We start from the raw sequence: 72,089 nt of genomic DNA, 5'->3' as shown, positions 1-72,089 counted from the left end.
GGCACACTGAAAATCACCAGCATATATCATGATGTCACACTGAAAATCACCAACATATATCAATATGCCACAGTGAAAATCACCAACATATATCAGGATGTCACGGTGAAAATCACCAGCATATTTCAGGATGTCACACTGAAAATCACCAACATATATCAGGATGTCACAGTGAAAATCACCAACGTATATCAGGATGTCACAGTGAAAATCACCAACATATATCAGGATGTCACACTGAAAATCACCAACATATATGAATATGTCACAGTGAAAATCACCAGCAGATATCAGGATGTCACACTGAAAATCACCAACATATATCAATATGTCACAGTGAAAATCACCAACATATATCAGGATGTCACAGTGAAAATCACCAACATATATCAGGATGTCACAGTGAAAATCACCAACATATATCAGGATGTCACACTGAAAATCACCAACATATATCAATATGTCACAGTGAAAATCACCAACATATATCAGGATGTCACAGTGAAAATAACCAACATATATCAGGATGCCACAGTGAAAATCACCAACATATATCAGGATGGCACACTGAAAATCACCAGCATATATCAATATGTCACAGTGAAAATCACCAACATATATCAGGATGGCACAGTGAAAATCACCAGCATGTATCAGGATGTCACACTGAAAATCACCAACATATATCAATATGTCACAGTGAAAATCACCAACAGAAATCTGGATGTCACAGTGAAAATCACCAGCATATATCAGGATGTCACAAAATCACCAACATATTTCAGGATGTCACAGTGAAAATAACCAACATATATCAGGATGTCACAGTGAAAATCACCAACATATATCAGGATGTCACTGTGAAAATCACCAACATATATCAGGATGGCACACTGAAAATCACCAGCATATATCAGGATGTCACACTGAAAATCACCAACATATATCCGGATGTCACAAAATCACCAACATATATCAGGATGTCACAAAATCATCAACATATATCAGGATGTCACAGTGAAAATCACCAACACATATCCGGATGTCACAGTGAAAATCAGCAACATATATCCGGATGTAACAAAATCACCAACATATATCAGGATGTCACAAAATCATCAACATATATCAGGATGTCACAAAATCTCCAACATATATCAGGATGTCACAAAATCATCAACCTATATCAGGATGTCACAGTGAAAATCACCAACATATATCCGGATGTCACAAAATCACCAACATATATCAGGATGTCAAAAATCACCAACATATATCAGGATGTCACAAAATCATCAACATATATCAGGATGTCACAGTGAAAATCACCAACATATATCCGGATGTCACAAAATCACCAACATATATCAGGATGTCAAAAATCACCAACATATAACAGGATGTCACAAAATCATCAACATATATCAGGATGTCACAGTGAAAATCACCAGCATATTTCAGGATGTCACAGTGAAAATCACCAACATATATCAGGATGTCACAGTGAAAATCACCAACATATATCAGGATGTCACAGTGAAAATCACCAACATATATCAGGATGGCACACTGAAAATCACCAGCATATATCAATATGTCACAGTGAAAATCACCAACATATATCAGGATGTCACAGTGAAAATCACCAACATATATCAGGATGTCACAGTGAAAATCACCAACATATATCAGGATGGCGCACTGAAAATCACCAGCATATATCAATATGTCACAGTGAAAATCACGAACATATATCAGGATGGCACACTGAAGATCACCAGCATATATCAGGATGTCACACTGAAAATCACCAACATATATCAATATGTCACAGTGAAAATCACCAACATATATCAGGATGTCACAGTGAAAATCACCAGCATATATCAGGATGTCACAAAATCACCAACATATATCAGGATGTCACAGTGAAAATAACCAACATATATCAGGATGTCACAGTGAAAATCACCAACATATATCAGGATGTCACTGTGAAAATCACCAACATATATCAGGATGGCACACTGAAAATCACCAGCATATTTCAGGATGTCACACTGAAAATCACCAACATATATCAGGATGTCACAGTGAAAATCACCAACATATATCAGGATGTCACAGTGAAAATCACCAACATATATCAGGATGTCACACTGAAAATCACCAGCATATATGAATATGTCACAGTGAAAATCACCAGCAGATATCAGGATGTCACACTGAAAATCACCAACATATATCAATATGTCACAGTGAAAATCACCAACATATATCAGGATGTCACACTGAAAATCACCAACATATATCAGGATGTCACAGTGAAAATCACCAACATATATCAGGATGTCACACTGAAAATCATCAACATATATCAATATGTCACAGTGAAAATCACCAACATATATCAGGATGTCACAGTGAAAATCACCAACATATATCAGGATGTCACAGTGAAAATCACCAACATATATCAGGATGGCACACTGAAAATCACCAGCATATATCAATATGTCACAGTGAAAATCACCAACATATATCAGGATGGCACAGTGAAAATCACCAGCATGTATCAGGATGTCACACTGAAAATCACCAACATATATCAATATGTCACAGTGAAAATCACCAACATATATCTGGATGTCACAGTGAAAATCACCAGCATATATCAGGATGTCACAAAATCACCAACATATATCAGGATGTCACACTGAAAATAACCAACATATATCAGGATGTCACAGTGAAAATCACCAACATATATCAGGATGTCACTGTGAAAATCACCAACATAGACCAGGATGGCACACTGAAAATCACCAGCATATATCAGGATGTCACACTGAAAATCACCAACATATATCAATATGTCACAGTGAAAATCACCAACATATATCAGGATGTCACGGTGAAAATCACCAACATATATCAGGATGTCACACTGAAAATCACCAACATATATCCGGATGTCACAAAATCACCAACATATATCAATATGTCACAGTGAAAATCACCAACATATATCAGGATGTCACAGTGAAAATCACCAGCATATATCAGGATGTCACAAAATCACCAACATATATCAGGATGTCACAAAATCACCAGCATATATCAGGATGTCACAAAATCACCAACATATATCAGGATGTCACAGTGAAAATCACCAACATATATCAGGATGTCACAGTGAAAATCACCAACATATATCAGGATGTCACAGTGAAAATCACCAACATATATCAATATGTCACAGTGAAAATCACCAACATATATCAGGATGTCACAGTGAAAATCACCAGCATATATCAGGATGTCACAAAATCACCAACATATATCAGGATGTCACAGTGAAAATAACCAACATATAACAGGATGTCACAGTGAAAATCACCAACATATATCAGGATGTCACTGTGAAAATCACCAACATATATCAGGATGGCACACTGAAAATCACCAGCATATATCATGATGTCACACTGAAAATCACCAACATATATCAATATGCCACAGTGCAAATCACCAACATATATCAGGATGTCACGGTGAAAATCACCAGCATATTTCAGGATGTCACACTGAAAATCACCAACATATATCAGGATGTGACAGTGAAAATCACCAACATATATCAGGATGTCACAGTAAAATCACCAACATATATCAGGATGTCACACTGAAAATCACCAACATATATGAATATGTCACAGTGAAAATCACCAGCAGATATCAGGATGTCACACTGAAAATCACCAACATATATCAATATGTCACAGTGAAAATCACGAACATATATCAGGGTGTCACAGTGAAAATCACCAACATATATCAGGATGTCACAGTGAAAATCACCAACATATATCAGGATGTCACACTGAAAATCACCAACATATATCATTATGTCACAGTGAAAATCACCAACATATATCAGGATGTCACAGTGAAAATAACCAACATATATCAGGATGCCACAGTGAAAATCACCAACATATATCAGGATGGCACACTGAAAATCACCAGCATATATCAATATGTCACAGTGAAAATCACCAACATATATCAGGATGGCACAGTGAAAATCACCAGCATGTATCAGGATGTCACACTGAAAATCACCAACATATATCAATATGTCACAGTGAAAATCACCAACAGAAATCTGGATGTCACAGTGAAAATCACCAGCATATATCAGGATGTCACAAAATCACCAACATATTTCAGGATGTCACAGTGAAAATACCCAACATATATCAGGATGTCACAGTGAAAATCACCAACATATATCAGGATGTCACTGTGAAAATCACCAACATATATCAGGATGGCACACTGAAAATCACCAGCATATATCAGGATGTCACACTGAAAATCACCAACATATATCGGATGTCACAAAATCACCAACATATATCAGGATGTCACAAAATCATCAACATATATCAGGATGTCACAGTGAAAATCACCAACACATATCCGGATGTCACAGTGAAAATCACCAACATATATCCGGATGTAACAAAATCACCAACATATATCAGGATGTCACAAAATCATCAACATATATCAGGATGGCACACTGAAAATCACCAGCATATATCAATATGTCACAGTGAAAATCACCAACATATATCAGGATGGCACAGTGAAAATCACCAGCATGTATCAGGATGTCACACTGAAAATCACCAACATATATCAATATGTCACAGTGAAAATCACCAACAGAAATCTGGATGTCACAGTGAAAATCACCAGCATATATCAGGATGTCACAAAATCACCAACATATTTCAGGATGTCACAGTGAAAATAACCAACATATATCAGGATGTCACACTGAAAATCACCAACATATATCGGATGTCACAAAATCACCAACATATATCAGGATGTCACAAAATCATCAACATATATCAGGATGTCACAGTGAAAATCACCAACACATATCCGGATGTCACAGTGAAAATCACCAACATATATCCGGATGTAACAAAATCACCAACATATATCAGGATGTCACAAAATCTCCAACATATATCAGGATGTCACAAAATCATCAACATATATCAGGATGTCACAGTGAAAATCACCAACATATATCCGGATGTCACAAAATCACCAACATATATCAGGATGTCAAAAATCACCAACATATATCAGGATGCCACAAAATCATCAACATATATCAGGATGTCACAGTGAAAATCACCAACATATATCCGGATGTCACAAAATCACCAACATATATCAGGATGTCAAAAATCACCAACATATATCAGGATGTCACAAAATCATCAACATATATCAGGATGTCACAGTGAAAATCACCAGCATATTTCAGGATGTCACAGTGAAAATCACCAACATATATCAGGATGTCACAGTGAAAATCACCAACATATATCTGGATGTCACAGTGAAAATCACCAGCATATATCAGGATGTCACAAAATCACCAACATATATCAGGATGTCACAGTGAAAATAACCAACATATATCAGGATGTCACAGTGAAAATCACCAACATATATCAGGATGTCACTGTGAAAATCACCAACATAGACCAGGATGGCACACTGAAAATCACCAGCATATATCAGGATGTCACACTGAAAATCACCAACATATATCAATATGTCACAGTGAAAATCACCAACATATATCAGGATGTCACGGTGAAAATCACCAACATATATCAGGATGTCACACTGAAAATCACCAACATATATCCGGATGTCACAAAATCACCAACATATATCAATATGTCACAGTGAAAATCACCAACATATATCAGGATGTCACAGTGAAAATCACCAACATATATCCGGATGTCACAAAATCACCAACATATATCAGGATGTCAAAAATCACCAACATATATCAGGATGTCACAAAATCATCAACATATATCAGGATGTCACAGTGAAAATCACCAACATATATCCGGATGTCACAAAATCACCAACATATATCAGGATGTCAAAAATCACCAACATATATCAGGATGTCACAAAATCATCAACATATATCAGGATGTCACAGTGAAAATCACCAGCATATTTCAGGATGTCACAGTGAAAATCACCAACATATATCAGGATGTCACAGTGAAAATCACCAACATATATCTGGATGTCACAGTGAAAATCACCAGCATATATCAGGATGTCACAAAATCACCAACATATATCAGGATGTCACAGTGAAAATAACCAACATATATCAGGATGTCACAGTGAAAATCACCAACATATATCAGGATGTCACTGTGAAAATCACCAACATAGACCAGGATGGCACACTGAAAATCACCAGCATATATCAGGATGTCACACTGAAAATCACCAACATATATCAATATGTCACAGTGAAAATCACCAACATATATCAGGATGTCACGGTGAAAATCACCAACATATATCAGGATGTCACACTGAAAATCACCAACATATATCCGGATGTCACAAAATCACCAACATATATCAATATGTCACAGTGAAAATCACCAACATATATCAGGATGTCACAGTGAAAATCACCAGCATATATCAGGATGCCACAAAATCACCAACATATATCAGGATGTCACAAAATCACCAGCATATATCAGGATGTCACAGTGAAAATAACCAACATATATCAGGATGCCACAGTGAAAATCACCAACATATATCAGGATGGCACACTGAAAATCACCAGCATATATCAATATGTCACAGTGAAAATCACCAACATATATCAGGATGGCACAGTGAAAATCACCAGCATGTATCAGGATGTCACACTGAAAATCACCAACATATATCAATATGTCACAGTGAAAATCACCAACAGAAATCTGGATGTCACAGTGAAAATCACCAGCATATATCAGGATGTCACAAAATCACCAACATATTTCAGGATGTCACAGTGAAAATAACCAACATATATCAGGATGTCACAGTGAAAATCACCAACATATATCAGGATGTCACTGTGAAAATCACCAACATATATCAGGATGGCACACTGAAAATCACCAGCATATATCAGGATGTCACACTGAAAATCACCAACATATATCGGATGTCACAAAATCACCAACATATATCAGGATGTCACAAAATCATCAACATATATCAGGATGTCACAGTGAAAATCACCAACACATATCCGGATGTCACAGTGAAAATCACCAACATATATCCGGATGTAACAAAATCACCAACATATATCAGGATGTCACAAAATCATCAACATATATCAGGATGTCACAAAATCTCCAACATATATCAGGATGTCACAAAATCATCAACATATATCAGGATGTCACAGTGAAAATCACCAACATATATCCGGATGTCACAAAATCACCAACATATATCAGGATGTCAAAAATCACCAACATATATCAGGATGTCACAAAATCATCAACATATATCAGGATGTCACAGTGAAAATCACCAACATATATCCGGATGTCACAAAATCACCAACATATATCAGGATGTCAAAAATCACCAACATATATCAGGATGTCACAAAATCATCAACATATATCAGGATGTCACAGTGAAAATCACCAGCATATTTCAGGATGTCACAGTGAAAATCACCAACATATATCAGGATGTCACAGTGAAAATCACCAACATATATCTGGATGTCACAGTGAAAATCACCAGCATATATCAGGATGTCACAAAATCACCAACATATATCAGGATGTCACAGTGAAAATAACCAACATATATCAGGATGTCACAGTGAAAATCACCAACATATATCAGGATGTCACTGTGAAAATCACCAACATAGACCAGGAAGGCACACTGAAAATCACCAGCATATATCAGGATGTCACACTGAAAATCACCAACATATATCAATATGTCACAGTGAAAATCACCAACATATATCAGGATGTCACGGTGAAAATCACCAACATATATCAGGATGTCACACTGAAAATCACCAACATATATCCGGATGTCACAAAATCACCAACATATATCAATATGTCACAGTGAAAATCACCAACATATATCAGGATGTCACAGTGGAAATCACCAGCATATATCAGGATGTCACAAAATCACCAACATATATCAGGATGTCACAAAATCACCAGCATATATCAGGATGTCACAAAATCACCAACATATATCAGGATGTCACAGTGAAAATCACCAACATATATCAGGATGTCACAGTGAAAATCACCAACATATATCAGGATGTCACAGTGAAAATCACCAACATATATCAATATGTCACAGTGAAAATCACCAACATATATCAGGATGTCACAGTGAAAATCACCAGCATATATCAGGATGTCACAAAATCACCAACATATATCAGGATGTCACAGTGAAAATAACCAACATATAACAGGATGTCACAGTGAAAATCACCAACATATATCAGGATGTCACTGTGAAAATCACCAACATATATCAGGATGGCACACTGAAAATCACCAGCATATATCATGATGTCACACTGAAAATCACCAACATATATCAATATGCCACAGTGAAAATCACCAACATATATCAGGATGTCACGGTGAAAATCACCAGCATATTTCAGGATGTCACACTGAAAATCACCAACATATATCAGGATGTCACAGTGAAAATCACCAACATATATCAGGATGTCACAGTGAAAATCACCAACATATATCAGGATGTCACACTGAAAATCACCAACATATATGAATATGTCACAGTGAAAATCACCAGCAGATATCAGGATGTCACACTGAAAATCACCAACATATATCAATATGTCACAGTGAAAATCACCAACATATATCAGGATGTCACAGTGAAAATCACCAACATATATCAGGATGTCACAGTGAAAATCACCAACATATATCAGGATGTCACACTGAAAATCACCAACATATATCAATATGTCACAGTGAAAATCACCAACATATATCAGGATGTCACAGTGAAAATAACCAACATATATCAGGATGCCACAGTGAAAATCACCAACATATATCAGGATGGCACAATGAAAATCACCAGCATATATCAATATGTCACAGTGAAAATCACCAACATATATCAGGATGGCACAGTGAAAATCACCAGCATGTATCAGGATGTCACACAGAAAATCACCAACATATATCAATATGTCACAGTGAAAATCACCAACAGAAATCTGGATGTCACAGTGAAAATCACCAGCATATATCAGGATGTCACAAAATCACCAACATATTTCAGGATGTCACAGTGAAAATAACCAACATATATCAGGATGTCACAGTGAAAATCACCAACATATATCAGGATGTCACTGTGAAAATCACCAACATATATCAGGATGGCACACTGAAAATCACCAGCATATATCAGGATGTCACACTGAAAATCACCAACATATATCCGGATGTCACAAAATCACCAACATATATCAGGATGTCACAAAATCATCAACATATATCAGGATGTCACAGTGAAAATCACCAACACATATCCGGATGTCACTGTGAAAATCACCAACATATATCAGGATGGCACACTGAAAATCACCAGCATATATCAGGATGTCACACTGAAAATCACCAACATATATCCGGATGTCACAAAATCACCAACATATGTCAGGATGTCACAAAATCATCAACATATATCAGGATGTCACAAAATCTCCAACATATATCAGGATGTCACAAAATCATCAACATATATCAGGATGTCACAGTGAAAATCACCAACATATATCCGGATGTCACAAAATCACCAACATATATCAGGATGTCAAAAATCACCAACATATATCAGGATGTCACAAAATCATCAACATATATCAGGATGGCACACTGAAAATCACCAGCATATATCAATATGTCACAGTGAAAATCAGCAACATATATCAGGATGTCACAGTGAAAATCACCAACATATATCAGGATGTCACAGTGAAAATCACCAACATATATCAGGATGGCGCACTGAAAATCACCAGCATATATCAATATGTCACAGTGAAAATCACGAACATATATCAGGATGGCACACTGAAAATCACCAGCATATATCAGGATGTCACACTGAAAATCACCAACATATATCAATATGTCACAGTGAAAATCACCAACATATATCAGGATGTCACAGTGAAAATCACCAGCATATATCAGGATGTCACAAAATCACCAACATATATCAGGATGTCACAGTGAAAATAACCAACATATATCAGGATGTCACAGTGAAAATCACCAACATATATCAGGATGTCACTGTGAAAATCACCAACATATATCAATATGCCACACTGAAAATCACCAGCATATATCAGGATGTCACACTCAAAATCACCAACATATATCAATATGCCACAGTGAAAATCACCAACATATATCAGGATTTCACGGTGAAAATCACCAGCATATTTCAGGATGTCACACTGAAAATCACCAACATATATCAGGATGTCACAGTGAAAATCACCAACATATATCAGGATGTCACAGTGAAAATCACCAACATATATCAGGATGTCACACTGAAAATCACCAACATATATGAATATGTCACAGTGAAAATCACCAGCAGATATCAGGATGTCACACTGAAAATCACCAACATATATCAATATGTCACAGTGAAAATCACCAACATATATCAGGATGTCACAGTGAAAATCACCAACATATATCAGGATGTCACAGTGAAAATCACCAACATATATCAGGATGTCACACTGAAAATCACCAACATATATCAATATGTCACAGTGAAAATAACCAACATATATCAGGATGTCACAGTGAAAATCACCAACATATATCAGGATGTCACAGTGAAAATCACCAACATATATCAGGATGGCACACTGAAAATCACCAGCATATATCAATATGTCACAGTGAAAATCACCAACATATATCAGGATGGCACAGTGAAAATCACCAGCATGTATCAGGATGTCACACTGAAAATCACCAACATATATCAATATGTCACAGTGAAAATCACCAACATATATCTGGATGTCACAGTGAAAATCACCAGCATATATCAGGATGTCACAAAATCACCAACATATATCAGGATGTCACAGTGAAAATAACCAACATATATCAGGATGTCACAGTGAAAATCACCAACATATATCAGGATGTCACTGTGAAAATCACCAACATATATCAGGATGGCACACTGAAAATCACCAGCATATATCAGGATGTCACACTGAAAATCACCAACATATATCAATATGTCACAGTGAAAATCACCAACATATATCAGGATGTCACGGTGAAAATCACCAACATATATCAGGATGTCACACTGAAAATCACCAACATATATCCGGATGTCACAAAATCACCAACATATATCAATATGTCACAGTGAAAATCACCAACATATATCAGGATGTCACAGTGAAAATCACCAACATATATCAGGATGGCACACTGAAAATCACCAGCATATATCAATATGTCACAGTGAAAATCACCAACATATATCAGGATGGCACAGTGAAAATCACAAGCATGTATCAGGATGTCACACTGAAAATCACCAACATATATCAATATGTCACAGTGAAAATCACCAACATATATCTGGATGTCACAGTGAAAATCACCAGCATATATCAGGATGTCACAAAATCACCAACATATATCAGGATGTCACAGTGAAAATCACCAACATATATCAATATGTCACAGTGAAAATCACCAGCATATATCAGGATGAAACACTGAAAATCACCAACATATATCAATATGTCACAGTGAAAATCACCAACATATATCAGGATGTCACAGTGAAAATCACCAGCATATATCAGGATGTCACAAAATCACCAGCATATATCAGGATGTCACAGTGAAAATAACCAACATATAACAGGATGTCACAGTGAAAATCACCAACATATATCAGGATGTCACTGTGAAAATCACCAACATATATCAGGATGGCACACTGAAAATCACCAGCATATATCAGGATGTCACACTGAAAATCACCAACATATATCAACATGCCACAGTGAAAATCACCAACATATATCAGGATGTCACGGTGAAAATCACCAGCATATTTCAGGATGTCACACTGAAAATCACCAACATATATCAGGATGTCACACTCAAAATCACCAACATATATGAATATGTCACAGTGAAAATCACCAACATATATCAGGATGTCACAGTGAAAATCACCAGCATATATCAGGATGTCACAGTGAAAATCACCAACATATATCAGGATGTCACACTGAAAATCAGCAACATATATCAATATGTCACAGTGAAAATCACCAACATATATCAGGATGGCACAGTGAAAATCACCAGCATGTATCAGGATGTCACACTGAAAATCACCAACATATATCAATATGTCACAGTGAAAATCACCAACAGAAATCTGGATGTCACAGTGAAAATCACCAGCATATATCAGGATGTCACAAAATCACCAACATATTTCAGGATGTCACAGTGAAAATAACCAACATATATCAGGATGTCACAGTGAAAATCACCAACATATATCAGGATGTCACTGTGAAAATCACCAACATATATCAGGATGGCACACTGAAAATCACCAGCATATATCAGGATGTCACACTGAAAATCACCAACATATATCCGGATGTCACAAAATCACCAACATATATCAGGATGTCACAAAATCATCAACATATATCAGGATGTCACAGTGAAAATCACCAACACATATCCGGAAGTCACAGTGAAAATCACCAACATATATCCGGATGGAACAAAATCACCAACATATATCAGGATGTCACAAAATCATCAACATATATCAGGATGTCACAAAATCTCCAACATATATCAGGATGTCACAAAATCATCAACATATATCAGGATGTCACAGTGAAAATCACCAACATATATCCGGATGTCACGAAATCACCAACATATATCAGGATGTCAAAAATCACCAACATATATCAGGATGTCACAAAATCATCAACATATATCCGGATGTCACAGTGAAAATCACCAACATATATCAATATGTCACAGTGAAAATCACCAACATATATCAGGATGTCACAGTGAAAATCACCAACATATATCTGGATGTCACAGTGAAAATCACCAACATATATCAGGATGGCACACTGAAAATCACCAGCATATATCAATATGTCACAGTGAAAATCACCAACATATATCAGGATGTCACACTGAAAATCACCAACATATATCAATATGTCACAGTGAAAATCACCAACATATATCAGGATGTCACAGTGAAAATCACCAGCATATATCAGGATGTCACAAAATCACCAACATATATCAGGATGTCACAGTGAAAATAACCAACATATATCAGGATGTCACAGTGAAAATCACCAACATATATCAGGATGTCACTGTGAAAATCACCAACATATATCAGGATGGCACACTGAAAATCACCAGCATATATCAGGATGTCACACTGAAAATCACCAACATATATCAATATGTCACAGTGAAAATCACCAACATATATCAGGATGTCACGGTGAAAATCACCAGCATATTTCAGGATGCCACACTGAAAATCACCAACATATATCAGGATGTCACAAAATCACCAACATATATCAGGATGACACAAAATCATCAACATATATCAGGATGTCACAGTGAAAATCACCAACATATATCAGGATGTCACAAAATCATCAACATATATCAGGATGTCACTGTGAAAATCACCAACATATATCAGGATGTCACACTGAAAATCACCAACATATATCAGGATGTCACAGTGAAAATCACCAACATATATCAGGATGTCACAGTGATAATCACCAACATATATCAGGATGTCACACTCAAAATCACCAACATATATGAATATGTCACAGTGAAAATCACCAACATATATCAGGATGTCACAGTGAAAATCACCAACATATATCAGGATGTCACAGTGAAAATCACCAACATATATCAGGATGTCACACTGAAAATCAGCAACATATATCAATATGTCACAGTGAAAATCACCAACATATATCAGGATGGCACAGTGAAAATCACCAGCATGTATCAGGATGTCACACTGAAAATCACCAACATATATCAATATGTCACAGTGAAAATCACCAACAGAAATCTGGATGTCACAGTGAAAATCACCAGCATATATCAGGATGTCACAAAATCACCAACATATTTCAGGATGTCACAGTGAAAATAACCAACATATATCAGGATGTCACAGTGAAAATCACCAACATATATCAGGATGTCACTGTGAAAATCACCAACATATATCAGGATGGCACACTGAAAATCACCAGCATATATCAGGATGTCACACTGAAAATCACCAACATATATCCGGATGTCACAAAATCACCAACATATATCAGGATGTCACAAAATCATCAACATATATCAGGATGTCACAGTGAAAATCACCAACACATATCCGGATGTCACAGTGAAAATCACCAACATATATCCGGATGTAACAAAATCACCAACATATATCAGGATGTCACAAAATCATCAACATATATCAGGATGTCACAAAATCTCCAACATATATCAGGATGTCACAAAATCATCAACATATATCAGGATGTCACAGTGAAAATCACCAACATATATCCGGATGTCACGAAATCACCAACATATATCAGGATGTCAAAAATCACCAACATATATCAGGATGTCACAAAATCATCAACATATATCCGGATGTCACAGTGAAAATCACCAACATATATCAATATGTCACAGTGAAAATCACCAACATATATCAGGATGTCACAGTGAAAATCACCAACATATATCTGGATGTCACAGTGAAAATCACCAACATATATCAGGATGGCACACTGAAAATCACCAGCATATATCAATATGTCACAGTGAAAATCACCAACATATATCAGGATGTCACACTGAAAATCACCAACATATATCAATATGTCACAGTGAAAATCACCAACATATATCAGGATGTCACAGTGAAAATCACCAGCATATATCAGGATGTCACAAAATCACCAACATATATCAGGATGTCACAGTGAAAATAACCAACATATATCAGGATGTCACAGTGAAAATCACCAACATATATCAGGATGTCACTGTGAAAATCACCAACATATATCAGGATGGCACACTGAAAATCACCAGCATATATCAGGATGTCACACTGAAAATCACCAACATATATCAATATGTCACAGTGAAAATCACCAACATATATCAGGATGTCACGGTGAAAATCACCAGCATATTTCAGGATGCCACACTGAAAATCACCAACATATATCAGGATGTCACAAAATCACCAACATATATCAGGATGACACAAAATCATCAACATATATCAGGATGTCACAGTGAAAATCACCAACATATATCAGGATGTCACAAAATCATCAACATATATCAGGATGTCACTGTGAAAATCACCAACATATATCAGGATGTCACAGTGAAAATCACCAACATATATCAGGATGTCACAGTGAAAATCACCAACATATATCAGGATAGCACACTGAAAATCACCAACATATATCAGGATGTCACAAAATCATCAACATATATCAGGATGTCACAGTGAAAATCACCAACATATATCCGGATGTCAAAGTGAAAATCACCAACATATATCCGGATGTAACAAAATCACCAACATATATCAGGATGTCACAAAATCATCAACATATATCAGGATGTCACAAAATCTCCAACATATATCAGGATGTCACAAAATCATCAACATATATCAGGATGTCACAGTGAAAATCACCAACATATATCCGGATGTCACAAAATCACCAACATATATCAGGATGTCAAAAAACACCAACATATATCAGGATGTCACAAAATCATCAACATATATCAGGACGTCACAGTGAAAATCACCAACATATATCAATATGTCACAGTGAAAATCACCAACATATATCAGGATGTCAAAGTGAAAATCACCAACATATATCAGAATGTCACAGTGAAAATCACCAACATATATCAGAATGGCACACTGAAAATCACCAACATATATCAATATGTCACAGTGAAAATCACCAACATATATCAGGATGTCACAGTGAAAATCACCAGCATATATCAGGATGTCACAAAATCACCAGCATATATCAGGATGTCACAGTGAAAATCACCAACATATATCAGGATGTCACACTGAAAATCAGCAACATATATCAATATGTCACAGTGAAAATCACCAACATATATCAGGATGGCACAGTGAAAATCACCAGCATGTATCAGGATGTCACACTGAAAATCACCAACATATATCAATATGTCACAGTGAAAATCACCAACAGAAATCTGGATGTCACAGTGAAAATCACCAGCATATATCAGGATGTCACAAAATCACCAACATATTTCAGGATGTCACAGTGAAAATAACCAACATATATCAGGATGTCACAGTGAAAATCACCAACATATATCAGGATGTCACTGTGAAAATCACCAACATATATCAGGATGGCACACTGAAAATCACCAGCATATATCAGGATGTCACACTGAAAATCACCAACATATATCCGGATGTCACAAAATCACCAACATATATCAGGATGTCACAAAATCATCAACATATATCAGGATGTCACAGTGAAAATCACCAACACATATCCGGAAGTCACAGTGAAAATCACCAACATATATCCGGATGGAACAAAATCACCAACATATATCAGGATGTCACAAAATCATCAACATATATCAGGATGTCACAAAATCTCCAACATATATCAGGATGTCACAAAATCATCAACATATATCAGGATGTCACAGTGAAAATCACCAACATATATCCGGATGTCACGAAATCACCAACATATATCAGGATGTCAAAAATCACCAACATATATCAGGATGTCACAAAATCATCAACATATATCCGGATGTCACAGTGAAAATCACCAACATATATCAATATGTCACAGTGAAAATCACCAACATATATCAGGATGTCACAGTGAAAATCACCAACATATATCTGGATGTCACAGTGAAAATCACCAACATATATCAGGATGGCACACTGAAAATCACCAGCATATATCAATATGTCACAGTGAAAATCACCAACATATATCAGGATGTCACACTGAAAATCACCAACATATATCAATATGTCACAGTGAAAATCACCAACATATATCAGGATGTCACAGTGAAAATCACCAGCATATATCAGGATGTCACAAAATCACCAACATATATCAGGATGTCACAGTGAAAATAACCAACATATATCAGGATGTCACAGTGAAAATCACCAACATATATCAGGATGTCACTGTGAAAATCACCAACATATATCAGGATGGCACACTGAAAATCACCAGCATATATCAGGATGTCACACTGAAAATCACCAACATATATCAATATGTCACAGTGAAAATCACCAACATATATCAGGATGTCACGGTGAAAATCACCAGCATATTTCAGGATGCCACACTGAAAATCACCAACATATATCAGGATGTCACAAAATCACCAACATATATCAGGATGACACAAAATCATCAACATATATCAGGATGTCACAGTGAAAATCACCAACATATATCAGGATGTCACAAAATCATCAACATATATCAGGATGTCACTGTGAAAATCACCAACATATATCAGGATGTCACACTGAAAATCACCAACATATATCAGGATGTCACAGTGAAAATCACCAACATATATCAGGATGTCACAGTGATAATCACCAACATATATCAGGATGTCACACTCAAAATCACCAACATATATGAATATGTCACAGTGAAAATCACCAACATATATCAGGATGTCACAGTGAAAATCACCAACATATATCAGGATGTCACAGTGAAAATCACCAACATATATCAGGATGTCACACTGAAAATCACCAACATATATCAATATGTCACAGTGAAAATCACCAACATATATCAGGATGGCACAGTGAAAATCACCAGCATGTATCAGGATGTCACACTGAAAATCACCAACATATATCAATATGTCACAGTGAAAATCACCAACAGAAATCTGGATGTCACAGTGAAAATCACCAGCATATATCAGGATGTCACAAAATCACCAACATATTTCAGGATGTCACAGTGAAAATAACCAACATATATCAGGATGTCACAGTGAAAATCACCAACATATATCAGGATGTCACTGTGAAAATCACCAACATATATCAGGATGGCACACTGAAAATCACCAGCATATATCAGGATGTCACACTGAAAATCACCAACATATATCCGGATGTCACAAAATCACCAACATATATCAGGATGTCACAAAATCATCAACATATATCAGGATGTCACAGTGAAAATCACCAACACATATCCGGATGTCACAGTGAAAATCACCAACATATATCCGGATGTAACAAAATCACCAACATATATCAGGATGTCACAAAATCATCAACATATATCAGGATGTCACAAAATCTCCAACATATATCAGGATGTCACAAAATCATCAACATATATCAGGATGTCACAGTGAAAATCACCAACATATATCCGGATGTCACGAAATCACCAACATATATCAGGATGTCAAAAATCACCAACATATATCAGGATGTCACAAAATCATCAACATATATCCGGATGTCACAGTGAAAATCACCAACATATATCTGGATGTCACAGTGAAAATCACCAACATATATCAGGATGTCACAGTGAAAATCACCAACATATATCTGGATGTCACAGTGAAAATCACCAACATATATCAGGATGGCACACTGAAAATCACCAGCATATATCAATATGTCACAGTGAAAATCACCAACATATATCAGGATGTCACACTGAAAATCACCAACATATATCAATATGTCACAGTGAAAATCACCAACATATATCAGGATGTCACAGTGAAAATCACCAGCATATATCAGGATGTCACAAAATCACCAACATATATCAGGATGTCACAGTGAAAATAACCAACATATATCAGGATGTCACAGTGAAAATCACCAACATATATCAGGATGTCACTGTGAAAATCACCAACATATATCAGGATGGCACACTGAAAATCACCAGCATATATCAGGATGTCACACTGAAAATCACCAACATATATCAATATGTCACAGTGAAAATCACCAACATATATCAGGATGTCACGGTGAAAATCACCAGCATATTTCAGGATGCCACACTGAAAATCACCAACATATATCAGGATGTCACAAAATCACCAACATATATCAGGATGACACAAAATCATCAACATATATCAGGATGTCACAGTGAAAATCACCAACATATATCAGGATGTCACAAAATCATCAACATATATCAGGATGTCACTGTGAAAATCACCAACATATATCAGGATGTCACAGTGAAAATCACCAACATATATCAGGATGTCACAGTGAAAATCACCAACATATATCAGGATAGCACACTGAAAATCACCAACATATATCAGGATGTCACAAAATCATCAACATATATCAGGATGTCACAGTGAAAATCACCAACATATATCCGGATGTCAAAGTGAAAATCACCAACATATATCCGGATGTAACAAAATCACCAACATATATCAGGATGTCACAAAATCATCAACATATATCAGGATGTCACAAAATCATCAACATATATCAGGATGTCACAGTGAAAATCACCAACATATATCCGGATGTCACAAAATCACCAACATATATCAGGATGTCAAAAAACACCAACATATATCAGGATGTCACAAAATCATCAACATATATCAGGACGTCACAGTGAAAATCACCAACATATATCAATATGTCACAGTGAAAATCACCAACATATATCAGGATGTCAAAGTGAAAATCACCAACATATATCAGAATGTCACAGTGAAAATCACCAACATATATCAGAATGGCACACTGAAAATCACCAACATATATCAATATGTCACAGTGAAAATCACCAACATATATCAGGATGTCACAGTGAAAATCACCAGCATATATCAGGATGTCACAAAATCACCAACATATATCAGGATGTCACAGTGAAAATAACCAACATATATCAGGATGTCACAGTGAAAATCACCAACATATATCAGGATGTCACTGTGAAAATCACCAACATATATCAGGATGGCACACTGAAAATCACCAGCATATATCAGGATGTCACACTGAAAATCACCAACATATATCAATATGTCACAGTGAAAATCACCAACATATATCAAGATGTCACGGTGAAAATCACCAGCATATTTCAGGATGCCACACTGAAAATCACCAACATATATCAGGATGTCACAAAATCACCAACATATATCAGGATGACACAAAATCATCAACATATATCAGGATGTCACAGTGAAAATGACCAACATATATCAGGATGTCACAAAATCATCAACATATATCAGGATGTCACAGTGAAAATCACCAACATATATCAGGATGTCACAGTGAAAATCACCAACATATATCAGGATGTCACAGTGAAAATCACCAACATATATCAGGATGGCGCACTGAAAATCACCAGCATATATCAATATGTCACAGTGAAAATCACCAACATATATCAGGATGTCACAGTGAAAATCACCAACATATATCAGGATGTCACAGTGAAAATCACCAACATATATCAGGATGGCGCACTGAAAATCACCAGCATATATCAATATGTCACAGTGAAAATCACCAACATATATCAGGATGTCACACTGAAAATCATCAACATATATCAATATGTCACAGTGAAAATCACCAACATATATCAGGATGTCACAGTGAAAATCACCAGCATATATCAGGATGTCACAAAATCACCAACATATATCAGGATGTCACAGTGAAAATAACCAACATATATCAGGATGTCACAGTGAAAATCACCAACATATATCAGGATGTCACTGTGAAAATCACCAACATATATCAGGATGGCACACTGAAAATCACCAGCATATATCAGGATGTCACACTGAAAATCACCAACATATATCAATATGTCACAGTGAAAATCACCAACATATATCAGGATGTCACGGTGAAAATCACCAGCATATTTCAGGATGCCACACTGAAAATCACCAACATATATCAGGATGTCACAAAATCACCAACATATATCAGGATGACACAAAATCATCAACATATATCAGGATGTCACAGTGAAAATCACCAACATATATCAGGATGTCACAAAATCATCAACATATATCAGGATGTCACAGTGAAAATCACCAACATATATCAGGATGTCACAGTGAAAATCACCAACATATATCAGGATGTCACAGTGAAAATCACCAACATATATCAGGATAGCACACTGAAAATCACCAACATATATCAATATGTCACAGTGAAAATCACCAACATATATCAGGATGTCACAGTGAAAATCACCAGCATATATCAGGATGTCACAAAATCACCAACATATATCAGGATGTCACAGTGAAAATAACCAACATATATCAGGATGTCACAGTGAAAATCACCAACATATATCAGGATGTCACTGTGAAAATCACCAACATATATCAGGATGGCACACTGAAAATCACCAGCATATATCAGGATGTCACACTGAAAATCACCAACATATATCAATATGTCACAGTGAAAATCACCAACATATATCAGGATGTCACAGTGAAAATCACCAGCATATATCAGGATGTCACAAAATCACCAACATATATCAGGATGTCACAGTGAAAATAACCAACATATATCAGGATGTCACAGTGAAAATCACCAACATATATCAGGATGTCACTGTGAAAATCACCAACATATATCAGGATGGCACACTGAAAATCACCAGCATATATCAGGATGTCACACTGAAAATCACCAACATATATCAATATGCCACAGTGAAAATCACCAACATATATCAGGATGTCAGGGTGAAAATCACCAGCATATTTCAGGATGTCACATTGAAAATCACCAACATATATCAGGATGTCACAGTGAAAATCACCAACATATATCAGGATGTCACAGTGAAAATCACCAACATATATCAGGATGTCACACTGAAAATCACCAACATATATGAATATGTCACAGTGAAAATCACCAGCAGATATCAGGATGTCACACTGAAAATCACCAACATATATCAATATGTCACAGTGAAAATCACCAACATATATCAGGATGTCACAGTGAAAATCACCAACATATATCAGGATGTCACAGTGAAAATCACCAACATATATCAGGATGGCGCACTGAAAATCACCAGCATATATCAATATGTCACAGTGAAAATCACGAACATATATCAGGATGGCACACTGAAAATCACCAGCAAATATCAGGATGTCACACTGAAAATCACCAACATATATCAATATGCCACAGTGAAAATCACCAACATATATCAGGATGTCACAGTGAAAATCACCAGCATATATCAGGATGTCACAAAATCACCAACATATATCAGGATGTCACAGTGAAAATAACCAACATATATCAGGATGTCACAGTGAAAATCACCAACATATATCAGGATGGCACACTGAAAATCACCAGCATATATCAGGATGTCACACTGAAAATCACCAACATATATCAATATGCCACAGTGAAAATCACCAACATATATCAGGATGTCACGGTGAAAATCACCAGCATATTTCAGGATGTCACATTGAAAATCACCAACATATATCAGGATGTCACAGTGAAAATCACCAACATATATCAGGATGTCACAGTGAAAATCACCAACATATATCAGGATGTCACACTGAAAATCACCAACATATATGAATATGTCACAGTGAAAATCACCAGCAGATATCAGGATGTCACACTGAAAATCACCAACATATATCAATATGTCACAGTGAAAATCACCAACATATATCAGGATGTCTCAGTGAAAATCACAAACATATATCAGGATGTCACAGTGAAAATCACCAACATATATCTGGATGTCACACTGAAAATCACCAACATATATCAATATGTCACAGTGAAAATCACCAGCATATATCAGGATGTCACAGTGAAAATCACCAACATATATCAGGATGTCACAGTGAAAATCACCAACATATATCAGGATGGCGCTCTGAAAATCACCAGCATATATCAATATGTCACAGTGAAAATCACGAACATATATCAGGATGGCACACTGAAAATCACCAGCATATATCAGGATGTCACACTGAAAATCACCAACATATATCAATATGTCACAGTGAAAATCACCAACATATATCAGGATGTCACAGTGAAAATCACCAGCATATATCAGGATGTTACAAAATCACCAACATATATCAGGATGTCACAGTGAAAATAACCAACATATATCAGGATGTCACAGTGAAAATGACCAACATATATCAGGATGTCACTGTGAAAATCACCAACATATATCAGGATGGCACACTGAAAATTACCAGCATATATCAGGATGTCACAGTGAAAATCACCAACATATATCAGGATGTCACAGTGAAAATCACCAACATATATGAATATGTCACAGTGAAAATCACCAGCAGATATCAGGATGTCACACTGAAAATCACCAACATATATCAATATGTCACAGTGAAAATCACCAACATATATCAGGATGTCACAGTGAAAATCACCAACATATATCAGGATGGCGCACTGAAAATCACCAGCATATATCAATATGTCACAGTGAAAATCACGAACATATATCAGGATGGCACACTGAAAATCACCAGCATATATCAGGATGTCACACTGAAAATCACCAACATATATCAATATGTCACAGTGAAAATCACCAACATATATCAGGATGTCACAGTGAAAATCACCAGCATATATCAGGATGTCACAAAATCACCAACATATATCAGGATGTCACAGTGAAAATAACCAACATATATCAGGATGTCACAGTGAAAATCACCAACATATATCAGGATGTCACTGTGAAAATCACCAACATATATCAGGATGGCACACTGAAAATCACCAGCATATATCAGGATGTCACACTGAAAATCACCAACATATATCAATATGCCACAGTGAAAATCACCAACATATATCAGGATGTCTCGGTGAAAATCACCAGCATATTTCAGGATGTCACATTGAAAATCACCAACATATATCAGGATGTCACAGTGAAAATCACCAACATATATCAGGATGCCACAGTGAAAATCACCAACATATATCAGGATGTCACAGTGAAAATGACCAACATATATCAGGATGTCACAAAATCATCAACATATATCAGGATGTCACAGTGAAAATCACCAACATATATCAGGATGTCACAGTGAAAATCACCAACATATATCAGGATGTCACAGTGAAAATCACCAACATATATCAGGATGGCGCACTGAAAATCACCAGCATATATCAATATGTCACAGTGAAAATCACCAACATATATCAGGATGTCACAGTGAAAATCACCAACATATATCAGGATGTCACAGTGAAAATCACCAACATATATCAGGATGGCGCACTGAAAATCACCAGCATATATCAATATGTCACAGTGAAAATCACGAACATATATCAGGATGGCACACTGAAAATCACCAGCATATATCAGGATGTCACACTGAAAATCACCAACATATATCAATATGTCACAGTGAAAATCACCAACATATATCAGGATGTCACAGTGAAAATCACCAGCATATATCAGGATGTCACAAAATCACCAACATATATCAGGATGTCACAGTGAAAATAACCAACATATATCAGGATGTCACAGTGAAAATCACCAACATATATCAGGATGTCACTGTGAAAATCACCAACATATATCAGGATGGCACACTGAAAATCACCAGCATATATCAGGATGTCACACTGAAAATCACCAACATATATCAATATGCCACAGTGAAAATCACCAACATATATCAGGATGTCTCGGTGAAAATCACCAGCATATTTCAGGATGTCACATTGAAAATCACCAACATATATCAGGATGTCACAGTGAAAATCACCAACATATATCAGGATGCCACAGTGAAAATCACCAACATATATCAGGATGTCACAGTGAAAATGACCAACATATATCAGGATGTCACAAAATCATCAACATATATCAGGATGTCACAGTGAAAATCACCAACATATATCAGGATGTCACAGTGAAAATCACCAACATATATCAGGATGTCACAGTGAAAATCACCAACATATATCAGGATGGCGCACTGAAAATCACCAGCATATATCAATATGTCACAGTGAAAATCACCAACATATATCAGGATGTCACAGTGAAAATCACCAACATATATCAGGATGGCGCACTGAAAATCACCAGCATATATCAGGATGTCACAGTGAAAATCACCAACATATATCAGGATGTCACAGTGAAAATCACCAACATATATCAGGATGGCGCACTGAAAATCACCAGCATATATCAATATGTCACAGTGAAAATCACCAACATATATCAGGATGTCACACTGAAAATCATCAACATATATCAATATGTCACAGTGAAAATCACCAACATATATCAGCATGTCACAGTGAAAATCACCAGCATATATCAGGATGTCACAAAATCACCAACATATATCAGGATGTCACAGTGAAAATAACCAACATATATCAGGATGTCACAGTGAAAATCACCAACATATATCAGGATGTCACTGTGAAAATCACCAACATATATCAGGATGGCACACTGAAAATCACCAGCATATATCAGGATGTCACACTGAAAATCACCAACATATATCAATATGTCACAGTGAAAATCACCAACATATATCAGGATGTCACGGTGAAAATCACCAGCATATTTCAGGATGCCACACTGAAAATCACCAACATATATCAGGATGTCACAAAATCACCAACATATATCAGGATGACACAAAATCATCAACATATATCAGGATGTCACAGTGAAAATCACCAACATATATCAGGATGTCACAAAATCATCAACATATATCAGGATGTCACAGTGAAAATCACCAACATATATCAGGATGTCACAGTGAAAATCACCAACATATATCAGGATGTCACAGTGAAAATCACCAACATATATCAGGATAGCACACTGAAAATCACCAACATATATCAATATGTCACAGTGAAAATCACCAACATATATCAGGATGTCACAGTGAAAATCACCAGCATATATCAGGATGTCACAAAATCACCAACATATATCAGGATGTCACAGTGAAAATAACCAACATATATCAGGATGTCACAGTGAAAATCACCAACATATATCAGGATGTCACTGTGAAAATCACCAACATATATCAGGATGGCACACTGAAAATCACCAGCATATATCAGGATGTCACACTGAAAATCACCAACATATATCAATATGTCACAGTGAAAATCACCAACATATATCAGGATGTCACAGTGAAAATCACCAGCATATATCAATATGTCACAGTGAAAATCACGAACATATATCAGGATGGCACACTGAAAATCACCAGCATATATCAGGATGTCACAAAATCACCAACATATATCAGGATGTCACAGTGAAAATAACCAACATATATCAGGATGTCACAGTGAAAATCACCAACATATATCAGGATGTCACTGTGAAAATCACCAACATATATCAGGATGGCACACTGAAAATCACCAGCATATATCAGGATGTCACACTGAAAATCACCAACATATATCAATATGCCACAGTGAAAATCACCAACATATATCAGGATGTCAGGGTGAAAATCACCAGCATATTTCAGGATGTCACATTGAAAATCACCAACATATATCAGGATGTCACAGTGAAAATCACCAACATATATCAGGATGTCACAGTGAAAATCACCAACATATATCAGGATGTCACACTGAAAATCACCAACATATATGAATATGTCACAGTGAAAATCACCAGCAGATATCAGGATGTCACACTGAAAATCACCAACATATATCAATATGTCACAGTGAAAATCACCAACATATATCAGGATGTCACAGTGAAAATCACCAACATATATCAGGATGTCACAGTGAAAATCACCAACATATATCAGGATGGCGCACTGAAAATCACCAGCATATATCAATATGTCACAGTGAAAATCACGAACATATATCAGGATGGCACACTGAAAATCACCAGCATATATCAGGATGTCACACTGAAAATCACCAACATATATCAATATGCCACAGTGAAAATCACCAACATATATCAGGATGTCACAGTGAAAATCACCAGCATATATCAGGATGTCACAAAATCACCAACATATATCAGGATGTCACAGTGAAAATAACCAACATATATCAGGATGTCACAGTGAAAATCACCAACATATATCAGGATGGCACACTGAAAATCACCAGCATATATCAGGATGTCACACTGAAAATCACCAACATATATCAATATGCCACAGTGAAAATCACCAACATATATCAGGATGTCACGGTGAAAATCACCAGCATATTTCAGGATGTCACATTGAAAATCACCAACATATATCAGGATGTCACAGTGAAAATCACCAACATATATCAGGATGTCACAGTGAAAATCACCAACATATATCAGGATGTCACACTGAAAATCACCAACATATATGAATATGTCACAGTGAAAATCACCAGCAGATATCAGGATGTCACACTGAAAATCACCAACATATATCAATATGTCACAGTGAAAATCACCAACATATATCAGGATGTCACAGTGAAAATCACCAACATATATCAGGATGTCACAGTGAAAATCACCAACATATATCTGGATGGCGCACTGAAAATCACCAACATATATCAATATGTCACAGTGAAAATCACCAGCATATATCAGGATGTCACAGTGAAAATCACCAACATATATCAGGATGTCACACTGAAAATCACCAACATATATCAATATGTCACAGTGAAAATCACCAACATATATCAGGATGTCACAGTGAAAATCACCAGCATATATCAGGATGTCACAAAATCACCAACATATATCAGGATGTCACAGTGAAAATAACCAACATATATCAGGATGTCACAGTGAAAATGACCAACATATATCAGGATGTCACTGTGAAAATCACCAACATATATCAGGATGGCACACTGAAAATTACCAGCATATATCAGGATGTCACAGTGAAAATCACCAACATATATCAGGATGTCACAGTGAAAATCACCAACATATATGAATATGTCACAGTGAAAATCACCAGCAGATATCAGGATGACACACTGAAAATCACCAACATATATCAATATGTCACAGTGAAAATCACCAACATATATCAGGATGTCACAGTGAAAATCACCAACATATATCAGGATGGCGCACTGAAAATCACCAGCATATATCAATATGTCACAGTGAAAATCACGAACATATATCAGGATGGCACACTGAAAATCACCAGCATATATCAGGATGTCACACTGAAAATCACCAACATATATCAATATGTCACAGTGAAAATCACCAACATATATCAGGATGTCACAGTGAAAATCACCAGCATATATCAGGATGTCACAAAATCACCAACATATATCAGGATGTCACAGTGAAAATAACCAACATATATCAGGATGTCACAGTGAAAATCACCAACATATATCAGGATGTCACTGTGAAAATCACCAACATATATCAGGATGGCACACTGAAAATCACCAGCATATATCAGGATGTCACACTGAAAATCACCAACATATATCAATATGCCACAGTGAAAATCACCAACATATATCAGGATGTCTCGGTGAAAATCACCAGCATATTTCAGGATGTCACATTGAAAATCACCAACATATATCAGGATGTCACAGTGAAAATCACCAACATATATCAGGATGTCACAGTGAAAATCACCAACATATATCAGGATGTCACACTGAAAATCACCAACATATATGAATATGTCACAGTGAAAATCACCAGCAGATATCAGGATGTCACACTGAAAATCACCAACATATATCAATATGTCACAGTGAAAATCACCAACATATATCAGGATGTCACAGTGAAAATCACCAACATATATCAGGATGTCACAGTGAAAATCACCAACATATATCAGGATGGCGCACTGAAAATCACCAGCATATATCAATATGTCACAGTGAAAATCACGAACATATATCAGGATGGCACACTGAAAATCACCAGCATATATCAGGATGTCACACTGAAAATCACCAACATATATCAATATGCCACAGTGAAAATCACCAACATATATCAGGATGTCACAGTGAAAATCACCAGCATATATCAGGATGTCACAAAATCACCAACATATATCAGGATGTCACAGTGAAAATAACCAACATATATCAGGATGTCACAGTGAAAATCACCAACATATATCAGGATGGCACACTGAAAATCACCAGCATATATCAGGATGTCACACTGAAAATCACCAACATATATCAATATGCCACAGTGAAAATCACCAACATATATCAGGATGTCACGGTGAAAATCACCAGCATATTTCAGGATGTCACATTGAAAATCACCAACATATATCAGGATGTCACAGTGAAAATCACCAACATATATCAGGATGTCACAGTGAAAATCACCAACATATATCAGGATGTCACACTGAAAATCACCAACATATATGAATATGTCACAGTGAAAATCACCAGCAGATATCAGGATGTCACACTGAAAATCACCAACATATATCAATATGTCACAGTGAAAATCACCAACATATATCAGGATGTCACAGTGAAAATCACCAACATATATCAGGATGTCACAGTGAAAATCACCAACATATATCTGGATGTCACACTGAAAATCACCGACATATATCAATATGTCACAGTGAAAATCACCAGCATATATCAGGATGTCACAGTGAAAATCACCAACATATATCAGGATGTCACAGTGAAAATCACCAACATATATCAGGATGGCACACTGAAAATCACCAGCATATATCAATATGTCACAGTGAAAATCACCAACATATATCAGGATGGCACAGTGAAAATCACCAGCATGTATCAGGATGTCACACTGAAAATCACCAACATATATCAATATGTCACAGTGAAAATCACCAACATATATCTGGATGTCACAGTGAAAATCACCAGCATATTTCAGGATGTCACAAAATCACCAACATATATCAGGATGTCACAGTGAAAATAACCAACATATATCAGGATGTCACAGTGAAAATCACCAACATATATCAGGATGTCACTGTGAAAATCACCAACATATATCAGGATGGCACACTGAAAATCACCAGCATATATCAGGATGTCACACTGAAAATCACCAACATATATCAATATGTCACAGTGAAAATCACCAACATATATCAGGATGTCACGGTGAAAATCACCAGCATATATCAGGATGTCACACTGAAAATCACCAACATATATCAGGATGTCACAAAATCAGCAACATATATCAGGATGTCACAGTGAAAATCACCAACATATATCCGGATGTCATAGTGAAAATCACCAACATATATCCGGATGTAACAAAATCACCAACATATATCAGGATGTCACAAAATCATCAACATATATCAGGATGTCACAAAATCTCCAACATATATCAGGATGTCACAAAATCATCAACATATATCAGGATGTCACAGTGAAAATCACCAACATATATCCGGATGTCACAAAATCACCAACATATATCAGGATGTCAAAAATCACCAACATATATCAGGATGTCACAAAATCATCAACATATATCAGGATGTCACAGTGAAAATCACCAACATATATCAATATGTCACAGTGAAAATCACCAACATATATCAGGATGTCACAGTGAAAATCACCAACAGATATCAGGATGTCACAGTGAAAATCACCAACATATATCAGGATGGCACACTGAAAATCACCAGCATATATCAATATGTCACAGTGAAAATCACCAACATATATCAGGATGTCACACTGAAAATCACCAACATATATCAATATGTCACAGTGAAAATCACCAACATATATCAGGATGTCACAGTGAAAATCACCAGCATATATCAGGATGTCACAAAATCACCAACATATATCAGGATGTCACAGTGAAAATAACCAACATATATCAGGATGTCACAGTGAAAATCACCAACATATATCAGGATGTCACTGTGAAAATCACCAACATATATCAGGATGGCACAGTGAAAATCACCAGCATATATCAGGATGTCACACTGAAAATCACCAACATATATCAATATGTCACAGTGAAAATCACCAACATATATCAAGATGTCACGGTGAAAATCACCAGCATATTTCAGGATGCCACACTGAAAATCACCAACATATATCAGGATGTCACAAAATCACCAACATATATCAGGATGACACAAAATCATCAACATATATCAGGATGTCACAGTGAAAATCACCAACATATATCAGGATGTCACAAAATCATCAACATATATCAGGATGTCACAGTGAAAATCACCAACATATATCAGGATGTCACAGTGAAAATCACCAACATATATCAGGATGTCACAGTGAAAATCACCAACATATATCAGGATGGCACACTGAAAATCACCAGAATATATCAATATGTCACAGTGAAAATCACCAACATATATCAGGATGTCACAGTGAAAATCACCAACATATATCAGGATGTCACAGTGAAAATCACCAACATATATCAGGATGGCGCACTGAAAATCACCAGCATATATCAATATGTCACAGTGAAAATCACGAACATATATCAGGATGGCACACTGAAAATCACCAGCATATATCAGGATGTCACAATGAAAATCACCAACATATATCAATATGTCACAGTGAAAATCACCAACATATATCAGGATGTCACAGTGAAAATCACCAGCATATATCAGGATGTCACAAAATCACCAACATATATCAGGATGTCACAGTGAAAATAACCAACATATATCAGGATGTCACAGTGAAAATGACCAACATATATCAGGATGTCACTGTGAAAATCACCAACTTATATCAGGATGGCACACTGAAAATCACCAGCATATATCAGGATGTCACACTGAAAATCACCAACATATATCAATATGCCACAGTGAAAATCACCAACATATATCAGGATGTCACGGTGAAAATCACCAGCATATTTCAGGATGTCACACTGAAAATCACCAACATATATCAGGATGTCACAGTGAAAATCACCAACATATATCAGGATGTCACAGTGAAAATCACCAACATATATCAGGATGTCACACTGAAAATCACCAACATATATGAATATGTCACGGTGAAAATCACCAGCATATTTCAGGATGTCACACTGAAAATCACCAACATATATCAGGATGTCACAGTGAAAATCACCAACATATATCAGGATGTCACAGTGAAAATCACCAACATATATCAGGATGTCACAGTGAAAATCACCAGCATATATCAGGATGTCACAAAATCACCAGCATATATTAGGATGTCACACTGAAAATCACCAACATATATCAATATGCCACAGTGAAAATCACCAACATATATCAGGATGTCACGGTGAAAATCACCAGCATATTTCAGGATGTCACATTGAAAATCACCAACATATATCAGGATGTCACAGTGAAAATCACCAACATATATCAGGATGTCACAGTGAAAATCACCAACATATATCAGGATGGCGCACTGAAAATCACCAGCATATATCAATATGTCACAGTGAAAATCACGAACATATATCAGGATGGCACACTGAAAATCACCAGCATATATCAGGATGTCACACTGAAAATCACCAACATATATCAATATGTCACAGTGAAAATCACCAACATATATCAGGATGTCACAGTGAAAATCACCAGCATATATCAGGATGTCACAAAATCACCAGCATATATCAGGATGTCACACTGAAAATCACCAACATATATCAATATGCCACAGTGAAAATCACCAACATATATCAGGATGTCACGGTGAAAATCACCAGCATATTTCAGGATGTCACATTGAAAATCACCAACATATATCAGGATGTCACAGTGAAAATCACCAACATATATCAGGATGTCACACTGAAAATCACCAACATATATGAATATGTCACACTGAAAATCACCAGCAGATATCAGGATGTCACACTGAAAATCACCAACATATATCAATATGTCACAGTAAAAATCACCAACATATATCAGGATGGCACAGTGAAAATCACCAGCATGTATCAGGATGTCACACTGAAAATCACCAACATATATCAATATGTCACTGTGAAAATCACCAACATATATCTGGATGTCACAGTGAAAATCACCAGCATATATCAGGATGTCACAAAATCACCAACATATATCAGGATGTCACAGTGAAAATAACCAACATATATCAGGATGTCACAGTGAAAATCACCAACATATATCAGGATGTCACTGTGAAAATCACCAACATATATCAGGATGGCACACTGAAAATCACCAGCATATATCAGGATGTCACACTGAAAATCACCAACATATATGAATATGTCACAGTGAAAATCACCAGCAGATATCAGGATGTCACACTGAAAATCACCAGCATATATCAGGATGTCACAAAATCACCAACATATATCAGGATGTCACAGTGAAAATAACCAACATATATCAGGATGTCACAGTGAAAATCACCAACATATATCAGGATGGCACACTGAAAATCACCAGCATATATCAGGATGTCACACTGAAAATCACCAACATATATCAATATGACACAGTGAAAATCACCAACATATATCAGGATGTCACGGTGAAAATCACCAGCATATTTCAGGATGTCACATTGAAAATCATCAACATATATCAGGATGTCACAGTGAAAATCACCAACATATATCAGGATGTCACAGTGAAACTCACCAACATATATCAGGATGTCACACTGAAAATCACCAACATATATGAATATGTCACAGTGAAAATCACCAGCAGATATCAGGATGTCACACTGAAAATCACCAACATATATCAATATGTCACAGTGAAAATCACCAACATATATCAGGATGTCACAGTGAAAATCACCAACATATATCAGGATGTCACAGTGAAAATCACCAACATATATCTGGATGTCACACTGAAAATCACCAACATATATCAATATGTCACAGTGAAAATCACCAGCATATATCAGGATGTGACAGTGAAAATCACCAACATATATCAGGATGTCACAGTGAAAATCACCAACATATATCAGGATGGCACACTGAAAATCACCAGCATATATCAATATGTCACAGTGAAAATCACCAACATATATCAGGATGGCACAGTGAAAATCACCAGCATGTATCAGGATGTCACACTGAAAATCACCAACATATATCAATATGTCACAGTGAAAATCACCAACATATATCTGGATGTCACAGTGAAAATCACCAGCATATTTCAGGATGTCACAAAATCACCAACATATATCAGGATGTCACAGTGAAAATAACCAACATATATCAGGATGTCACAGTGAAAATCACCAACATATATCAGGATGTCACTGTGAAAATCACCTACATATATCAGGATGGCACACTGAAAATCACCAGCATATATCAGGATGGCACACTGAAAATCACCAGCATATATCAGGATGTCACACTGAAAATCACCAACATATATCAATATGTCACAGTGAAAATCACCAACATATATCAGGATGTCACAGTGAAAATCACCAGCATATATCATGATGTCACAAAATCACCAACATATATCAGGATGTCACAGTGAAAATAACCAACATATATCAGGATGTCACAGTGAAAATGACCAACATATATCAGGAAGTCACTGTGAAAATCACCAACTTATATCAGGATGGCACACTGAAAATCACCAGCATATATCAGGATGTCACACTGAAAATCACCAACATATATCAATATGCCACAGTGAAAATCACCAACATATATCAGGATGTCACGGTGAAAATCACCAGCATATTTCAGGATGTCACACTGAAAATCACCAACATATATCAGGATGTCACAGTGAAAATCACCAACATATATCAGGATGTCACAGTGAAAATCACCAACATATATCAGGATGTCACACTGAAAATCACCAACATATATGAATATGTCACGGTGAAAATCACCAGCATATTTCAGGATGTCACACTGAAAATCACCAACATATATCAGGATGTCACAGTGAAAATCACCAACATATATCAGGATGTCACAGTGAAAATCACCAACATATATCAGGATGTCACAGTGAAAATCACCAACATATATCAGGATGGCACACTGAAAATCACCAGCATATATCAATATGTCACAGTGAAAATCACGAACATATATCAGGATGGCACACTGAAAATCACCAGCATATATCAGGATGTCACACTGAAAATCACCAACATATATCAATATGTCACAGTGAAAATCACCAACATATATCAGGATGTCACAGTGAAAATCACCAGCATATATCAGGATGTCACAAAATCACCAGCATATATCAGGATGTCACACTGAAAATCACCAACATATATCAATATGCCACAGTGAAAATCACCAACATATATCAGGATGTCACGGTGAAAATCACCAGCATATTTCAGGATGTCACACTGAAAATCACCAACATATATGAATATGTCACACTGAAAATCACCAGCAGATATCAGGATGTCACACTGAAAATCACCAACATATATCAATATGTCACAGTAAAAATCACCAACATATATCAGGATGGCACAGTGAAAATCACCAGCATGTATCAGGATGTCACACTGAAAATCACCAACATATATCAATATGTCACTGTGAAAATCACCAACATATATCTGGATGTCACAGTGAAAATCACCAGCATATATCAGGATGTCACAAAATCACCAACATATATCAGGATGTCACAGTGAAAATAACCAACATATATCAGGATGTCACAGTGAAAATCACCAACATATATCAGGATGTCACTGTGAAAATCACCAACATATATCAGGATGGCACACTGAAAATCACCAGCATATATCAGGATGTCACACTGAAAATCACCAACATATATGAATATGTCACAGTGAAAATCACCAGCAGATATCAGGATGTCACACTGAAAATCACCAACATATATCAATATGTCACAGTGAAAATCACCAACATATATCAGGATGTCACAGTGAAAATCACCAACATATATCAGGATGTCACAGTGAAAATCACCAACATATATCAGGATGGCGCACTGAAAATCACCAGCATATATCAATATGTCACAGTGAAAATCACGAACATATATCAGGATGGCACACTGAAAATCACCAGCATATATCAGGATGTCACACTGAAAATCACCAGCATATTTCAGGATGTCACAGTGAAAATCACCAACATATATCAGGATGGCACACTGAAAATCACCAGCATATATCAGGATGTCACACTGAAAATCACCAACATATATCAATATGACACAGTGAAAATCACCAACATATATCAGGATGTCACGGTGAAAATCACCAGCATATTTCAGGATGTCACATTGAAAATCACCAACATATATCAGGATGTCACAGTGAAAATCACCAACATATATCAGGATGTCACAGTGAAAATCACCAACATATATCAGGATGTCACACTGAAAATCACCAACAGATATGAATATGTCACAGTGAAAATCACCAGCAGATATCAGGATGTCACACTGAAAATCACCAACATATATCAATATGTCACAGTGAAAATCACCAACATATATCAGGATGTCACAGTGAAAATCAGCAACATATATCAGGATGTCACAGTGAAAATCACCAACATATATCTGGATGTCACACTGAAAATCACCAACATATATCAATATGTCACAGTGAAAATCACCAGCATATATCAGGATGTCACAGTGAAAATCACCAACATATATCAGGATGTCACAGTGAAAATCACCAACATATATCAGGATGGCACACTGAAAATCACCAGCATATATCAATATGTCACAGTGAAAATCACCAACATATATCAGGATGGCACAGTGAAAATCACCAGCATGTATCAGGATGTCACACTGAAAATCACCAACATATATCAATATGTCACAATGAAAATCACCAACATATATCAGGATGTCACAGTGAAAATCACCAACATATATCAGGATGTCACAGTGAAAATCACCAACATATATCAGGATGTCACAGTGAAAATCACCAACATATATCAGGATGGCACACTGAAAATCACCAGCATATATCAATATGTCACAGTGAAAATCACGAACATATGTCAGGATGGCACACTGAAAATCACCAGCATATATCAGGATGTCACACTGAAAATCACCAACATATATCAATATGTCACAGTGAAAATCACCAACATATATCAGGATGTCACAGTGAAAATCACCAGCATATATCAGGATGTCACAAAATCACCAGCATATATCAGGATGTCACACTGAAAATCACCAACATATATCAATATGCCACAGTGAAAATCACCAACATATATCAGGATGTCACGGTGAAAATCACCAGCATATTTCAGGATGTCACACTGAAAATCACCAACATATATGAATATGTCACACTGAAAATCACCAGCAGATATCAGGATGTCACACTGAAAATCACCAACATATATCAATATGTCACAGTAAAAATCACCAACATATATCAGGATGGCACAGTGAAAATCACCAGCATGTATCAGGATGTCACACTGAAAATCACCAACATATATCAATATGTCACTGTGAAAATCACCAACATATATCTGGATGTCACAGTGAAAATCACCAGCATATATCAGGATGTCACAAAATCAACAACATATATCAGGATGTCACAGTGAAAATAACCAACATATATCAGGATGTCACAGTGAAAATCACCAACATATATCAGGATGTCACTGTGAAAATCACCAACATATATCAGGATGGCACACTGAAAATCACCAGCATATATCAGGATGTCACACTGAAAATCACCAACATATATGAATATGTCACAGTGAAAATCACCAGCAGATATCAGGATGTCACAGTGAAAATCACCAACATATATCAGGATGTCACAGTGAAAATCACGAACATATATCAGGATGGCACACTGAAAATCACCAGCATATATCAGGATGTCACACTGAAAATCACCAGCATATTTCAGGATGTCACAGTGAAAATCACCAACATATATCAGGATGGCACACTGAAAATCACCAGCATATATCAGGATGTCACACTGAAAATCACCAACATATATCAATATGACACAGTGAAAATCACCAACATATATCAGGATGTCACGGTGAAAATCACCAGCATATTTCAGGATGTCACATTGAAAATCACCAACATATATCAGGATGTCACAGTGAAAATCACCAACATATATCAGGATGTCACAGTGAAAATCACCAACATATATCAGGATGTCACACTGAAAATCACCAACAGATATGAATATGTCACAGTGAAAATCACCAGCAGATATCAGGATGTCACACTGAAAATCACCAACATATATCAATATGTCACAGTGAAAATCACCAACATATATCAGGATGTCACAGTGAAAATCAGCAACATATATCAGGATGTCACAGTGAAAATCACCAACATATATCTGGATGTCACACTGAAAATCACCAACATATATCAATATGTCACAGTGAAAATCACCAGCATATATCAGGATGTCACAGTGAAAATCACCAACATATATCAGGATGTCACAGTGAAAATCACCAACATATATCAGGATGGCACACTGAAAATCACCAGCATATATCAATATGTCACAGTGAAAATCACCAACATATATCAGGATGGCACAGTGAAAATCACCAGCATGTATCAGGATGTCACACTGAAAATCACCAACATATATCAATATGTCACAATGAAAATCACCAACATATATCTGGATGTCACAGTGAAAATCACCAGCATATTTCAGGATGTCACAAAATCACCAACATATATCAGGATGTCACAGTGAAAATCACCAACATATATCAGGATGTCACACTGAAAATCACCAACATATATCAATATGTCACAGTGAAAATCACCAACATATATCAGGATGTCACGGTGAAAATCACCAGCATATATCAGGATGTCACACTGAAAATCACCAACATATATCAGGATGTCACAAAATCAGCAACATATATCAGGATGTCACAGTGAAAATCACCAACATATATCCGGATGTCATAGTGAAAATCACCAACATATATCCGGATGTAACAAAATCACCAACATATATCAGGATTTCACAAAATCATCAACATATATCAGGATGTCACAAAATCTCCAACATATATCAGGATGTCACAAAATCATCAACATATATCAGGATGTCACAGTGAAAATCACCAACATATATCCGGATGTCACAAAATCACCAACATATATCAGGATGTCAAAAATCACCAACATATATCAGGATGTCACAAAATCATCAACATATATCAGGATGTCACAGTGAAAATCACCAACATATATCAATATGTCACAGTGAAAATCACCAACATATATCAGGATGTCACAGTGAAAATCACCAACAGATATCAGGATGTCACAGTGAAAATCACCAACATATATCAGGATGGCACACTGAAAATCACCAGCATATATCAATATGTCACAGTGAAAATCACCAACATATATCAGGATGTCACACTGAAAATCACCAACATATATCAATATGTCACAGTGAAAATCACCAACATATATCAGGATGTCACAAAATCACCAACATATATCAGGATGTCACAGTGAAAATAACCAACATCTATCAGGATGTCACAGTGAAAATCACCAACATATATCAGGATGTCACTGTGAAAATCACCAACATATATCAGGATGGCACAGTGAAAATCACCAGCATATATCAGGATGTCACACTGAAAATCACCAACATATATCAATATGTCACAGTGAAAATCACCAACATATATCAAGATGTCACGGTGAAAATCACCAGCATATTTCAGCATGCCACACTGAAAATCACCAACATATATCAGGATGTCACAAAATCACCAACATATATCAGGATGACACAAAATCATCAACATATATCAGGATGTCACAGTGAAAATCACCAACATATATCAGGATGTCACAAAATCATCAACATATATCAGGATGTCACAGTGAAAATCACCAACATATATCAGGATGTCACAGTGAAAATCACCAACATATATCAGGATGTCACAGTGAAAATCACCAACATATATCAGGATGGCACACTGAAAATCACCAGAATATATCAGTATGTCACAGTGAAAATCACCAACATATATCAGGATGTCACAGTGAAAATCACCAACATATATCAGGATGTCACAGTGAAAATCACCAACATATATCAGGATGGCGCACTGAAAATCACCAGCATATATCAATATGTCACAGTGAAAATCACGAACATATATCAGGATGGCACACTGAAAATCACCAGCATATATCAGGATGTCACACTGAAAATCACCAACATATATCAATATGTCACAGTGAAAATCACCAACATATATCAGGATGTCACAGTGAAAATCACCAGCATATATCAGGATGTCACAAAATCACCAACATATATCAGGATGTCACAGTGAAAATAACCAACATATATCAGGATGTCACAGTGAAAATGACCAACATATATCAGGATGTCACTGTGAAAATCACCAACTTATATCAGGATGGCACACTGAAAATCACCAGCATATATCAGGATGTCACACTGAAAATCACCAACATATATCAATATGCCACAGTGAAAATCACCAACATATATCAGGATGTCACGGTGAAAATCACCAGCATATTTCAGGATGTCACACTGAAAATCACCAACATATATCAGGATGTCACAGTGAAAATCACCAACATATATCAGGATGTCACAGTGAAAATCACCAACATATATCAGGATGTCACACTGAAAATCACCAACATATATGAATATGTCACGGTGAAAATCACCAGCATATTTCAGGATGTCACACTGAAAATCACCAACATATCTCAGGATGTCACAGTGAAAATCACCAACATATATCAGGATGTCACAGTGAAAATCACCAACATATATCAGGATGTCACAGTGAAAATCACCAACATATATCAGGATGGCGCACTGAAAATCACCAGCATATATCAATATGTCACAGTGAAAATCACGAACATATATCAGGATGGCACACTGAAAATCACCAGCATATATCAGGATGTCACACTGAAAATCACCAACATATATCAATATGTCACAGTGAAAATCACCAACATATATCAGGATGTCACAGTGAAAATCACCAGCATATATCAGGATGTCACAAAATCACCAGCATATATCAGGATGTCACACTGAAAATCACCAACATATATCAATATGCCACAGTGAAAATCACCAACATATATCAGGATGTCACGGTGAAAATCACCAGCATATTTCAGGATGTCACATTGAAAATCACCAACATATATCAGGATGTCACAGTGAAAATCACCAACATATATCAGGATGTCACAGTGAAAATCACCAACATATATCAGGATGTCACACTGAAAGTCACCAACATATATGAATATGTCACACTGAAAATCACCAGCAGATATCAGGATGTCACACTGAAAATCACCAACATATATCAATATGTCACAGTAAAAATCACCAACATATATCAGGATGGCACAGTGAAAATCACCAGCATGTATCAGGATGTCACACTGAAAATCACCAACATATATCAATATGTCACTGTGAAAATCACCAACATATATCTGGATGTCACAGTGAAAATCACCAGCATATATCAGGATGTCACAAAATCACCAACATATATCAGGATGTCACAGTGAAAATAACCAACATATATCAGGATGTCACAGTGAAAATCACCAACATATATCAGGATGTCACTGTGAAAATCACCAACATATATCAGGATGGCACACTGAAAATCACCAGCATATATCAGGATGTCACACTGAAAATCACCAACATATATCAATATGTCACAGTGAAAATCACCAACATATATCAGGATGTCACGGTGAAAATCACCAGCATATATCAGGATGTCACACTGAAAATCACCAACATATATCAGGATGTCACAAAATCAGCAACATATATCAGGATGTCACAGTGAAAATCACCAACATATATCCGGATGTCATAGTGAAAATCACCAACATATATCCGGATGTAACAAAATCACCAACATATATCAGGATGTCACAAAATCATCAACATATATCAGGATGTCACAAAATCTCCAACATATATCAGGATGTCACAAAATCATCAACATATATCAGGATGTCACAGTGAAAATCACCAACATATATCCGGATGTCACAAAATCACCAACATATATCAGGATGTCAAAAATCACCAACATATATCAGGATGTCACAAAATCATCAACATATATCAGGATGTCACAGTGAAAATCACCAACATATATCAGGATGTCACAGTGAAAATCACCAACAGATATCAGGATGTCACAGTGAAAATCACCAACATATATCAGGATGGGACACTGAAAATCACCAGCATATATCAATATGTCACAGTGAAAATCACCAACATATATCAGGATGTCACACTGAAAATCACCAACATATATCAATATGTCACAGTGAAAATCACCAACATATATCAGGATGTCACAGTGAAAATCACCAGCATATATCAGGATGTCACAAAATCACCAACATATATCAGGATGTCACAGTGAAAATAACCAACATATATCAGGATGTCACAGTGAAAATCACCAACATATATCAGGATGTCACAGTGAAAATCACCAACAGATATCAGGATGTCACAGTGAAAATCACCAACATATATCAGGATGTCACTGTGAAAATCACCAACATATATCAGGATGTCACAAAATCATCAACATATATCAGGATGTCACAGTGAAAATCACCAACATATATCAATATGTCACAGTGAAAATCACCAACATATATCAGGATGTCACAGTGAAAATCACCAACAGATATCAGGATGTCACAGTGAAAATCACCAACATATATCAGGATGGCACACTGAAAATCACCAGCATATATCAATATGTCACAGTGAAAATCACCAACATATATCAGGATGTCACACTGAAAATCACCAACATATATCAATATGTCACAGTGAAAATCACCAACATATATCAGGATGTCACAAAATCACCAACATATATCAGGATGTCACAGTGAAAATAACCAACATCTATCAGGATGTCACAGTGAAAATCACCAACATATATCAGGATGTCACTGTGAAAATCACCAACATATATCAGGATGGCACAGTGAAAATCACCAGCATATATCAGGATGTCACACTGAAAATCACCAACATATATCAATATGTCACAGTGAAAATCACCAACATATATCAAGATGTCACGGTGAAAATCACCAGCATATTTCAGCATGCCACACAGAAAATCACCAACATATATCAGGATGTCACAAAATCACCAACATATATCAGGATGACACAAAATCATCAACATATATCAGGATGTCACAGTGAAAATCACCAACATATATCAGGATGTCACAAAATCATCAACATATATCAGGATGTCACAGTGAAAATCACCAACATATATCAGGATGTCACAGTGAAAATCACCAACATATATCAGGATGTCACACTGAAAATCACCAACAGATATGAATATGTCACAGTGAAAATCACCAGCAGATATCAGGATGTCACACTGAAAATCACCAACATATATCAATATGTCACAGTGAAAATCACCAACATATATCAGGATGTCACAGTGAAAATCAGCAACATATATCAGGATGTCACAGTGAAAATCACCAACATATATCTGGATGTCACACTGAAAATCACCAACATATATCAATATGTCACAGTGAAAATCACCAGCATATATCAGGATGTCACAGTGAAAATCACCAACATATATCAGGATGTCACAGTGAAAATCACCAACATATATCAGGATGGCACACTGAAAATCACCAGCATATATCAATATGTCACAGTGAAAATCACCAACATATATCAGGATGGCACAGTGAAAATCACCAGCATGTATCATGATGTCACACTGAAAATCACCAACATATATCAATATGTCACAATGAAAATCACCAACATATATCTGGATGTCACAGTGAAAATCACCAGCATATTTCAGGATGTCACAAAATCACCAACATATATCAGGATGTCACAGTGAAAATAACCAACATATATCAGGATGTCACAGTGAAAATCACCAACATATATCAGGATGTCACACTGAAAATCACCAACATATATCAATATGTCACAGTGAAAATCACCAACATATATCAGGATGTCACGGTGAAAATCACCAGCATATATCAGGATGTCACACTGAAAATCACCAACATATATCAGGATGTCACAAAATCAGCAACATATATCAGGATGTCACAGTGAAAATCACCAACATATATCCGGATGTCATAGTGAAAATCACCAACATATATCCGGATGTAACAAAATCACCAACATATATCAGGATTTCACAAAATCATCAACATATATCAGGATGTCACAAAATCTCCAACATATATCAGGATGTCACAAAATCATCAACATATATCAGGATGTCACAGTGAAAATCACCAACATATATCCGGATGTCACAAAATCACCAACATATATCAGGATGTCAAAAATCACCAACATATATCAGGATGTCACAAAATCATCAACATATATCAGGATGTCACAGTGAAAATCACCAACATATATCAATATGTCACAGTGAAAATCACCAACATATATCAGGATGTCACAGTGAAAATCACCAACAGATATCAGGATGTCACAGTGAAAATCACCAACATATATCAGGATGGCACACTGAAAATCACCAGCATATATCAATATGTCACAGTGAAAATCACCAACATATATCAGGATGTCACACTGAAAATCACCAACATATATCAATATGTCACAGTGAAAATCACCAACATATATCAGGATGTCACAAAATCACCAACATATATCAGGATGTCACAGTGAAAATAACCAACATCTATCAGGATGTCACAGTGAAAATGACCAACATATATCAGGATGTCACAGTGAAAATCACCAGCATATATCAGGATGTCACACTGAAAATCACCAACATATATCAATATGTCACAGTGAAAATCACCAACATATATCAAGATGTCACGGTGAAAATCACCAGCATATTTCAGCATGCCACACTGAAAATCACCAACATATATCAGGATGTCACAAAATCACCAACATATATCAGGATGACACAAAATCATCAACATATATCAGGATGTCACAGTGAAAATCACCAACATATATCAGGATGTCACAAAATCATCAACATATATCAGGATGTCACAGTGAAAATCACCAACATATATCAGGATGTCACAGTGAAAATCACCAACATATATCAGGATGTCACAGTGAAAATCACCAACATATATCAGGATGGCACACTGAAAATCACCAGAATATATCAATATGTCACAGTGAAAATCACCAACATATATCAGGATGTCACAGTGAAAATCACCAACATATATCAGGATGTCACAGTGAAAATCACCAACATATATCAGGATGGCGCACTGAAAATCACCAGCATATATCAATATGTCACAGTGAAAATCACGAACATATATCAGGATGGCACACTGAAAATCACCAGCATATATCAGGATGTCACACTGAAAATCACCAACATATATCAATATGTCACAGTGAAAATCACCAACATATATCAGGATGTCACAGTGAAAATCACCAGCATATATCAGGATGTCACAAAATCACCAACATATATCAGGATGTCACAGTGAAAATAACCAACATATATCAGGATGTCACAGTGAAAATGACCAACATATATCAGGATGTCACTGTGAAAATCACCAACTTATATCAGGATGGCACACTGAAAATCACCAGCATATATCAGGATGTCACACTGAAAATCACCAACATATATCAATATGCCACAGTGAAAATCAACAACATATATCAGGATGTCACGGTGAAAATCACCAGCATATTTCAGGATGTCACACTGAAAATCACCAACATATATCAGGATGTCACAGTGAAAATCACCAACATATATCAGGATGTCACAGTGAAAATCACCAACATATATCAGGATGTCACACTGAAAATCACCAACATATATGAATATGTCACGGTGAAAATCACCAGCATATTTCAGGATGTCACACTGAAAATCACCAACATATATCAGGATGTCACAGTGAAAATCACCAACATATATCAGGATGTCACAGTGAAAATCACCAACATATATCAGGATGTCACAGTGAAAATCACCAACATATATCAGGATGGCGCACTGAAAATCACCAGCATATATCAATATGTCACAGTGAAAATCACGAACATATATCAGGATGGCACACTGAAAATCACCAGCATATATCAGGATGTCACACTGAAAATCACCAACATATATCAATATGTCACAGTGAAAATCACCAACATATATCAGGATGTCACAGTGAAAATCACCAGCATATATCAGGATGTCACAAAATCACCAGCATATATCAGGATGTCACACTGAAAATCACCAACATATATCAATATGCCACAGTGAAAATCACCAACATATATCAGGATGTCACGGTGAAAATCACCAGCATATTTCAGGATGTCACATTGAAAATCACCAACATATATCAGGATGTCACAGTGAAAATCACCAACATATATCAGGATGTCACAGTGAAAATCACCAACATATATCAGGATGTCACACTGAAAGTCACCAACATATATGAATATGTCACACTGAAAATCACCAGCAGATATCAGGATGTCACACTGAAAATCACCAACATATATCAATATGTCACAGTAAAAATCACCAACATATATCAGGATGGCACAGTGAAAATCACCAGCATGTATCAGGATGTCACACTGAAAATCACCAACATATATCAATATGTCACTGTGAAAATCACCAACATATATCTGGATGTCACAGTGAAAATCACCAGCATATATCAGGATGTCACAAAATCACCAACATATATCAGGATGTCACAGTGAAAATAACCAACATATATCAGGATGTCACAGTGAAAATCACCAACATATATCAGGATGTCACTGTGAAAATCACCAACATATATCAGGATGGCACACTGAAAATCACCAGCATATATCAGGATGTCACACTGAAAATCACCAACATATATCAATATGTCACAGTGAAAATCACCAACATATATCAGGATGTCACGGTGAAAATCACCAGCATATATCAGGATGTCACACTGAAAATCACCAACATATATCAGGATGTCACAAAATCAGCAACATATATCAGGATGTCACAGTGAAAATCACCAACATATATCCGGATGTCATAGTGAAAATCACCAACATATATCCGGATGTAACAAAATCACCAACATATATCAGGATGTCACAAAATCATCAACATATATCAGGATGTCACAAAATCTCCAACATATATCAGGATGTCACAAAATCATCAACATATATCAGGATGTCACAGTGAAAATCACCAACACATATCCGGATGTCACAAAATCACCAACATATATCAGGATGTCAAAAATCACCAACATATATCAGGATGTCACAAAATCATCAACATATATCAGGATGTCACAGTGAAAATCACCAACATATATCAGGATGTCACAGTGAAAATCACCAACAGATATCAGGATGTCACAGTGAAAATCACCAACATATATCAGGATGGGACACTGAAAATCACCAGCATATATCAATATGTCACAGTGAAAATCACCAACATATATCAGGATGTCACACTGAAAATCACCAACATATATCAATATGTCACAGTGAAAATCACCAACATATATCAGGATGTCACAGTGAAAATCACCAGCATATATCAGGATGTCACAAAATCACCAACATATATCAGGATGTCACAGTGAAAATAACCAACATATATCAGGATGTCACAGTGAAAATCACCAACATATATCAGGATGTCACAGTGAAAATCACCAACAGATATCAGGATGTCACAGTGAAAATCACCAACATATATCAGGATGTCACTGTGAAAATCACCAACATATATCAGGATGTCACAAAATCATCAACATATATCAGGATGTCACAGTGAAAATCACCAACATATATCAATATGTCACAGTGAAAATCACCAACATATATCAGGATGTCACAGTGAAAATCACCAACAGATATCAGGATGTCACAGTGAAAATCACCAACATATATCAGGATGGCACACTGAAAATCACCAGCATATATCAATATGTCACAGTGAAAATCACCAACATATATCAGGATGTCACACTGAAAATCACCAACATATATCAATATGTCACAGTGAAAATCACCAACATATATCAGGATGTCACAAAATCACCAACATATATCAGGATGTCACAGTGAAAATAACCAACATCTATCAGGATGTCACAGTGAAAATCACCAACATATATCAGGATGTCACTGTGAAAATCACCAACATATATCAGGATGGCACAGTGAAAATCACCAGCATATATCAGGATGTCACACTGAAAATCACCAACATATATCAATATGTCACAGTGAAAATCACCAACATATATCAAGATGTCACGGTGAAAATCACCAGCATATTTCAGCATGCCACACAGAAAATCACCAACATATATCAGGATGTCACAAAATCACCAACATATATCAGGATGACACAAAATCATCAACATATATCAGGATGTCACAGTGAAAATCACCAACATATATCAGGATGTCACAAAATCATCAACATATATCAGGATGTCACAGTAAAAATCACGAACATATATCAGGATGTCCCAGTGAAAATCACCAACATATATCAGGATGTCACAGTGAAAATCACCAACATATATCAGGATGGCACACTGAAAATCACCAGAATATATCAATATGTCACAGTGAAAATCACCAACATATATCAGGATGTCACAGTGAAAATCACCAACATATATCAGGATGTCACAGTGAAAATCACCAACATATATCAGGATGGCGCACTGAAAATCACCAGCATATATCAATATGTCACAGTGAAAATCACGAACATATATCAGGATGGCACACTGAAAATCACCAGCATATATCAGGATGTCACACTGAAAATCACCAACATATATCAATATGTCACAGTGAAAATCACCAACATATATCAGGATGTCACAGTGAAAATCACCAGCATATATCAGGATGTCACAAAATCACCAACATATATCAGGATGTCACAGTGAAAATAACCAACATATATCAGGATGTCACAGTGAAAATGACCAACATATATCAGGATGTCACTGTGAAAATCACCAACTTATATCAGGATGGCACACTGAAAATCACCAGCATATATCAGGATGTCACACTGAAAATCACCAACATATATCAATATGCCACAGTGAAAATCACCAACATATATCAGGATGTCACGGTGAAAATCACCAGCATATTTCAGGATGTCACACTGAAAATCACCAACATATATCAGGATGTCACAGTGAAAATCACCAACATATATCAGGATGTCACAGTGAAAATCACCAACATATATCAGGATGTCACAGTGAAAATCACCAACATATATCAGGATGTCACACTGAAAATCACCAACATATATGAATATGTCACGGTGAAAATCACCAGCATATTTCAGGATGTCACACTGAAAATCACCAACATATATCAGGATGTCACAGTGAAAATCACCAACATATATCAGGATGTCACAGTGAAAATCACCAACATATATCAGGATGTCACAGTGAAAATCACCAACATATATCAGGATGGCGCACTGAAAATCACCAGCATATATCAATATGTCACAGTGAAAATCACGAACATATATCAGGATGGCACACTGAAAATCACCAGCATATATCAGGATGTCACACTGAAAATCACCAACATATATCAATATGTCACAGTGAAAATCACCAACATATATCAGGATGTCACAGTGAAAATCACCAGCATATATCAGGATGTCACAAAATCACCAGCATATATCAGGATGTCACACTGAAAATCACCAACATATATCAATATGCCACAGTGAAAATCACCAACATATATCAGGATGTCACGGTGAAAATCACCAGCATATTTCAGGATGTCACATTGAAAATCACCAACATATATCAGGATGTCACAGTGAAAATCACCAACATATATCAGGATGTCACAGTGAAAATCACCAACATATATCAGGATGTCACACTGAAAGTCACCAACATATATGAATATGTCACACTGAAAATCACCAGCAGATATCAGGATGTCACACTGAAAATCACCAACATATATCAATATGTCACAGTAAAAATCACCAACATATATCAGGATGGCACAGTGAAAATCACCAGCATGTATCAGGATGTCACACTGAAAATCACCAACATATATCAATATGTCACTGTGAAAATCACCAACATATATCTGGATGTCACAGTGAAAATCACCAGCATATATCAGGATGTCACAAAATCACCAACATATATCAGGATGTCACAGTGAAAATAACCAACATATATCAGGATGTCACAGTGAAAATCACCAACATATATCAGGATGTCACTGTGAAAATCACCAACATATATCAGGATGGCACACTGAAAATCACCAGCATATATCAGGATGTCACACTGAAAATGACCAACATATATCAATATGTCACAGTGAAAATCACCAACATATATCAGGATGTCACGGTGAAAATCACCAGCATATATCAGGATGTCACACTGAAAATCACCAACATATATCAGGATGTCACAAAATCAGCAACATATATCAGGATGTCACAGTGAAAATCACCAACATATATCCGGATGTCATAGTGAAAATCACCAACATATATCCGGATGTAACAAAATCACCAACATATATCAGGATGTCACAAAATCATCAACATATATCAGGATGTCACAAAATCTCCAACATATATCAGGATGTCACAAAATCATCAACATATATCAGGATGTCACAGTGAAAATCACCAACATATATCCGGATGTCACAAAATCACCAACATATATCAGGATGTCAAAAATCACCAACATATATCAGGATGTCACAAAATCATCAACATATATCAGGATGTCACAGTGAAAATCACCAACATATATCAGGATGTCACAGTGAAAATCACCAACAGATATCAGGATGTCACAGTGAAAATCACCAACATATATCAGGATGGGACACTGAAAATCACCAGCATATATCAATATGTCACAGTGAAAATCACCAACATATATCAGGATGTCACACTGAAAATCACCAACATATATCAATATGTCACAGTGAAAATCACCAACATATATCAGGATGTCACAGTGAAAATCACCAGCATATATCAGGATGTCACAAAATCACCAACATATATCAGGATGTCACAGTGAAAATCACCAACATATATCAGGATGTCACAGTGAAAATCACCAACATATATCAGGATGTCACAGTGAAAATCACCAACATATATCAGGATGGCACACTGAAAATCACCAGAATATATCAATATGTCACAGTGAAAATCACCAACATATATCAGGATGTCACAGTGAAAATCACCAACATATATCAGGATGTCACAGTGAAAATCACCAACATATATCAGGATGGCGCACTGAAAATCACCAGCATATATCAATATGTCACAGTGAAAATCACGAACATATATCAGGATGGCACACTGAAAATCACCAGCATATATCAGGATGTCACACTGAAAATCACCAACATATATCAATATGTCACAGTGAAAATCACCAACATATATCAGGATGTCACAGTGAAAATCACCAGCATATATCAGGATGTCACAAAATCACCAACATATATCAGGATGTCACAGTGAAAATAACCAACATATATCAGGATGTCACAGTGAAAATGACCAACATATATCAGGATGTCACTGTGAAAATCACCAACTTATATCAGGATGGCACACTGAAAATCACCAGCATATATCAGGATGTCACACTGAAAATCACCAACATATATCAATATGCCACAGTGAAAATCACCAACATATATCAGGATGTCACGGTGAAAATCACCAGCATATTTCAGGATGTCACACTGAAAATCACCAACATATATCAGGATGTCACAGTGAAAATCACCAACATATATCAGGATGTCACAGTGAAAATCACCAACATATATCAGGATGTCACACTGAAAATCACCAACATATATGAATATGTCACGGTGAAAATCACCAGCATATTTCAGGATGTCACACTGAAAATCACCAACATATATCAGGATGTCACAGTGAAAATCACCAACATATATCAGGATGTCACAGTGAAAATCACCAACATATATCAGGATGTCACAGTGAAAATCACCAACATATATCAGGATGGCGCACTGAAAATCACCAGCATATATCAATATGTCACAGTGAAAATCACGAACATATATCAGGATGGCACACTGAAAATCACCAGCATATATCAGGATGTCACACTGAAAATCACCAACATATATCAATATGTCACAGTGAAAATCACCAACATATATCAGGATGTCACAGTGAAAATCACCAGCATATATCAGGATGTCACAAAATCACCAGCATATATCAGGATGTCACACTGAAAATCACCAACATATATCAATATGCCACAGTGAAAATCACCAACATATTTCAGGATGTCACAGTGAAAATCACCAACATATATCAATATGTCACAGTGAAAATCACCAACATATATCAGGATGTCACAGTGAAAATCACCAACAGATATCAGGATGTCACAGTGAAAATCACCAACATATATCAGGATGGCACACTGAAAATCACCAGCATATATCAATATGTCACAGTGAAAATCACCAACATATATCAGGATGTCACACTGAAAATCACCAACATATATCAATATGTCACAGTGAAAATCACCAACATATATCAGGATGTCACAGTGAAAATCACCAGCATATATCAGGATGTCACAAAATCACCAACATATATCAGGATGTCACAGTGAAAATAACCAACATATATCAGGATGTCACAGTGAAAATCACCAACATATATCAGGATGTCACTGTGAAAATCACCAACATATATCAGGATGGCACAGTGAAAATCACCAGCATATATCAGGATGTCACACTGAAAATCACCAACATATATCAATATGTCACAGTGAAAATCACCAACATATATCAAGATGTCACGGTGAAAATCACCAGCATATTTCAGGATGCCACACTGAAAATCACCAACATATATCAGGATGTCACAAAATCACCAACATATATCAGGATGACACAAAATCATCAACATATATCAGGATGTCACAGTGAAAATCACCAACATATATCAGGATGTCACAAAATCATCAACATATATCAGGATGTCACAGTGAAAATCACCAACATATATCAGGATGTCACAGTGAAAATCACCAACATATATCAGGATGTCACAGTGAAAATCACCAACATATATCAGGATGGCACACTGAAAATCACCAGAATATATCAATATGTCACAGTGAAAATCACCAACATATATCAGGATGTCACAGTGAAAATCACCAACATATATCAGGATGTCACAGTGAAAATCACCAACATATATCAGGATGGCGCACTGAAAATCACCAGCATATATCAATATGTCACAGTGAAAATCACGAACATATATCAGGATGGCACACTGAAAATCACCAGCATATATCAGGATGTCACACTGAAAATCACCAACATATATCAATATGTCACAGTGAAAATCACCAACATATATCAGGATGTCACAGTGAAAATCACCAGCATATATCAGGATGTCACAAAATCACCAACATATATCAGGATGTCACAGTGAAAATAACCAACATATATCAGGATGTCACAGTGAAAATGACCAACATATATCAGGATGTCACTGTGAAAATCACCAACATATATCAGGATGTCACACTGAAAGTCACCAACATATATGAATATGTCACACTGAAAATCACCAGCAGATATCAGGATGTCACACTGAAAATCACCAACATATATCAATATGTCACAGTAAAAATCACCAACATATATCAGGATGGCACAGTGAAAATCACCAGCATGTATCAGGATGTCACACTGAAAATCACCAACATATATCAATATGTCACTGTGAAAATCACCAACATATATCTGGATGTCACAGTGAAAATCACCAGCATATATCAGGATGTCACAAAATCACCAACATATATCAGGATGTCACAGTGAAAATAACCAACATATATCAGGATGTCACAGTGAAAATCACCAACATATATCAGGATGTCACTGTGAAAATCACCAACATATATCAGGATGGCACACTGAAAATCACCAGCATATATCAGGATGTCACACTGAAAATCACCAACATATATCAATATGTCACAGTGAAAATCACCAACATATATCAGGATGTCACGGTGAAAATCACCAGCATATATCAGGATGTCACACTGAAAATCACCAACATATATCAGGATGTCACAAAATCAGCAACATATATCAGGATGTCACAGTGAAAATCACCAACATATATCCGGATGTCATAGTGAAAATCACCAACATATATCCGGATGTAACAAAATCACCAACATATATCAGGATGTCACAAAATCATCAACATATATCAGGATGTCACAAAATCTCCAACATATATCAGGATGTCACAAAATCATCAACATATATCAGGATGTCACAGTGAAAATCACCAACATATATCCGGATGTCACAAAATCACCAACATATATCAGGATGTCAAAAATCACCAACATATATCAGGATGTCACAAAATCATCAACATATATCAGGATGTCACAGTGAAAATCACCAACATATATCAGGATGTCACAGTGAAAATCACCAACAGATATCAGGATGTCACAGTGAAAATCACCAACATATATCAGGATGGCACACTGAAAATCACCAGCATATATCAATATGTCACAGTGAAAATCACCAACATATATCAGGATGTCACACTGAAAATCACCAACATATATCAATATGTCACAGTGAAAATCACCAACATATATCAGGATGTCACAGTGAAAATCACCAGCATATATCAGGATGTCACAAAATCACCAACATATATCAGGATGTCACAGTGAAAATAACCAACATATATCAGGATGTCACAGTGAAAATCACCAACATATATCAGGATGTCACAGTGAAAATCACCAACATATATCAGGATGTCACAGTGAAAATCACCAACATATATCAGGATGGCACACTGAAAATCACCAGAATATATCAATATGTCACAGTGAAAATCACCAACATATATCAGGATGTCACAGTGAAAATCACCAACATATATCAGGATGTCACAGTGAAAATCACCAACATATATCAGGATGGCGCACTGAAAATCACCAGCATATATCAATATGTCACAGTGAAAATCACGAACATATATCAGGATGGCACACTTAAAATCACCAGCATATATCAGGATGTCACACTGAAAATCACCAACATATATCAATATGTCACAGTGAAAATCACCAACATATATCAGGATGTCACAGTGAAAATCACCAGCATATATCAGGATGTCACAAAATCACCAACATATATCAGGATGTCACAGTGAAAATAACCAACATATATCAGGATGTCACAGTGAAAATGACCAACATATATCAGGATGTCACTGTGAAAATCACCAACTTATATCAGGATGGCACACTGAAAATCACCAGCATATATCAGGATGTCACACTGAAAATCACCAACATATATCAATATGCCACAGTGAAAATCACCAACATATATCAGGATGTCACGGTGAAAATCACCAGCATATTTCAGGATGTCACACTGAAAATCACCAACATATATCAGGATGTCACAGTGAAAATCACCAACATATATCAGGATGTCACAGTGAAAATCACCAACATATATCAGGATATCACACTGAAAATCACCAACATATATCAGGATGTCACAGTGAAAATCACCAACATATATCAGGATGTCACAGTGAAAATCACCAACATATATCAGGATGTCACAGTGAAAATCACCAACATATATCAGGATGGCGCACTGAAAATCACCAGCATATATCAATATGTCACAGTGAAAATCACGAACATATATCAGGATGGCACACTGAAAATCACCAGCATATATCAGGATGTCACACTGAAAATCACCAACATATATCAATATGTCACAGTGAAAATCACCAACATATATCAGGATGTCACAGTGAAAATCACCAGCATATATCAGGATGTCACAAAATCACCAGCATATATCAGGATGTCACACTGAAAATCACCAACATATATCAATATGCCACAGTGAAAATCACCAACATATATCAGGATGTCACGGTGAAAATCACCAGCATATTTCAGGATGTCACATTGAAAATCACCAACATATATCAGGATGTCACAGTGAAAATCACCAACATATATCAGGATGTCACAGTGAAAATCACCAACATATATCAGGATGTCACACTGAAAGTCACCAACATATATGAATATGTCACACTGAAAATCACCAGCAGATATCAGGATGTCACACTGAAAATCACCAACATATATCAATATGTCACAGTAAAAATCACCAACATATATCAGGATGGCACAGTGAAAATCACCAGCATGTATCAGGATGTCACACTGAAAATCACCAACATATATCAATATGTCACTGTGAAAATCACCAACATATATCTGGATGTCACAGTGAAAATCACCAGCATATATCAGGATGTCACAAAATCACCAACATATATCAGGATGTCACAGTGAAAATAACCAACATATATCAGGATGTCACAGTGAAAATCACCAACATATATCAGGATGACACTGTGAAAATCACCAACATATATCAGGATGGCACACTGAAAATCACCAGCATATATCAGGATGTCACACTGAAAATCATCAACATATATCAATATGTCACAGTGAAAATCACCAACATATATCAGGATGTCACGGTGAAAATCACCAGCATATATCAGGATGTCACACTGAAAATCACCAACATATATCAGGATGTCACAAAATCAGCAACATATATCAGGATGTCACAGTGAAAATCACCAACATATATCCGGATGTCATAGTGAAAATCACCAACATATATCCGGATGTAACAAAATCACCAACATATATCAGGATGTCACAAAATCATCAACATATATCAGGATGTCACAAAATCTCCAACATATATCAGGATGTCACAAAATCATCAACATATATCAGGATGTCACAGTGAAAATCACCAACATATATCCGGATGTCACAAAATCACCAACATATATCAGGATGTCAAAAATCACCAACATATATCAGGATGTCACAAAATCATCAACATATATCAGGATGTCACAGTGAAAATCACCAACATATATCAATATGTCACAGTGAAAATCACCAACATATATCAGGATGTCACAGTGAAAATCACCAACAGATATCAGGATGTCACAGTGAAAATCACCAACATATATCAGGATGGCACACTGAAAATCACCAGCATATATCAATATGTCACAGTGAAAATCACCAACATATATCAGGATGTCACACTGAAAATCACCAACATATATCAATATGTCACAGTGAAAATCACCAACATATATCAGGATGTCACAGTGAAAATCACCAGCATATATCAGGATGTCACAAAATCATCAACATATATCAGGATGTCACAAAATCATCAACATATATCAGGATGTCACAGTGAAAATCACCAACATATATCAGGATGTCACAGTGAAAATCACCAACAGATATCAGGATGTCACAGTGAAAATCACCAACATATATCAGGATGGCACACTGAAAATCACCAGCATATATCAATATGTCACAGTGAAAATCACCAACATATATCAGGATGTCACACTGAAAATCACCAACATATATCAATATGTCACAGTGAAAATCACCAACATATATCAGGATGTCACAGTGAAAATCACCAGCATATATCAGGATGTCACAAAATCACCAACATATATCAGGATGTCACAGTGAAAATAACCAACATATATCAGGATGTCACAGTGAAAATCACCAACATATATCAGGATGTCACTGTGAAAATCATCAACATATATCAGGATGGCACAGTGAAAATCACCAGCATATATCAGGATGTCACACTGAAAATCACCAACATATATCAATATGTCACAGTGAAAATCACCAACATATATCAAGATGTCACGGTGAAAATCACCAGCATATTTCAGGATGCCACACTGAAAATCACCAACATATATCAGGATGTCACAAAATCACCAATATATATCAGGAAGACACAAAATCATCAACATATATCAGGATGTCACAGTGAAAATCACCAACATATATCAGGATGTCACAAAATCATCAACATATATCAGGATGTCACAGTGAAAATCACCAACATATATCAGGATGTCATAGTGAAAATCACCAGAATATATCAGGATGTCACAGTGAAAATCACCAACATATATCAGGATGGCACACTGAAAATCACCAGAATATATCAATATGTCACAGTGAAAATCACCAACATATATCAGGATGTCACAGTGAAAATCACCAACATATATCAGGATGTCACAGTGAAAATCACCAACATATATCAGGATGGCGCACTGGAAATCACCAGCATATATCAATATGTCACAGTGAAAATCACGAACATATATCAGGATGGCACACTGAAAATCACCAGCATATATCAGGATGTCACACTGAAAATCACCAACATATATCAATATGTCACAGTGAAAATCACCAACATATATCAGGATGTCGCAGTGAAAATCACCAGCATATATCAGGATGTCACAAAATCACCAACATATATCAGGATGTCACAGTGAAAATAACCAACATATATCAGGATGTCACAGTGAAAATGACCAACATATATCAGGATGTCACTGTGAAAATCACCAACATATATCAGGATGGCACACTGAAAATCACCAGCATATATCAGGATGTCACACTGAAAATCACCAACATATATCAATATGCCACAGTGAAAATCACCAACATATATCAGGATGTCACGGTGAAAATCACCAGCATATTTCAGGATGTCACACTGAAAATCACCAACATATATCAGGATGTCACAGTGAAAATCACCAACATATATCAGGATGTCACAGTGAAAATCACCAACATATATCAGGATGTCACACTGAAAATCACCAACATATATGAATATGTCACGGTGAAAATCACCAGCATATTTCAGGATGTCACACTGAAAATCACCAACATATATCAGGATGTCACAGTGAAAATCACCAACATATATCAGGATGTCAAAGTGAAAATCACCAACATATATCAGGATGTCACAGTGAAAATCACCAACATATATCAGGATGGCGCACTGAAAATCACCAGCATATATCAATATGTCACAGTGAAAATCACGAACATATATCAGGATGGCACACTGAAAATCACCAGCATATATCAGGATGTCACACTGAAAATCACCAACATATATCAATATGTCACAGTGAAAATCACCAACATATATCAGGATGTCACAGTGAAAATCACTAGCATATATCAGGATGTCACAAAATCACCAACATATATCAGGATGTCACAGTGAAAATAACCAACATATATCAGGATGTCACAGTGAAAATCACCAACATATATCAGGAGGTCACTGTGAAAATCACCAACATATATCAGGATGGCACACTGAAAATCACCAGCATATATCAGGATGTCACACTGAAAATCACCAACATATATCAATATGCCACAGTGAAAATCACCAACATATATCAGGATGTCAGGGTGAAAATCACCAGCATATTTCAGGATGTCACATTGAAAATCACCAACATATATCAGGATGTCACAGTGAAAATCACCAACATATATCAGGATGTCACAGTGAAAATCACCAACATATATCAGGATGTCACATTGAAAATCACCAACATATATGAATATGTCACACTGAAAATCACCAGCAGATATCAGGATGTCACACTGAAAATCACCAACATATATCAATATGTCACAGTGAAAATCACCAACATATATCAGGATGTCACAGTGAAAATCACCAACATATATCAGGATGTCACACTGAAAATCACCAACATATATGAATATGTCACAGTGAAAATCACCAGCAGATATCAGGATGTCACACTGAAAATCACCAACATATATCAATATGTCACAGTGAAAATCACCAACATATATCAGGATGTCACAGTGAAAATCACCAACATATATCAGGATGTCACAGTGAAAATCACCAACATATATCAGGATGGCGCACTGAAAATCACCTGCATATATCAATATGTCACAGTGAAAATCACGAACATATATCAGGATGGCACACTGAAAATCACCAGCATATATCAGGATGTCACAAAATGACCAACATATATCAGGATGTCACAGTGAAAATAACCAACATATATCAGGATGTCACAGTGAAAATCACCAACATATATCAGGATGTCACTGTGAAAATCACCAACATATATCAGGATGGCACACTGAAAATCACCAGCAAATATCAGGATGTCACACTGAAAATCACCAACATATATCAATATGCCACAGTGAAAATCACCAACATATATCAGGATGTCACGGTGAAAATCACCAGCATATTTCAGGATGTCACATTGAAAATCACCAACATATATCAGGATGTCACAGTGAAAATTACCAACATATATCAGGATGTCACAGTGAAAATCACCAACATATATGAATATGTCACAGTGAAAATCACCAGCAGATATCAGGATGTCACACTGAAAATCACCAACATATATCAATATGTCACAGTGAAAATCACCAACATATATCAGGATGTCACAGTGAAAATCACCAACATATATCAGGATGTCACAGTGAAAATCACCAACATATATCTGGATGTCACACTGAAAATCACCAACATATATCAATATGTCACAGTGAAAATCACCAGCATATATCAGGATGTCACAGTGAAAATCACCAACATATATCAGGATGTCACAGTGAAAATCACCAACATATATCAGGATGGCACACTGAAAATCACCAGCATATATCAATATGTCACAGTGAAAATCACCAACATATATCAGGATGGCACAGTGAAAATCACCAGCATGTGTCAGGATGTCACACTGAAAATCACCAACATATATCAATATGTCACAGTGAAAATCACCAACATATATCTGGATGTCACAGTGAAAATCACCAGCATATATCAGGATGTCACAAAATCACCAACATATATCAGGATGTCACAGTGAAAATAACCAACATATATCAGGATGTCACAGTGAAAATCACCAACATATATCAGGATGTCACTGTGAAAATCACCAACATATATCAGGATGGCACACTGAAAATCACCAGCATATATCAGGATGTCGCAGTGAAAATCACCAACATATATCAATATGCCACAGTGAAAATCACCAACATATATCAGGATGTCACGGTGAAAATCACCAGCATATTTCAGGATGTCACATTGAAAATCACCAACATATATCAGGATGTCACAGTGAAAATTACCAACATATATCAGGATGTCACAGTGAAAATCACCAACATATATGAATATGTCACAGTGAAAATCACCAGCAGATATCAGGATGTCACACTGAAAATCACCAACATATATCAATATGTCACAGTGAAAATCACCAACATATATCAGGATGTCACAGTGAAAATCACCAACATATATCAGGATGTCACAGTGAAAATCACCAACATATATCTGGATGTCACACTGAAAATCACCAACATATATCAATATGTCACAGTGAAAATCACCAGCATATATCAGGATGTCACAGTGAAAATCACCAACATATATCAGGATGTCACAGTGAAAATCACCAACATATATCAGGATGGCACACTGAAAATCACCAGCATATATCAATATGTCACAGTGAAAATCACCAACATATATCAGGATGGCACAGTGAAAATCACCAGCATGTGTCAGGATGTCACACTGAAAATCACCAACATATATCAATATGTCACAGTGAAAATCACCAACATATATCTGGATGTCACAGTGAAAATCACCAGCATATATCAGGATGTCACAAAATCACCAACATATATCAGGATGTCACAGTGAAAATAACCAACATATATCAGGATGTCACAGTGAAAATCACCAACATATATCAGGATGTCACTGTGAAAATCACCAACATATATCAGGATGGCACACTGAAAATCACCAGCATATATCAGGATGTCACAGTGAAAATCACCAACATATATCAATATGCCACAGTGAAAATCACCAACATATATCAGGATGTCACGGTGAAAATCACCAGCATATTTCAGGATGTCACATTGAAAATCACCAACATATATCAGGATGTCACAGTGAAAATTACCAACATATATCAGGATGTCACAGTGAAAATCACCAACATATATGAATATGTCACAGTGAAAATCACCAGCAGATATCAGGATGTCACACTGAAAATCACCAACATATATCAATATGTCACAGTGAAAATCACCAACATATATCAGGATGTCACAGTGAAAATCACCAACATATATCAGGATGTCACAGTGAAAATCACCAACATATATCTGGATGTCACACTGAAAATCACCAACATATATCAATATGTCACAGTGAAAATCACCAGCATATATCAGGATGTCACAGTGAAAATCACCAACATATATCAGGATGTCACAGTGAAAATCACCAACATATATCAGGATGGCACACTGAAAATCACCAGCATATATCAATATGTCACAGTGAAAATCACCAACATATATCAGGATGGCACAGTGAAAATCACCAGCATGTGTCAGGATGTCACACTGAAAATCACCAACATATATCAATATGTCACAGTGAAAATCACCAACATATATCTGGATGTCACAGTGAAAATCACCAGCATATATCAGGATGTCACAAAATCACCAACATATATCAGGATGTCACAGTGAAAATAACCAACATATATCAGGATGTCACAGTGAAAATCACCAACATATATCAGGATGTCACTGTGAAAATCACCAACATATATCAGGATGGCACACTGAAAATCACCAGCATATATCAGGATGTCACACTGAAAATCAGCAACATATATCAATATGTCACAGTGAAAATCACCAACATATATCAGGATGTCACGGTGAAAATCACTAGCATATATCAGGATGTCACACTGAAAATCACCAACATATATCAGGATGTCACAAAATCAGCAACATATATCAGGATGTCACAGTGAAAATCACCAACATATATCAGGATGTCATAGTGAAAATCACCAACATATATCCGGATGTATCAAAATCACCAACATATATCAGGATGTCACAAAATCATCAACATATATCAGGATGTCACAAAATCTCCAACATATATCAGGATGTCACAAAATCATCAACATATATCAGGATGTCACAGTGAAAATCACCAACATATATCCGGATGTCACAAAATCACCAACATATATCAGGATGTCAAAAATCACCAACATATATCAGGATGTCACAAAATCTTCAACATATATCAGGATGTCACAGTGAAAATCACCAACATATATCAATATGTCACAGTGAAAATCACCAACAAATATCAGGATGTCACAGTGAAAATCACCAACAGATATCAGGATGTCACAGTGAAATTCACCAACATATATCAGGATGGCACACTGAAAATCACCAGCATATATCAATATGTCACCGTGAAAATCACCAACATATATCAGGATGTCACACTGAAAATCACCAACATATATCAATATGTCACAGTGAAAATCACCAACATATATCAGGATGTCACAGTGAAAATCACCAGCATATATCAGGATGTCACAAAATCACCAACATATATCAGGATGTCACAGTGAAAATAACCAACATATATCAGGATGTCACAGTGAAAATCACCAACATATATCAGGATGTCACTGTGAAAATCACCAACATATATCAGGATGGCACAGTGAAAATCACCAGCATATATCAGGATGTCACAGTGAAAATCACCAACATATATCAAGATGTCACGGTGAAAATCACCAGCATATTTCAGGATGCCACACTGAAAATCACCAACATATATCAGGATGTTACAAAATCACCAACATATATCAGGATGAGACAAAATCACCAACATATATCAGGATGTCACAGTGAAAATCACCAACATATATCAGGATGTCACAGTGAAAATCACCAACATATATCAGGATGGCACACTGAAAATCACCAGAATATATCAATATGTCACAGTGAAAATCACCAACATATATCAGGATGTCACAGTGAAAATCACCAACATATATCAATATGTCACAGTGAAAATCACCAACATATATGAATATGTCACAGTGAAAATCACCAGCAGATATCAGGATGTCACACTGAAAATCACCAACATATATCAATATGTCACAGTGAAAATCACCAACATATATCAGGATGTCACAGTGAAAATCACCAGCATATATCAGGATGTCACAAAATCACCAACATATATCAGGATGTCACAGTGAAAATAACCAACATATATCAGGATGTCACAGTGAAAATGACCAACATATATCAGGATGTCACTGTGAAAATCACCAACATATATCAGGATGGCACACTGAAAATCACCAGCACATATCAGGATGTCACACTGAAAATCACCAACATATATCAATATGCCACAGTGAAAATCACCAACATATATCAGGATGTCACGGTGAAAATCACCAGCATATTTCAGGATGTCACACTGAAAATCACCAACATATATCAGGATGTCACAGTGAAAATCACCAACATATATCAGGATGTCACAGTGAAAATCACCAACATATATCAGGATGTCACACTGAAAATCACCAACATATATGAATATGTCACGGTGAAAATCACCAGCATATTTCAGGATGTCACAGTGAAAATCACCAACATATATCAGGATGTCACAGTGAAAATCACCAACATATATCAGGATGTCACAGTGAAAATCACCAACATATATCAGGATGTCACTGTGAAAATCACCAACATATATCAGGATGGCACAGTGAAAATCACCAGCATATATCAGGATGTCACAGTGAAAATCACCAACATATATCAAGATGTCACGGTGAAAATCACCAGCATATTTCAGGATGCCACACTGAAAATCACCAACATATATCAGGATGTCACAAAATCACCAACATATATCAGGATGAGACAAAATCACCAACATATATCAGGATGTCACAGTGAAAATCACCAACATATATCAGGATGTCACAGTGAAAATCACCAACATATATCAGGATGGCACACTGAAAATCACCAGAATATATCAATATGTCACAGTGAAAATCACCAACATATATCAGGATGTCACAGTGAAAATCACCAACATATATCAATATGTCACAGTGAAAATCACGAACATATATCAGGATGGCACACTGAAAATCACCAGCATATATCAGGATGTCACACTGAAAATCACCAACATATATCAATATTTCACAGTGAAAATCACCAACATATATCAGGATGTCACAGTGAAAATCACCAGCATATATCAGGATGTCACAAAATCACCAACATATATCAGGATGTTACAGTGAAAATAACCAACATATATCAAGATGTCACAGTGAAAATGACCAACATATATCAGGATGTCACTGTGAAAATCACCAACATATATCAGGATGGCACACTGAAAATCACCAGCATATATCAGGATGTCACACTGAAAATCACCAACATATATCAATATGCCACAGTGAAAATCAACAACATATATCAGGATGTCACGGTGAAAATCACCAACATATTTCAGGTTGACACACTGAAAATCACCAACATATATCAGGATGTCACAGTGAAAATCACCAACATATATCACGATGTCACAGTGAAAATCACCAACAAATATCAGGATGTCACACTGAAAATCACCAACATATATGAATATGTCACAGTGAAAATCACCAGCAGATATCAGGATGTCACACTGAAAATCACCAACATATATCAATATGTCACAGTGAAAATCACCAGCATATATCAATATGTCACAGTGAAAATCACCAACATATATCAGGATGTCACAGTGAAAATCACCAGCATATATCAGGATGTCACAAAATCACCAACATATATCAGGATGTCACAGTGAAAATAACCAACATATATCAGGATGTCACAGTGAAAATGACCAACATATATCAGGATGTCACTGTGAAAATCACCAACATATATCAGGATGGCACACTGAAAATCACCAGCACATATCAGGATGTCACACTGAAAATCACCAACATATATCAATATGCCACAGTGAAAATCACCAACATATATCAGGATGTCACGGTGAAAATCACCAGCATATTTCAGGATGTCACACTGAAAATCACCAACATATATCAGGATGTCACAGTGAAAATCACCAACATATATCAGGATGTCACAGTGAAAATCACCAACATATATCAGGATGTCACACTGAAAATCACCAACATATATGAATATGTCACGGTGAAAATCACCAGCATATTTCAGGATGTCACACTGAAAATCACCAACATATATCAGGATGTCACAGTGAAAATCACCAACATATATCAGGATGTCACAGTGAAAATCACCAACATATATCAGGATGTCACAGTGAAAATCACCAACATATATCAGGATGGCGCACTGAAAATCACCAGCATATATCAATATGTCACAGTGAAAATCACGAACATATATCAGGATGGCACACTGAAAATCACCAGCATATATCAGGATGTCACACTGAAAATCACCAACATATATCAATCTGTCACAGTGAAAATCACCAACATATATCAGGATGTCACAGGTGAAAATCACCAGCATATATCAGGATGTCACAAAATCACCAACATATATCAGGATGTCACAGTGAAAATAACCAACATATATCAGGATGTCACAGTGAAAATCACCAACATATATCAGGATGTCACTGTGAAAATCACCAACATATATCAGGATGGCACACTGAAAATCACCAGCATATATCAGGATGTCACACTGAAAATCACCAACATATATCAATATGCCACAGTGAAAATCACCAACATATATCAGGATGTCACGGTGAAAATCACCAGCATATTTCAGGATGTCACATTGAAAATCACCAACATATATCAGGATGTCACAGTGAAAATCACCAACATATATCAGGATGTCACAGTGAAAATCACCAACATATATCAGGATGTCACACTGAAAATCACCAACATATATGAATATGTCACACTGAAAATCACCAGCAGATATCAGGATGTCACACTGAAAATCACCAACATATATCAATATGTCACAGTGAAAATCACCAACATATATCAGGATGTCACAGTGAAAATCACCAACATATATCAGGATGTCACAGTGAAAATCACCAACATATATCAGGATGTCACACTGAAAATCACCAACATATATCAATATGTCACAGTGCAAATCACCAACATATATCAATATGTCACAGTGAAAATCAACAATATATATCAAGATGTCACGGTGAAAATCACCAGCATATTTCAGGATGCCACACTGAAAATCACCAACATATATCAGGATGTCACAAAATCACCAACATATATCAGGATGACACAAAATCATCAACATATATCAGGATGTCACAGTGAAAATCACCAACATATATCAGGATGTCACAAAATCATCAACATATATCAGGATGTCACAGTGAAAATCACCAACATATATCAGGATGTCACAGTGAAAATCACCAACATATATCAGGATGTCACAGTGATAATCACCAACATATATCAGGATGGCACACTGAAAATCACCAGAATATATCAATATGTCACAGTGAAAATCACCAACATATATCAGGATGTCACAGTGAAAATCACCAACATATATCAGGATGTCACAGTGAAAATCACCAACATATATCAGGATGGCGCACTGAAAATCACCAGCATATATCAATATGTCACAGTGAAAATCACGAACATATATCAGGATGGCACACTGAAAATCACCAGCATATATCAGGATGTCACACTGAAAATCACCAACATATATCAATATGTCACAGTGAAAATCACCAACATATATCAGGATGTCACAGTGAAAATCACCAGCATATATCAGGATGTCACAAAATCACCGACATATATCAGGATGTCACAGTGAAAATAACCAACATATATCAGGATGTCACAGTGAAAATGACCAACATATATCAGGATGTCACTGTGAAAATCACCAACATATATCAGGATGGCACACTGAAAATCACCAGCACATATCAGGATGTCACACTGAAAATCACCAACATATATCAATATGCCACAGTGAAAATCACCAACATATATCAGGATGTCACGGTGAAAATCAGCAGCATATTTCAGGATGTCACACTGAAAATCACCAACATATATCAGGATGTCACAGTGAAAATCACCAACATATATCAGGATGTCACAGTGAAAATCACCAACATATATCAGGATGTCACACTGAAAATCACCAACATGTATGAATATGTCACGGTGAAAAGCACCAGCATATTTCAGGATGTCACACTGAAAATCACCAACATATATCAGGATGTCACAGTGAAAATCACCAACATATATCAGGATGTCACAGTGAAAATCACCAACATATATCAATATGTCACAGCGAAAATCACGAACATATATCAGGATGGCACACTGAAAATCACCAGCATATATCAATATGTCACACTGAAAATCACCAACATATATCAATATGTCACAGTGAAAATCACCAACATATATCAGGATGTCACAGTGAAAATCACCAGCATATATCAGGATGTCACAAAATCACCAACATATATCAGGATGTCACAGTGAAAATAACCAACATATATCAGGATGTCACAGTGAAAATCACCAACATATATCAGGATGTCACTGTGAAAATCACCAACATATATCAGGATGGCACACTGAAAATCACCAGCATATATCAGGATGTCACACTGAAAATCACCAACATATATCAATATGCCACAGTGAAAATCACCAACATATATCAGGATGTCACGGTGAAAATCACCAGCATATTTCAGGATGTCACATTGTAAATCACCAACATATATCAGGATGTCACAGTGAAAATCACCAACATATATCAGGATGTCACAGTGAAAATCACCAACATATATCAGGATGTCACACTGAAAATCACCAACATATATGAATATGTCACACTGAAAATCACCAGCATATATCAGGATGTCACACTGAAAATCACCAACATATATCAATATGTCACAGTGAAAATCACCAACATATATCAGGATGTCACAGTGAAAATCACCAACATATATCAGGATGTCACACTGAAAATCACCAACATATATGAATATGTCACAGTGAAAATCACCAGCAGATATCAGGATGTCACACTGAAAATCACCAACATATATCAATATGTCACAGTGAAAATCACCAACATATATCAGGATGTCACAGTGAAAATCACCAACATATATCAGGATGTCACAGTGAAAATCACCAACATATATCAGGATGGCGCACTGAAAATCACCAGCATATATCAATATGTCACAGTGAAAATCACGAACATATATCAGGATGGCACACTGAAAATCACCAGCATATATCAGGATGTCACACTGAAAATCACCAACATATATCAACATGTCACAGTGAAAATCACCAACATATATCAGGATGTCACAGTGAAAATCACCAGCATATATCAGGATGTCACAAAATCACCAACATATATCAGGATGTCACAGTGAAAATAACCAACATATATCAGGATGTCACAGTGAAAATCACCAACATATATCAGGATGTCACTGTGAAAATCACCAACATATATCAGGATGGCACACTGAAAATCACCAGCATATATCAGGATGTCACACTGAAAATCACCAACATATATCAATATGCCACAGTGAAAATCACCAACATATATCAGGATGTCACGGTGAAAATCACCAGCATATTTCAGGATGTCACATTGAAAATCACCAACATATATCAGGATGTCACAGTGAAAATCACCAACATATATCAGGATGTCACTGTGAAAATCACCAACATATATCAGGATGTCACACTGAAAATCACCAACATATATGAATATGTCACAGTGAAAATCACCAGCAGATATCAGGATGTCACACTGAAAATCACCAACATATATCAATATGTCACAGTGAAAATCACCAACATATATCAGGATGTCACAGTGAAAATCACCAACATATATCAGGATGTCACAGTGAAAATCACCAACATATATCTGGATGTCACACTGAAAATCACCAACATATATCAATATTTCACAGTGAAAATCACCAGCATATATCAGGATGTCACAGTGAAAATCACCAACATATATCAGGATGTCACAGTGAAAATCACCAACATATATCAGGATGGCACACTGAAAATCACCAGCATATATCAATATGTCACAGTGAAAATCACCAACATATATCAGGATGGCACAGTGAAAATCACCAGCATGTATCAGGATGTCACACTGAAAATCACCAACATATATCAATATGTCACAGTGAAAATCACCAACATATATCTGGATGTCACAGTGAAAATCACCAGCATATATCAGGATGTCACAAAATCACCAACATATATCAGGATGTCACAGTGAAAATAACCAACATATATCAGGATGTCACAGTGAAAATCACCAACATATATCAGGATGTCACACTGAAAATCACCAACATATATCAATATGTCACAGTGAAAATCACCAACATATATCAGGATGTCACGGTGAAAATCACCAGCGTATATCAGGATGTCACACTGAAAATCACCAACATATATCAGGATGTCACAAAATCAGCAACATATATCAGGATGTCACAGTGAAAATCACCAACATATATCCGGATGTCATAGTGAAAATCACCAACATATATCCGGATGTAACAAAATCACCAACATATATCAGGATGTCACAAAATCTCCAACATATATCAGGATGTCACAAAATCATCAACATATATCAGGATGTCACAGTGAAAATCACCAACATATATCCGGATGTCACAAAATTACCAACATATATCAGGATGTCAAAAATCACCAACATATATCAGGATGTCACAAAATCATCAACATATATCAGGATGTCACAGTGAAAATCACCAACATATATCAATATGTCACAGTGAAAATCACCAACATATATCAGGATGTCACAGTGAAAATCACCAACAGATATCAGGATGTCACAGTGAAATTCACCAACATATATCAGGATGGCACACTGAAAATCACCAGCATATATCAATATGTCACCGTGAAAATCACCAACATATATCTGGATGTCACACTGAAAATCACCAACATATATCAATATTTCACAGTGAAAATCACCAGCATATATCAGGATGTCACAGTGAAAATCACCAACATATATCAGGATGTCACAGTGAAAATCACCAACATATATCAGGATGGCACACTGAAAATCACCAGCATATATCAATATGTCACAGTGAAAATCACCAACATATATCAGGATGGCACAGTGAAAATCACCAGCATGTATCAGGATGTCACACTGAAAATCACCAACATATATCAATATGTCACAGTGAAAATCACCAACATATATCTGGATGTCACAGTGAAAATCACCAGCATATATCAGGATGTCACAAAATCACCAACATATATCAGGATGTCACAGTGAAAATAACGAACATATATCAGGATGTCACAGTGAAAATCACCAACATATATCAGGATGTCACTGTGAAAATCACCAACA

The sequence above is a fragment of the Heterodontus francisci genome, chromosome 27 (genome assembly GCF_036365525.1).
Source record: "Heterodontus francisci isolate sHetFra1 chromosome 27, sHetFra1.hap1, whole genome shotgun sequence".
Lineage (NCBI taxonomy): Eukaryota > Metazoa > Chordata > Chondrichthyes > Heterodontiformes > Heterodontidae > Heterodontus > Heterodontus francisci.
This window is presented reverse-complemented; position numbering follows the sequence as displayed.